The sequence below is a fragment of the Pinus tabuliformis genome, chromosome 3_2 (genome assembly GCF_031772625.1).
Source record: "Pinus tabuliformis cultivar Carrire ecotype Pingquan chromosome 3_2, CPIR1, whole genome shotgun sequence".
Lineage (NCBI taxonomy): Eukaryota > Viridiplantae > Streptophyta > Pinopsida > Pinales > Pinaceae > Pinus > Pinus tabuliformis.
In genome coordinates this window covers 519,110,344-519,182,432 of record NC_142302.1, presented here as the reverse complement: position 1 = coordinate 519,182,432, position 72,089 = coordinate 519,110,344, and positions in this window count along the sequence as shown.

Below are 72,089 nucleotides of genomic sequence, written 5' to 3'. Positions count from 1 at the left end.
CCACAAGGATGGCTTTGTTTGGGTCCTTGGACATCATCTAAGGAGAAAAACCATTATCATCCTAGGGCATACGAGTGGTTTTGGTGGGTTAGTAATAATACAAACTATGCACATGGTACAAAACCACCTCCCAGTGCCTGTAAGGTGAATGGTTGGCCTAGTGGTGCTCATCACCAATATCAAGGTTTATTTTTGGTGGATAGTGTCCTACTTACTAATGTCTACTACTTAATATTGTGACATTTTAATAGGTCGATGTACCAACAACTAATACATTGCATTAGTGTTGGTTGACCTTGAGGTGTCCTTAATACAGTTAGCTCAAAATTTGACCTCTTGATGGGCTATAATCCCCAACCATCAACGGAGATTCCTTGAACCCTCTATCTCCATGAGCTAATGGATAATGTAGGATGATATGCTAATATCAAGGACATGTTTGACATGGCATCTAGGTTAGTCGGGGCTTTTTACACAATTAGGTGATGGGGAGCCCTATTTACCATCATTATAAACCATAGGTATATAGATGTTGTATGGGTGTTAATGTGAGGATAATTTTGCCCCACAAGGATGGCTTTGTTTGGGGCCTTGGACATCATCTAAGGAGAAACACCATTATCATCCTAGGGCCTATGAGTGGTTTTGGTGGCTTAGTAATAATACAGACTAATATGCACATGGTACAAAACCACTTCCCAGTGCCTCTAAGGTGAATGGTTGGCCTAGTGGTGCTCATCGCCAATATCAAGATTTCTTGTTGGTGGCTAGTGTCCTACTTACTAATGTCTACTACCCAATATTATGACATTTTGATAGGTCGATGTACCAACAACTAATACATTGAATTAGTGTTAGTTGACGTTGAGGTGTCCTTAAAAATAAGCACTATTTGCCATCATTATAAACCATAGGTATATAGATGTTGTATGGGTGTTAATGTGATGATAATTTTTCCCCACAAGGATGGCTTTGTTTGGGGCCTTGGACATCATCTAAGGAGAAACACCATTATCATCCTAGTGCCTATGAGTGGTTCTGGTGGGTTAGTAATAATCCCAACACAACTTCCTAAGGATAGTAAATCCTCTTTACTACTGCTACGTGGTGAGCCATGAAACAAGAAACTAGGTTTTTATTTCTTTTTGGAGGGAAAGCATTCCTCCGCTTAAGGATCTTTCCTCCTATCCACTTGTACAAAAAATAGGCTTGAGTAGCATAATAGGATTAGAATAAAATCATAGGAAAGCATGTGAATAATACGAGAGGTTTAGATTCCAAGCATTTTTTGTAACTTTGTAAAGTACAAACAACATGTTTATTAATCGAAGTGATATTTGATTTCAGCTCTTAGCTTAGCTTTCTTCTAAGGTTTTTAAGTTTCCTTGTGTTATGGACCAACCTAGGTGGTTGATATCCCTCTTGTATCATTTATGTTCACACATTTGTTTATGAGCAATTTTTCTTGAAAATTATCTTAGCATTTGTTGATGATAGTTGTAGCACTGTTACATCAGTTATATAGAATTTTTACTTTGAATTTAGTTCATTTCCATTACTATTTTTAATTTTTTGTTCATTATGTATTATTCATTGTTTCTTACACTCTGCTCTATTTTGAAACTACAAGAAACATTACAACCTTTAATTTTGTTAGATTAACCCTACCACAAGTTGTTTTGATGCATTGGATAGGTGCAATTTTCAATTTTCCAACTTCTCCTTAGCATCATTTCCATCCAATATCAAATTTAGCATATTCACCTTCACATTAGACTGTTTCTTGTAGAAAAATGAGGACACTTGTAGCAATTTACAACCCAACTTCTAAGCTTGCCCAAATTAATATTAAAAAAGTGCCGATTAATAGAACTACTGGAAAATGAACATTTAAACAAATATTAGGATGGAGACTTTTCAAACATTTTTGTCGGAAAATTTAAACTTTCAAGTTCTACTCTAAATATTTGGTGTTCAACGATTTGGGAAACTTTTGAGCAGATAATCCATGATCCATGTGCTTTGATAATTGGTGATCTATGTGCTTTGAGGAGCGGGTGCACACATTAACTCCAATATGGCCGGGGGAATATCCTGTAGCATTAACAGGTAAGGTGCTTCTGTCAACAACCCTTTTGGACTGCCAAGACAGGTTTACAAGCTTTGCATTTACTACCAATTTGTTTCTATGAGGCCAATCTTCCATAGTTTTTTCCTAAAATAGGTATGTATTTTGGCTTTCTATTTGTTTTATTAAAAAATATCTTTTTGAATAAATTATTATCATATCCTGTTGTCTGTTCAGATTGTTGGGGCTACCTTTAGTTTCTATCTTTTTGATTGTACAGACTTTAAACACATACCCAACCCATTTCCTTGTAAGCTTTACTAGGCATAGGATGATAATACGAGGAATTTTCTTGGATCGGATTCTAGCTTAGTTATTTCCTCTGCTTTTGGGCATATGTAAAGTTAAGTGCATTTAGTCAATCATCTGCAATGAGAATTATTCCAAAAAATCTCTTCAAACTCGATAGAATATCCAATGTGATTTTTGTTGATCCAGAAGACCAATAATACCCACAAAAAGCCATTTCTCATTTAAAAATTGAACACACGGTGAAGGGAATTAGAAAGATGGAACCTGATTGTTTTATAATATGCATGGCTGGTAAGCCACCTACCTAGCTACCTACAAATGCATGTGCTGCCATGCCTACCCTCTGAGACTTACATGCTTACACACCCATAGGCCCTACTATAAGTAACGTCTTGGAGTATGCTTATGAAATATAATGCCCAGAAATTGATACACAGACACAACACAACACTTCATAACGGTGTTTGTATCACCATCAAACCCTAATGTCATATGGCATACTAGGTGCAAGTGGAAAATAAAGAGTAGGTATTTTATTATTAAGACATGCATATAATGGTCCCGTGAAACCATATTTATTGTCCTTGCTAGCATTAATAGAAATGCCAAAGAAAGAAAGGAAGTGTGAGATCGACTACTTGCTCAAAAGGTCATCCTAGACATTTATAACATATTCAATGTTATTAATGTTAGTGTTCAATAATTTCTCACATATGACATAGTAGGTGCAAGTAGAAAATAAACAATAGACATTTTGTTACTAAGACATGCATATAATGGTCCCATGACACCATACTTATTGTCATTGACTTCCTCGCCACTATTAGAATTAATTTTCTCGTTACCATATAAAGTTTTGCATGCATTAAGATAGTTAAAATTTTGGACCTAGTATCGATTTACGCCACATTGCCAATCTCATCTAAAAAATACATATAAAGCATTTTCATTTCTACTTATAACTAAATTGTGCATGTTTTTTTTTGTTAAAATAACGTGCAGATTATGGATGAAGTAATTTTATTATGTTATCCATAATATGGACACTTTTAGTTTATAGAAGTGCACACATGCTTCTCCACTGTAAAAATTAAAAAAGGTTCATACCCATATCACTTATATCCAAAAACTTGTCAAAAAATGTTAGGAACATTCTATGCCAAGAATTCTATATCATTTAGAGCATGATTGATAGATAATATTTTATAAATGATCAATATGAGTGCTTGGGATAATTGGAAACTTAATTGATGATCAACCTTCACTTTCTATCTTATTTACCCTATCATGTATAAAATTATAATACATATTGTTTCAAGAGTTGTGCCAAGAAAAATATGTCCTTTTTTTGGTGACCAAGGTTGTTTTGACATGTGCTATATATATATATATATATATATATATATATATATATATATATATATGATTTGATTATATTATTTAATACGAATTTGTTTTGATTTTTACTTGAATTGTTTTTTAGTATTGCATGTATTTATATGAAGACTAACATGATTCAAATTTTAGGAGTGTAAAAATCAAGAAACTAAGGTAAAGATAAAATTCTCCCCACTTATGATCCAATATATCCAAGTGCATGATGAACATTTCAAGAGATCTTGCCCCTTTTCCCACTTCAAGGGTTGCCAAAAAAAAAAAATATTGATGAGTTATATGCAATTTGAATTAGCTAACTAGGGAGGCTTTGAATTGAACAATGAGGTTGATATCTTAAAAACTAAAATGCAAAATTTTAGGGACCTCTCTCAATAATGAAGGAAGTGACTAGGAGTTTAGTTGGGTTTTCCCTTTAAACATAAGTAGGAGCATATGGTGATAGATTAGGGACCTCATATTTTTTTCATGATATCATTCGTTTAATACTAGTAGTGATTTGAGTTGTAATAGAAGGCAACCCTCTACCCCAATTTTATCATAGATATTGAATAAGAGAAGAAGATAATTTTGTTACATATTTCCTTTTTTCTTGCTTAAATAAAGGCTATTGGTAGCACCCTTGATTAAGGCCCACTTAAGGAGAGTAATCAGAACCATTGTATGCATATCTTTTCATCTTGCAATTCTATTTTAGTGTTGATTACAAACTTCTATAGTAGGATTATAGGCACATGTAGTAGGCTAGACAATTCATTAGTTCATGTTATTTCTAACATTTATCTACTTTTCTTCATGTCTTTGAATGACACTTCCATTATTTACAATTGATGTATGTCATATATGATTTAGTTTGTAATTTTTGGTACTTAAAACATGCTTAATGAAAAATCCAAGGTTACTAAAATCTATAAGGATCGACTATTTAATAATGTCCCTTAGTATCTTAATTCCATCAATGCATTAACATAGTTCTTTAATTTGTAGAAAATGATATGTGACCCTTTCATGCCCTTGCACATCATTAGGAGATTCGAAGTGAATATCACCAGGTTGATGGTATGAAGCACAAGGGAATGACTTGTCAACTTGGGCATTTCATTTATGCAATTTTTCACAATGTTAATTTCATATTAATACCTTTCTAGTTGCATACAAAAAGCATGAAATTTTAGATGATGTTTAAAGTGAGGTAAGATATTTAGTATTCATATATACAACTCTTTGGCCTGATACTTTCTGGTACTTTTCCCAAGGAGGTTACTAAAACTATGTTAGAATTCATTTGAAAATTTTGAAATAAAATAAAATTTCATAAAAAATCAAATTCATCAACCTAGATATAGAGAAGATATATTTTTACTAAGAATGTGTGTTTTGATGTATGTCAAGTAGGTATAAGTGATAAGGTAAAATAGTAATAGGATTGTGAAGTGTACATACAACATACTTGTTAGTTAGTTTCCTACATAAGGGATAGAAAATAAGTATTTTCCTATGGTGGTTCTAAGTAGGCTAACAAAAAAGTGGGGTTTAAAACCATAAAAGTAGTAATGATGATTATGCTTAAAACAAATTTGTGTAATTAGAAAAAGAAAGGAACATAACATGTGTAGCAAGAAACAAAATCTGAAAACATAACAATACTACTACACTTCCATACCCAATGAACAAGCTTTAGTAAAATATGAAAATATTTCTCCTACGGAGAAAGGTACACAAATGTGGCTCACAATATCCTCATCCTTGGGAGGGTTTTGTCTCCTTTTCGTGGCTATAGTGGCTCCTTTTTGAAATACGAAAAGAGAAAAATGGTATGATGAGACTTTAATAGAGAGTAATCAAATGGAAAAGAAGTAAAAGTTTGATGATGAAATGGCCATGGTAAAATATATTTCTTTGACCAAATGAAGATCTAACCACTTTTGGTATTTTATTATGATTTGTGAGAGGAAAAGGTCAAAGAAATGGTTAATAACCTTTATTTATATAAATAACTCAAAAAATAATCACTGGTTAAGTTAATTAATAAAAATGAGAAAATAAATAAAAAATAATTAATACACAAATGGATTTATTAAATTGCTTCTATGTGAATTGGTAAAATAAGTTAGAAACAAGTATTAAATAATAATTTAATAAATTATTACTTTGGAAATAGAAAATATGAGTGAAAATATTTTTAATTATTTTCCCTTTGGTCGGTAAAAATATGTGAATAACATAAAAGTAATTAATTTATGGGTTATTCTTTTATGTTGATTAATTGAAATAACTTAGGAAAAGTGGTTACTTAGTCTATTTCGTAAGGTGAAAGTAGTTTTTAATTTGTAAAATCCATACTACATTGTGTCTTTTGATCAAGCTAGTGAATTATGACTATGTGTTCACTTTTTAGGTGATAACAATTCTCTTGAAGAATTTATTAATCAACCTTAAATAGGGATTGGAATTTTTATCAATCCTTTCTCTAATATTATGAATTCTATTAATGATGGAGAAATTGAACATAGTGGAGGATCTCCATACAAAATTGAACCTATCGAAAGCATTTATTTGAGGCCTTAAGCCTTTAAAAACTAGAACCACACAACTTAATCGATTTACCTTTATAAATCGGGACCACAACACTTTATCGAAAATACACATGATTACGAGGAAAACCTCGCTGCCGAAAGCATAAGGTTGGATCTCAAATATTATACACCTGCCACTATAACTCCATCGAGTTTGCTCTTTAGTCGCTCCAATCATTTCCTCCGACCTTTCCTATCTTCGATCTTCGATTATCGACTATCGCTATATCGGAGTTTCGGCATATCGCATAATCGCATATCGGTATATCCACTATCCTTCATGCTTTTCCTCTGCGATTAGTGATCAGTGATTAGATCACGATTATCAATCTTGACTCCAATCCGACGGTCCTTGTGCAATCACAAAATCACTATCGAAACTTCTCTTCGGCCTGTTTCAATATCGTTCCAATGGTTTCACTGATGCGATAATAATAGATCTCTACTCCTCTGTAATTCCATCTAAGTCGTTGATCTTACAAATCTAACAGTCCCTATGCATTCTCCATTTTTTTCCTCTATTGGTGGATTTCTGTGTTAAAACACGATCCCTCTGCCATACTCCTTTTTTTTTTTAGTCAAGTAAGAATAGAGCCTTCTATTAACCGAACTAGTACATTACATATGTTACAGAGTAAACCAAAATCCCTTTCGTATACCAAAAAATGGTCCACATAACCTATCGGAAGCCTTATTGGATTTAAGCCTTTAAAACTCAAAACCATTCACTCTATAAAAAAATATGGATTACGCAGGAAATACACAAAAACCCGACCTACAACCCTTAAGGTCAGACTTCAAATATATTACACCCGCGACCATAAAAAATGGCAGGTCCACACTTCAGGTCCAACGCCATCCCACTGCGCTCTCTGAGCACTGATCTCTGATCGGCTTGAACTCTACCGTCCATCTCTTTCAATGATCCAATGGCTAGTGGTAAATCACAATTCCATCTCCTCCTCCTTCCTCTGATCGTCGATCAAACAACTTGCACGACTGAACCTCCACCATTGATCTGCACTTTGTGGATCCAACGGTCCATGCTGATTTTAGGTGGACATGTAGCACAAGGACTAATCACTCAAAAAGTGGTTTCCTCTCTCCTCCTCACTGTTACGTGTCACTTGAAGAGTGGAATCGGAGGCCTTCCTCGAAATGCCAGCTACCACTTAGACCCCGCCTGAAATACTACTTATGGTTCGAGAAACCATTCCCCTCATGAAATAACTTTCGCGCTCTCCTACCAAGCAATGACTGTCGATCTATCCCATCGCATGGTTCTCGTTCCTTCCTCCCTATGTCGTTGATCTTCTACTTATCGATGGATTTACGCTTAAACCCCCGTTTCTCTACCATATTATGTTTAACACATAGACACTCATATATAACAATATTTTGTTATTCAATGTATCACCATCGATCCATACAGTGATTGATGGTCGATCAAACCTGCAACACTTCTAGAATCGGTCCTCACACTAGTGCATCCTTGGTCTTCCTCCGTTGATCTCAACCTTCAACTCAAATCCAATGGAATACTAATGCCAATACAATATTTGGACTGCTGCCAAACAACAGGCAAACAGTTTAGGCTTCCCTATCCTCCCGCCTGTCTCCTGATCCTCTTCGATCCATCCTGTCAATCCATTGATCCCTATCTTTGGCAGCCCGATAGAGACAGTCCTCTAACAGTTTTCCTGGAGGTAACAACTCCCAAACGTGGTGAGTGTCCCTTTCCTTATTAATCACTCCTTCATTCACCAAAAGATTAGTGAACATGTTAGATTTTCTTTTCACATGGAAAAAGCTTACAGTTCTTAAGGTTTGCAGGTGGGTGTAGATATGGTGAAAGACCTGCGATAGCCTCTAGTGTTTTGACACTTTATTCGGTGATGGACCATTGCATATTTTCTTGGCTGCTCTAATAATCAATTATGAATCTGCTTCAATGATGACATTGTGTGAATTTGAATCCACCAATATTTCAAAGCATTTCTCTAGGGCCATGAGTTCTTCCATGTTATTAGTGGCCTTCCCCAAGTGACCATGAAAGATCTCCTTTATTTGACCCTGTTCATCTCTTATAACACCCCCAAACCCAACTAACCCTGGGTTGCCCTTAGATGCTCCATCTATATCAACCTTTAAGAAACCATGTGGAGGAGGATTCCAAATATTCATATCTAAATTTGTTTGGCTCACACCCTTGATTATGCCCTGTCGGCCTATAGACTGGAGACCCAAATGTAGTAGAATACTCACATATTGGGGTAGAGGAGGGTCCTTAGGAAGTGTCCTCAACAAGCTTCTGACTATCTATTTATGCATGATATCACAGTTAACTCACTTATCTTTAGATTGCCATCGATCCTTCAGTGATCGATGGTCAATTAAATCCTACAACATTGAACATTTAGACTATCTATACGATAACACACAAGCACACATAATATCAACACAAAGCACACTTTTATATTAACATGATATATTAGTGCTGAGGTGAAAAATGGCATTTTATGAACAATGTTGCTCAGTGTTCCTTGAACAGAGTTTATATTGTTATAATCCTTGTTGGCATGTGAAGGGTTGTCAGACCTTGTATATTCTCATGATGTATATTTTTTTATTAAGTTAGTGAAACTGGCACCTCCCTAGTGCAAAAAAGTTGAGCAAGGTTGCAGTGAATGAACTCGAGTGTTTTTGCTGAGGCAGAAGCCATGCTTCTTTCAAGTCAAATTTCTAGTGCTACATTTCTCATGGTACTTCAGGACTTGTTCTCTCTTTCATCCTCACTTAACAAGGGAAAGGATGATTAGGTACCAGCTTATAGATATCATGATGAAAGTGTTATTATAATCTCGAGTCTAAATTTAGCTATTGAACTTCTATGGCAACAACTGGGTCTCTGCATCAGTAAGATAGAAAAATTGGTCATCTTCATTGTCTATTGTACCTTGTGTCTTCTAACGCTAATGGATTTTTACTCCCTCTACCACCTGGCACACAGAAGATCTTGCCATATATTGACATATTTTTGTAATATGTGAAAATTTGCAACCTCATTAAATGACACTTACAAAGCTAGAATACACCAGTGGTACCTCTAGAGAGATAAAATCAGCTGCGAGTTCATTTGATTCCTCAGTGCTCAAGATACTAGCCCATTGTAAGAGATACCTCAACGAGTTAAAACTCAATCCGTAGACCATTGAAGAGTTAGATCCAGCATTTAGTATTGTAATGAGAATATATGAAAAACATCAATCTTATCCATGCATTCATAAGCAACATCTGACAAACACATTTGGCAATTAGCCTTTAGTTTTTACTAGAGATGCATGAAAATATATGAAATACACCAATCTTATCTATGCATTCATAAGCAACATCTGACAAACACATTTGGCATCTAGCCCTTAGTTTTTACTAGAGATGCATAAAGCATTATATAAACACAATGTAATCTTCTTGGAAGTCCATTAAAATGTGGAACATTACTATGGAAGTCAAGTTAAGCATTGATTTTAGACCTTGCATGCACATTTCATGCATTTTTCTAGTAGTGACATAAAAATGGACTAGGTAAGTTATATCATATATGTCAAAGATAGTTTAACTCGAAGAATGAAACTACCATTTAAGCTATAAACCTGACTAAATGGTCCAAACCTGAAACTATGATCCTTCCTTCCAAATTGCATGTGCTACCAATTAATCATAGTTAAATAGTTTTAGATTCATTACAAGAGTAATATTATGGAGGAGCTATTGGGTTTGGAAAGTCACCACAGAACAGAGGCCAATGGCTTAATCTCCTAAAACAAGGTGTTAACATAGTCTGTCAAGAGGTACATTTTGAATCAGGATATCCCCTAGACTGATATCTTTTTATGAGGAACCAAAAACATGGAAAATGTTTGGTTAGGTAGGAATACAACTTGTCAATTTGGTCTAGCTTGAGTGATTAAAAGAGAAGGTTGTTAGGTTCTCCACCATTTCATGGATTGATATAGAGATGAGACAAAAGAGGCTCTCTCTTGAGACTTGACTAGGTCATTCATAATAGTTGTGGTGTTGGTGCATTAACTTAGCCAGAAAATGCCAAAACTCTGTTGATCCACAAAATTTATTACTGAATCTAGCTCAGAGTATGCCATAGTCACTGAATATGACATGCATGGTTTTACCAAGGAGGCCCTAAACTTTTGAACAATGAAACTTTACATTGGTATGGTCAACCTACATGGGGAGAAATATTTTTTTTTTAATAAGATGCTAGAAAAACTTAGACATTGCTGTGTGGGATTATTACTTAGTACCTGCAGATTGCACAACGACCTCTGTTGGTTGAGCCAACAGGAATTGATTTCTTTAGGTGGATCTTCCTGGTACAAATGTTCCTTTCCTTGTAAGACCTCGATAGGGGTATATAGATTCTTGTCAGTAGAATGAATATTTTTCTGTATATCTATTTATTACATAATCATCTAAAGGAAAACTCATTACCTGAATATGGGTTAGGCTACCTCATAAATGTATAGTTGCTGAGGTTCAATTGTGATTACGTGATCTTTGAAGATTTTGAGTGTATATAAACTTTTTGTGTAGTTTTCTTCCGAAGTTCTTGCATCCATAATTGTTTGAATCAATGTTTCGAGCCATCCACCATGGCTCATCATCAAGATAGATCATTAATTGTGTAAGACATATCTCATTGGTATGAATAAATAGGGTTAGTAGATGTAAAGGGAATGGAAGTCAACCCTGTCCTAATTGTTTTATAATATTTGGTTTTAATTTAATTATATAATAATAAAAATAGAATGATTTAAATTGAAATATTTAATTATATAATAAGAATTTTAATTATTTTCAATTTAAATTGAAAGCAATTTTTTTTTTTGTAACTAGTTATTTTATATTTGTTTTTATTTTATCTTATAATTAATTTTATTCTGGTTTATAAAAATAAAATTAATTAACCAAAATAAAATTAATTATAAAAATAAAAACAAATATAAAATAACTAGTTACAATATATATATATATATATATATATATATATATATATATATATATATATATATATATATATATAGATATAGATAGATAGATAGATAGATAGATAGATAGATAGATATATTCTCAATTTAAATTGAAAATAATTAAAATTCTTATTATATAATTAAATTAAAACCAAATATTATAAAACAATTATGACAGGGTCATCTTACATTCCCTTTACATCTCCTAACCCTATTTATTCATACCAATGAGATTTGTCTTACATAATTACTGATCTATCCTAATGATGAGCCATAGTGGATGGCTCGAAACTGATTCAAACAATTATTGATGTGAGAACTCCAGAAGAAAACTACACACAAAGCACTAATTGCAGAAACCTCAAAACAATAGTATATAAACTCTTCATGTATTATGATTTCTCTAGCAATGTTCTCAAGGCAACTGTTCCAAAAATAACAAAAAAATATATTTTTTCATTAAACAGAGATTGTTTTCCTTTAGAAACAGAGAGAGATTGTCTTTACAATACCTTCTTTGTTTGTGGCATGTAAGGAGATCTTGAGAGTAATCTAGAATAGGAAAACTAGTTGGTCAGCTTGTGATAAAGGTGAGTAACTGCTTGGACACTAACTTTTAAGCTTGCCAAAATCTTCTAAGAACATTGGATCCATAAATATCAAAGCCTTCAAATACATTGATTATGTCATAGAAGTTGGAAGAACCAACTTGTCATGGATGTGTAATTGTTAACATTATGAAGATGATAGCACGTGTGTCTTTCAAGGTACATTACCAATCATAATGCAAACAACAAATTTTACCACTAATATAGTTCATCGGGCATGGATATCAATCAGGCCTAGTTAGCCTTACTTTCTTGGTAAGGAGATGAGGCTTCATGTTTTCCACCCTGTTTTCCCCAAAGAAATTTATTCTAGTAGGAAAAATTATTCAGTACTTTACCCTTTTACAAGCAAACACTTGGCAAAAAAGGATTTCACACCTGGGAGTTTTTTGTAGGATAAAGGGAAAGGTGAGTGGGTATCCTGGAAGTAGCTGCATTGTTCTTATTAGCAATACGCCACTTTTCATATCGGTCTTCACAACAAAGAATCACCATTACACTTTGCTTTGTTTTAAAAATAAACATAACATGCAATAGATTTCTTTTGGCATGCAATGTTGTTGTTGGTCGTATGATTGTATTTGTGCCACATGTAAAGCTAACATGCATTAAATTTCTATCACTGTGCAATATTTTTATTGGAAATGTGCTTGTTTTTGGGCTAGAAACTATGCTAGATTTCTTTTGCTTCAGAATATTGTTGTTGACAATTTGGTTGTTTATGATAAAAGGAAATCTAGCAAGTGTTAGATTTCCATCACCTTCGCAATGTTATTGAAAATGTTGTGCTTGTGTTTGGGCTTGAAGTTGTGCTAGATTTCTTTTGCTATGCAATATTGTTGTTTTCAATTTGGTTGTTTATTATATAAGGAAATCTAACACGTGTTAGATCTCCTTCACCTTGGTAATGTGCTTTTGTTTGTGTTAGAAGGAAATATAGCATGCACTATATTTCTTCTGGCATGAAATGTTGTTTTTGGTAGTGTGCTTGTATTTATGCTACATGTGAAGCTAGCATGCGTTAAATTTATTTGACCTTGTGACGTTATTATTGGTAATGTGATTGTGTTTGTGATAGAAGTTGTTGGATTTTGTTGGATTATATTTTCCCTACAATGTTATTGTTGGCAATGTGCTTTTGTTTGTGCTACAATAAACTCTAGAATGTGTAAGATTTCTTTTACTTTGAAATGTTTTTTTGAGTAATATGCTTTTATTTATGTTAGAAGGAAATTTAGCATGTGGTGGATTTCCTTCGCCTTAGAATATTGTTATTGGCAATCTGTTTGTGTTTGTGCTAGAAGGAAATCTAGCATGTGCTAGATTTATTTGACCATGTAATGTTGCTTCTAGAAATATGCTTATGTTTGTAGTAGAAGGAATGATATTGATTGTTAGCTTTCATTTGAGGAAACAATGTTTCATTACATACAATATGACTACCATACTATTTTAATTTTTGCATCTATATTACTTTTTCATAAGTTGTGTGTTTTTGGGAAAATATAAAGTAACACTTTACATGGTTCATCCTTTTAATTACAAGTTACAATTTAATTGTTGTTACAGAATTGATACAAGGTACAATGGAAAATATAATTTTGGCAAAAGGGGACTATGTTGATCTCCTTATTAATGATCAAGTCATTAGGCTAGGAAGGGTCGAATCTACAGAGTTTGGAACTTATTATGTTGGAGAAAGGGTTAATGCTGGTTATGTTGCAATTTTGATAATTGATGTCACTCAACCACGTTTGATTGATGACAATGTTAATGAAGGGGACATACATCCATGGAAGATTGTGGATTTGAGACACCACATAGGTAAATCAAAATATTGAAGCATGTGTTATATATTATTTATACTATAATAAATGTTTTTTTTTTGAGTAAATACTAACCTTATTTACATTCGTTTATAGGTACAAATGTTTCTTCTACATATTCTATTGGAGACAAGGTAAATCTTCTGCAACATGGAGTGAAGGTGGGCGAGGGCTCCATATTCAATACATAGCTTGGGCATAAAGTGCATGGAAAGATGGTAAAGAAAGGATGCATAGTGGTTAAAATTGAAAAGGTGTTAAAATGTAATGCTCACCTGCCACATTCAACAGGATTTGAACATACATTTGGGGGTGCATTAGAATCTTATGAAATTTGGTTAGAATCAGATTTGGAGCCTCACTGTCATGATCATGCCATAAATATTCCCCAAGATAGGGTTAAATTCATATGTGAAAAGGTTTCTCTTACACATGAATGCATGGGAACAAGCATGTTCCTTGCCAAAGGAATGCTAGTTAATGTCCGCAAGGATGACATTATTGAGGGCGAAACACTAGGTGAAATGGATTTTGGTGTTTTTCTAGAAGAGATAGATGGAAATTGTGAGATATGTGGAATGGGAATAAGTCTATACAATTTTTGGTTAGATGGCCAATAAATAAGTTGGTGGACAACAAAGGTGTTATATTAAGGGTCAAGGAAAAGTTCAAGGAGCCACCCAAAGAAATGGTGATATGGGATGTTATAGAGGACACAAATCCCTTAAACAAATGGGATGGGTACCTTTGTAATGAAAAATATATAAACTCAATTGATATGCATGTAACAAGGCCATATAAAAGGATTAAATGAGTTATGGCTACAAAAAAATTGCAAAATGTCAAACAAAAATAGATGAAGAGAAAGAAATTTGACTTTTGGCAGCAGATGTATGTTGTAGAAAAGATTGTCTTCAACATGTGGATAGGAAGGCCATTACAGATGCTAGAAGGGGTATGAGACAAATAAATACAAATGGTATTAAAGAATTTGTCTTGAATTCACTCATGTCAAACACAGTCATTTCAAAGGGCCATGGCCATGGCCTACCACCTATTAGTAGAAATGTAAAGGACATGAGATTTAATAGGAATATTATTTCTAAGAAAGCATGATATAAGATACATAAAATTCCTCAAAGCACATTCTATAACTACCAACATTATTTCCAACATAGACAGATCAAAGCTATTCATGGTAACACCAACACATGCAAAGCACGAGCTCACACAGTGGCAGCCATGGAAATATTGCACAAAATTGTAATGGATAATTCAGATTTTTCACCAAAACAAACACGTCAAGTTGAAGAAGATGGAACATCTTCTCCTTTAAGATTGCTTCCTTCGACTTACACACAAAATTATTTGTTAAAAGAGATCAATGAGGCTCTTCAAAAGCTCAATTACCCATCAATATCACAACCAACAATGAGCAAGATCTACAATACTAAGTTTCGAGATGTGGCATTTTCAAAGAACACTAACTTCAGTAAATGCAGTGAATGTATTGTGTTGAAAGCACAAATGAAGTCAAAAACTACAAAAGAGTTGGAAGAAAAGGCATGAGGTAGGTTGAAGAAACATAACAAGATTGTTATGTGTGGAAGATATTGCTACTATTCCCATAGAATTATGTCAGAGTGGTTTCCAAAGGATTATTTGAGTATTATCCATGATAAAATGGACAAAACAAAGACTTCAATCCCAAGGCTATGTGTCAAACCAAAATCTATTGTAGGAACAAATTTAGGTTTGTCATTGACATGTATGCTTACACATGGGCATAATGTGGGAGGTTTTGGTCATTTCTCCCTACCATTTGTCCATATGGGATCACAATTTACTACTACATCCCTTGCAAAGTGCTTAAGGGACCTTGAAGACCCACAAATGGATATGTATGGTGATCTACTTTATGAAAGTGGAATTTCAAGAAACCCACTTACAAATTCTTTACTTGACACCTCTATTTACTCAAAATGTCAAGGGTACAAGGATTATTTTATATCTCGTGGAAGTTCAAAAAGTCAAAATGTTGATTTTAAACCTCTTCCTCCACATTCATTGTTACAGTTGGACAATGCAGCAAGTGATAATAAGAATCACTATCTTTTCATGTTTCTATCACTTTTAACTGCACTTGGTGTGTTCATCACTATTGAGGTTGGGTTCTTGCCTACGGGGCACACCCATGAAGACATAGATGGAACCTATGGAAGAATGTCTTCCAACCTAAAAAGTAAAGATATTTATTCTTTACCTGAAATGATGGATAGATATCACATAATTGAATAAAATCAAGTGTTTCCACCTACACTTGTTGACAAGGTCTATGACTTCAAAAGTTTCCTTAATGGATACATTAAGGAGTGAAAAAATGCACTAGTTGGACATCTTAACATCCAATACTTCCAATTTATTATACTCAATGATGTTCCAGTACTAAGGTACAAATTCTTCAATTAGAGATATTGGGTGGTCAAACCCAGTTAAGTTATGGAATATAGATGATGAAGGTCGACCTATAATTCCCATAGGGAAGCCATCTTTCTTAGCTTCCAAATAGAATGATGTCTATTTAAAAGAACTAAGGAAGGGATAACATCATACATAAAAATGAGGAAAGACACTATTGGGAATGAGGATTCACCAATTGTTACAGAGGAATGGAAAAATAAAGTAGTGTATTGGGAAAAAGTTCTTGATAAATTAGATGGTATCTATAATGATCATAGAATAATAGATGGAAGTGATTCATCTTTTGAGGATTTCTATCCCAAGACAAGGCACATTGTTGATGTTGATCGTAATGCACTCAAAGTAATTTCAATTATTATGGATGGAGATTTTGATAATGCGGTAGATGAACCAATATATGTTGGACCCAAATGCAACAAGCCAAAGCCAACATTCAATCCGATGATTGATGTTGAGAAAGGAAAGATGTTAATAGTTACATCAGGAAATGAGGATGTCGGAGAGATGATTTGGATGGCAAAATCCATCTCAGATATATTTAGGGATAATGAAAGTGAGAATCTTTATGTAAAGGTTGACTGGTGGAAGCCTATGTCAATGAAATATAATGGAAAATTTTTAGAGCAATATTGGGTACCAAATCCTGACGACATAGAACTTGTCTCTATTCCAATTAATACCATAGTGTGGGCATGGATGCCAAAGAAAGAACATTGCAAGAAGACCAAGATAAATAAATATGGTGTAGAAGCCATTCTTGATCTACTTGAGCAAATATCTTAAGAGTAGGTTTATATGATTCATGAATGTAATATTTTTTTGAAGGATCTATTAATATACATTCAGACACACTTTTCCATATTTGTTGTATATCAAATATTCTCTTCATATTCTTTTTGAAGGAGTTTTATATTATTTAATATTTCAACGTAATCATGTGTTATACAAATTACATGACAATGCCATAAAATATTTAAGTTTTCAAAGCTTTATTTGACCAACATGACTTCTCACCATATCAAATATGCATAACCAAATTCAATAATGCACCTAAAAACATCTTCTAAACTTGGTCTATTAAAACAACAATTGAGTACCTAATTAGTATTCTATTTAATATAAACCATTTAAATAGTTAATGAATAAATGCTAGACACTTGATATAATGTTTGAAGTGATTTTTCCTTAACTTTCCTTATTATAATTGATATAAATCAAATTCACTATTTTGTTGCACTCTAATTTATAAAAAAAATATTTTGATCATTGAACAACACAACTAGAATTATAAAATATTTCCTCTTATAGATTTTGAAGTAGTGCCAACATTGTACTAGTATAATTAATTTGTACTCAACTTAGGAAAAGTAGTTAGTGCCAATTTAAAATGGTCAATAATAGTAAGAAAAACAATATTAATATATTGTTAAATAACTTTATAGGTAAGATTTTTTTTACACAATCTAGTATTCACGAGTCAAATTTAATACATAAATATAAATGTTAATGATAATAAAAATAATGTAAAGAATCTAAGTTTTAGATGAATGTTAATATGTTCTTTTCAATATAATATCCTTAAACATTACAGGAATAAAAACTAAACATTTGTAATAAATATCTTAGTCAATTTTCTTTTTTTCTTGTTGTATTTGAAAATAATCAAATTGTACTACTTTGTTACTATTCTAATTCATGATTGATTTTAATAATTAAAATGATTAGTAATTGAGATGAGAGGCTCATTTTACAGCCCAGTATGGGGGGATGTGTAAGTCTGTCTATCTGTCTGTGCCCCTTTAAAATAAAAATTATGTTCTAAATAGAAAAATTTAAAAATGAATATTTTGTAAAGTAATTAGAAGTAAAAAAAATGTGTGAATAAGATGTTTAAATCTTATACTTTTGAAAAATATTCCAGCTAGAGATACAGAGAAACTATTGGAAGATTTATGTTAACTAATTTATGTCAATATCAACTTCATATATATCTATATATAAAAAAAAAAAATTATGGTTAAAAATTTTATTTGGTCGTATTTATACTCTATTTAGCATTCAAAAATATAGTTTCAACAATTAAAAGTAACACATTGTATCTTTCACTCTAAAAATGTTTGCACGTGAAGAAATTTGTTCCCTACTTCTGCACTTAAAATGGATCTATGATGGTATATTTTGGACACATTACTATGATCATTTGTCATTAAATAACTTTATACTTTATAGATAGCTTGCATATTAATCTATTATTCATTAAGTAAGCCTCAAGCAACTTTGTTTTTAACATAAAAGTACAAATAATAAATAAAAATAAATTATGCTAATACTCGCATTCAACATTTAATTTGATCCTAAAAAAATATTTTCTCCTTAACACTAAAATGGTGCAAACTTCCTACAATAGTATGTAATGATGATGGTGATAATGATGATTATCATCCACTAAGACCAAATATGGTATATAAGAAGGTAAAAAAGTATTACTAGAAGTTATTTCGAATTTTATTGTTATGCTAAAAAAGCATTAAAAGAAGTGTTTCAAGATCATCATAATTTTGTTTAGATAAACAATCAAGAAGGTTGGTAGCATCACAAATATTTTGAAATTTAATTCCAATATTTTAAATTGTGCCAACATTGTCTTAGTAATAATCATAACTTGACATATACATGATATTTACTATATCGGATTATAATTAAATGGGTTAATAGTAGTTACATACACATTATTATTTTCATAAAATAACCTTAACAAACTTATATTTTAATATAAACCATAAAAATATTAAAATAGATAATGTAAGGAATCCAAGATTAAGATGTGAAATATTTTATTTTTCAATTTTATACAAATTTGTTTTATAAAGTTCATCATGACAATTTTTACACAAAAAATGGTGAATATCTACATTAAAATTAGTGAACTAAGTGACTTTATAATTCCTCACTTTGAAAAAACTTAATCTAGTTAATGTTCTAAATAATGGTATATACTGGACACATTACTAAGATCATTTGTCATTAAATAACTTTATACTTAATATATATCTTGCATATTAATCTATTATTCATAAAGCGAGCCAAAATCAACTTCTTTATTAACATAAACGTACAAATAATAAATAATAAATAAATTATGCTACTACTCACATTCAACATTTAATTTGATCCTAAATTTACTTTTCTTCTCAACTCTAAAATGGTGAAAACTTCCTAGAATATTATGTAATTACGATGGTGATAATGATGATTATCATCCACTAAGACCAAATATGGTAAATAAGAAGGCTAAGAGATATTACTAAAAGTTATTTCAAATTTTATTATTATGCTCAAAAAGAATTAAAAGAAGTGTTTCAATATCATCATAATTTTGTTTAGTTAAACAATCAAGAAGGTTGGTAGCGTCACAAATATTTTGATATTTAATTCGAATATGAGTATAAACTAGATGATCTATAAGAGTTTTTTAATCTTAAGCCATATTACTAGTTTTGCAAAGGTGATAGACTTTAAAATTGTGTCAACATTGTCTTAGTAATAATCGTAACTTAACACATACATGATATTTACTATATCATATTATAATTAAACCAGTTAATAATAGTAACATACACATCATTATTTTCATAAAATAACATTAACAAACTTATCTTTTACTATAAACCATAAAAAATATTAAAATAGATAATGTAAGGAATCCAAGATTAAAATGTGAAAGATTTGCTTAAGCAAGTTTATATAAATTTGTTTTATAAAGTTTATCATGATAATTTTTACACAAAAAATGGTGAATATCTACATTAAAATTAGTGAACTAAGTGACTTTCTAATTCCTCATTTTGAAAAAAATTAATCTAGTTAAAGTTCTAAATTCTAGATCCATTGAATACTTCCAAATTTAATGAAATATGTGTTAAAGGAGAAAAAATATCACCAAAATCAATTCCCGAGACCTGGGAATAAATTTTTTCTACCAACTGAGCTTTGTATTTCTCCACCTTTCCTTTTCCATTTGTCTTATTCTTAAACGCCCATTTGCTACCAGTGGGTTTGCTTCCAGCCAGTAACTCCACCAGATCCCAAGCCTCATTTTTGTGCAAAGATGCCATTTCATTAACCATGGCCTCTTTCTAGAGTTTTCCATCCTCGGAATCTACTGCCTCCCTGACAATTTTGGGATCATCATCAGTAATAGATAAAGAAAAATTTAAATAGAAAGCAAATGGACTATACCTTTTTGGATGCCTTCTTTCTCGAACTAATCTTCTCACAATTGGAGTTTGTGGCTCTTCATCTTCTGATTCCTCTTCTGTCACGGAGTCTGATTCTTCCTCATTTAGCTCAAACTCTATCTTCTAAGGTTCCTTTTGTAGTACTTCATGTTTAATAACATCTTTCACCTCTCTAAACACCACCACGCGGTTGTACATGACCTTCCTTGTCTCTAGTTTCCAAAGCTTATAACCTTTTAAACCATCCTTATACCCAATAAAGATGCACCTTTCAGATTCACTATCCAACTTGGTTCTTTTCTCCTTTGGAACATGTACATATGCATCCCACTGAAATACCCTTAGATGTGAAAGAGAGGGTTTCTTACCAGTCCACACCTCTTGTGGAGTCCTATACCAAAACGATGATGAAGGTGACCTGTTGACCATGTAACATGCAGTCTCCACCACCTCTACCCAGAATTCCTAACCTAACCCGGCACCACTAAGCATGCTTCTTGCCTTTTCCATCAACATTGTGTTCATTCGTTCTGTAACTCCATTTTTTGAGGTGTGTATGAAGTAGTCTTTGGCCATGCTATACCACACTTCTTACAGAACTCTTCAAATTCCTTCTTGTAAAACTCTCTACCAATATCTGTCCTCGTCACCTTTATCTTCTTCTCTATCTGGTTTTCCACCAGAGCCTTAAATTATTTAAACCTGCCAAAGACTTCAAATTTCTTCCTATGGAAATATAGCCATGTATTCCTTGAGAAGTCATTATTCATATGGGGTCCCCTAGGTTAGTTTAGGGTTAATAAATCCAAATTTTGTATATAATTTTGTAAGAAATGTAAATTCTTTGCGATTTGTGGACACGAAGCACGTAGATGAATAAGAGTCAAAGGGGCTTAGCCCCTTGTTTTAAGTAAAGTTTTGAGTCAATTTTGAGATTTACCCATGGTCTGCGGACGATGGCATTGTATGAAGAAGTCTATAAATAGTTGTGTCTTAGTAAAAGGAAGAAAAAACAAGAAGAACTAAGATAGAGGATTGGGTTGGTTAAAGAGTTTTGGGAAGGAGATAATGTAGGAAGGCTCTACTTCCTATGCTTAGGTAGAGAAAGGAAGGCTCTGTGGCTAAGTGTACGAAGGCTTAGGTAAAGTCTGCAACTGAGTGCGCAGACCCCTGCAACTGTTTGCGCAGGGTAGTTTGAGTCTGTAATCCTTGAGTTGAGATCAATAAAGATAATTTTCTGAAGAATTACTAAGCATTTCTGTTTATATATGTTTATGTTATATGTTTTTGATAGATGAATTATTTTATGAAATATTGATTGAATGCTACACAATTATTTTGAATCAGTCCTAATAATGTACGTAATAAATGTTTAAACACTTCTGTGAAGCTTTTGGTGATTTCTCTTATGTTTTCTAACGAATTAAGTAGGTTTGTGCAAACTCCCAATTAGGATTTCTTTCTGATGTGTGCAAGTAGGTAAATCGATTGTTAAAGGTTTGCAAGGACTGATCGTAGACCTTCGCAAAGGTATGAAGGCCATTTAACAGAGTTACAGTAACAAGTCCTAGAAGTCTGTTGATCTACATGAAGGCAGATCTAAGGCACTGGAAGACATCACACTAATATCTGGATGCATAAATTTGGTTCTTGTATCCCCCCATACTGCTTCGGGTGAGATTATAGCCTGCACTACATGGGTTGTTGCTGAAAGGGCCAGTAGTGCAAGGTTTTGTTGGTTGGTGCAACTAACTCTGAACCTAGTTCAAGACCCTGTAAGGCAAAAAATGTTTCTATTGCCAGGACTAGGATCTTCTTAAAGAAATGTGTGATGTTGCATCATTGAAATCCAACCAAGAAAGAAATCAAAAAGTGGTTGGATCGAAATATTCATGAGTTCGCAGCACAAGAGAACAGGAAGATGCACCTGTCGAAGGGGCATTGGTTGAATAGATATCTGTATGCTGAGATATATGATATCCTCTTCTGTACCTTCCCCATTGAACTATATGAGTGGTTAGCCCAATTGATAGACAATCAAGGAAGGTGGAAGCTCGATAGTCCTATAGTGTGGAATCCACAATTAGTGTGATGACTAAAAGCTTCTGACAACCAGATCATGCGGGTTGTCGATCATTGGCTTGATCGAATTCTCAGAGGATTTGTTACATAATTTGTAGTTGATACCTCTGTCAGCTATAGCGAAGAAGGGCAAAGATTTTTCAAAGGATCGTGAGGTAAGTATTTAAGATCATTGAATACTTGGATTAAAATTCTATTATGTGAAAAATGGGTGATGCCATTACCTTGATGTTCAAAGATACACAAAGTGAAAGATTCTTTATAAATCATGAAGGATCAAGACCAGAGTATAGTCCATTGATTGGACCTCCTTCAAGCAATGACAAAGGGGCGGGGAAGACTAAGTCATGAAGTGTTGTTCAACTAATCACTCAGGGGATTCCTAGAAGAAATCACCCATCCACTCCACCTCCACCTCCACCTCCAACGCACACACCTTTGCCCACACCTCCACCTCCACCACCACCATTCAACATGGCGAACGCAATGAAGATGCCGATCTTCAAGGGCATAGGAAGTGAATATCTAGATCAATTTTGGTTTTTTTGGAATGTTGTATGGACAGTGCAACAAATCACTGATGATAATATAAAGAAGGCAGAGTTGGTTACCGCTTTTCAGGATCACGCGCTAACTTGGTACATTAAGTATTGCACTGGTAATCCTCTTACAACACTAGCAGAGACTAAGACAACTTTGAACAAAGAGTTTAGTAATCCTAAATTTGACTCTCAGCCGGTCCTTGAATTTAAAGAGATCATGATGAAGGTTGAGGAGATGCCTTGGGACTTTGATTAGAGGTTGAAGTGTCAGATCAGACAATATAAGATGTAGATCATGGATAGCTAGGATTGCAACTGGTTTATTGCATTTCTTTTGCCACATTTGAGAATCGCTTTGTCACAACAAAAGATATTAACACAAGCATAAGCCCTGGAAATCGCGATGAGGCTGCATGCATCGCCTATTCAGGATAAGAACCTAGGGGTATAACAGATTCACTCACATTTAGCAAGCCTACACCTAGAATTAAAAAGTTTGAAAAAAGAGAAGGATATTAAACTAGAAATGCACATAGAAGTATGGTGTTTGAACTGTAAGGGCCACAGGCACGATAAAGATTATTGTCCCATGTACATGAATTATATTGAAGGAGGGGGGCCAATTCCCCTAAATCCAGAAGCCCCAGTAGGGCTTAGCATGGGGGCTGCGATGTGGTGTGCCATTTGTCCAGTTATTGGGCAACATTCGACGGATAATTGTCACTTACTTCAAAAGTTTGTTCAGACACCCTAGTAGTTGTTCTATAATTTTTGCAAATCGGTAGGCCACGATGAGTGCCATTGTTGAAGTTTTGTAATAATGATGGAAAGAACCCCTACGTATCGTATGCAAGTAGAGACTCGGCCTCTAGATCAACATGTCTAAGGAGTGTGTGGAGGTTATCAGGGTCGAGGACGAGGCCGAGGAGGAGGAGGAGCTAGTAGGGGTCGTAGTTAGATTATCTGCTACAACTACGGATAGTCAGGGCACTATGCGCATGAATGCCAGAATCTTACGCACCCATCATGTCAATACTATAGACAGTTTGACCATACTATAGAAGAATTCCCGGTGTTAATATCGAAGATGCAAGAAAGGAAAACATAGCCTCAGCAGCCTACGTAGAATTTACAAATGATGAGGGCTGAGCCTCGCGAGGAAGATCAAAGTGTTAATACTGTGTTGTGAAGTGGAATGAAGACTGGCACTCATAAAGGTCAACAGTCTGAAGAAGATGGATGGGTTCGCAAAGCTCTAGAGAAACAAGTTGGCTTTGATCTGGATCACGCTAAGGAGACATTTATGGAAGCCAAGAAGAGCTTCACTCAGGCCTCCACCTCAGGAAGCCAGGACAATATGTAAGAAACCAGTGTGCCTGCAGAGGTTGATCCTTTTGTACTCACTACATTTTTGGAGACTTGCATGAAGCTGATGCATGATAGCAAGGTTGTGGAAGGCCTGCAAGAATTAATAAATAAATGCACCATCAAAGAGAGAGCCCTTGATGGACACCATGTGGTTAGAAAGATTGGAAAGCATAAGGCACGAACAGGGTGAGAGATGTGGCTAATAGTGCAGATAGGTCATTATGAAATGGACCAGGTCATCTTGGATCTGGGGTCCTGTTGGTGTTCGAGTATGAACAAATTATTCAATCCTGTTTCCTACGTTAATTCATCAATCTGAGTGCGTACACTTTTCAAGGTAACGTACAAAGTATATGCAGGGGCAAGGTTACAATCTACATCAATCAAGGGTTTGCGATTAAGAAATCAAGGCATCGATGTAAGAGTAATGGAAATTAAATTACAGAAAGAAAAGCATTCACAACAATCTATGGAAATCTATAACAACAATAAAGAAGATACAACAAGTAAAACAATATACATAAAAAGGACACATGCACAACACCTGATCAGAAGAGTGGGCCCAAATCCCTGTTTAGGGTTGTGCTTAACTCACATATTGAGAAAAATATCAGAAGGCTGGAAATTTCATTAACAAGAGTTCCACTGTTACAAGGCTCAATTCTTACATCAGCTAGCTCCCCTCTCTCTCTGAATTGTGTCTTTTAAATATACAAATATCCAAAGGAAACTTGCAAAAAACTGATCTCAATATTCAAGATGAGATCTGAGAGATCTTGTCCATCATGATTCAATTGGAACAAGTCGAATTGGTTATTACAATTGGGCAATTCTAGATAACCACCGCAACAACAAATCTGCAAATATGTGCTTCGAAGAACCTTGATTTTCCCCCAATACAAACTGAATTTCTGAAAATTGCTCATTGGGAAATTGATCTGGTCCGTTCTGAACAGAACCCATATCTCGAATTTTCTATATTCGCTTTCATTTGGCCAAAACGTTCAACGAAAAACTGTCACTTCTTATGCCAACTAATTCTTGAGTTGGAATATCTAATTATTTGTTGAAGACCAAATCTGCAATCTGGAAGAGATCTTGGAGGCTAAAATCATGAGTGAGGTTATAACGAATGAATAAAAAAAATCATGCATAATAATCATTAATTATTAAAAATAAATGAGATCAGATATTATTTATCCACAAGAGCATAAGCGATTATGAAATGGAATTATATGATAAATTATGGTAAATAATGTGATAAAAGAATAGTGGAAATAGATGAAATGAATGTTAAGAAGTGGTGATAATAATGAAAAATTAAGAGCCCAAACATTCCCCCAAACTGAATATGTTGCATGCGCACATGCAACCCAATGCATTTGTATAAAGTAGGGGAAATAATGGTTTGAAAAATATGAGTGAATAATACTCAGTGGTTTTTTTCATGACATTCTCCTAAAATTTTAATAATCAAACACTCATGTTATTTCACCTCAATTGTTGCTTTCAAAAAAAATAATGTGGAATGACATCTATGGATTAACATTTGTTGAAGCTAATGTAGGTTGAGCTTGTGTAAGTGATGTGAAAGGTGGAAGCCATGCAAGCTCAAAGAAAGTAATCAAAAAGTGTAGCAGGATTTCCTTCCCCAAAACTAATTAGTTTCCCTGTCATCAAGATTTCTATAGCACATCTCATGAGTATCCTCAATCAGTAATTCATCAGGATTCAAAATTAGAATTGGGCCTCTTCATCCTTTCCCAAAATAATAGTAGTGTTGTTAAGCTAGGATTAAATAGAGATTGATTGGGTAAAGCAACTATCTTTGGTTAAAGATATGAAACTTGTAGAATAAAGGAATGATAGGTTAGATGATACATAATGTCAGATATCAAATATCCTAAAAGTTTCATCCCAAACATGTAAAGTAAATATTGATAACTCAATAATAGATATAAATCATAACCACCATTATCTAAGAATTGATTAAATATTACCCCATGAACCATGAGTTCTAGCAAACCGTATATATGCAATAGTGGCATTATCGGCAGTTAGTTTTGCGAAAACAAGGTAACCAAGTAGATCATAGTATTGAATTAACTTCTATACCATAGGCATGGCCACTGCTACCAGCAGGCATCCATATCCTCGACAGGGATGCCTTTTTAACCCATTGAGATGCCAGTGTCCCATCTATTAGAAATAAGTGCATAGTTACAAAAGCATTTCAATTTACTTAGATCTCTACTGAAGATCATTATTGTGGCTTGGTAACTAGTTAATAACAATGCCATTCATGGGAACTAACAAAAGTGAAAAAGTCGGCTCGTGATGAGACCTCTTGTCCTTTAGTTTTATGACCGAAGGCCATTACCCCAGCTTGGTGACCAGTAGTGGTAATGTCACTCTATTAGGACCTATGATCATGGTAGGTCAGCTCGTGATGAGACCTCCTATCCTCCAATTAACCTCCTAACCTAAGTAGCCACTGAATTATATAACAGCGTCACCGTCAATAAAATTTAACTATGGTTATTGTTAATCAACAAAAGATCACTTAATGGATGGGGTGGCAAGCCAGCTCCTTAAGAGCTAGGGATGGCGTAAAACATTTTGTAGTAACTATTTTCAACTCGAGTAATTTTGCTTCTCAAATACTAATAACATTCAAATGATTTTTGATAAACATATTTTGTTTTGTTAAGATTGGGGTTTGAGGAATAATTCATTAGATAGCGATGGAAAGATTTAAGTACAATTTGTGGTCATCATCATAAATTTTACAAAATCATGGACTTGACAAATTAAGAAAGTTGAAAGTTTCCATGATGAAATAATCTTTCATAATTATTCCTTAAAAAATAAAATTATGTTTATAGATAAACAAAGATAAATTGACTACCTAATCATTATGTCAAAGAGGACCTAGACAATTAAATGTATTTCCCCATTCACCAAGTTAATGTCGTCATGCATGATTCAAGTTCCAATGTGTGTGGATAATTGGGGGTTACAAATTGTTATGGATTATGGTGGTAATAATTGTGAGATGTATGAGTTGACGTGAAATTTTAATAACAATGATGACATGACATCATTGATATTAAATATAATACATTTTCTATCAAATGCAACAGTTTCCCCCAACTAAGATATGACCGTCCTCAGTCATAATTGAAACATCAATCAAATACATAGAGTTGATTAGGGACGTACCTGAAGACTTACCTTAACAGAGTATCAACATGTGTAGAATAACAACATTGGGTACTTAGAAAAAATTTCACCATGGAGCAGCAGCACTGGAGGAGTAACATCACTGAAATAGTAACAACACCAAAGAAATAACAACACCAGGTACTTAGAAAATTACGGGAGTAACAGCATCGGTGGAGTAACAAAAGTGGCAGAGTAACAGCACTGGCTGAGTAACAGCACTTGCGAAGTAACAACACCGACAGAGTAACAACAGCGGCGGAGTAACAACATTCCCTGAGTAACAACACCAGTGGAGTAACAGCACTGGCTGAGTAACAGCACCGATAGACTAATAGCACCGGCAGAGTAACAACACCGGTTGAGTAACAACAGTGACAGAGTAACAACACCGACGGAGTAACAGCACTGGCGGAGTAACAGCACTAGCAGAGTAACAACACTGGTAGAGTAACAGCAATGGAATAGTAACAGCACCAATGGAGTAATAGCAGGGATGGAGTAACAACACCGACAGAGTAACAACAGTGATGGAGTAATAATACTGGCAAAGTAACAGCACTAGCGGAGTAACAGCACCAGCGGAGTAACAACACCGACGGAGTAACAATAGTGATGGAGTAACAACTCCGTTAGAGTAACAGCACAAGCAGAGTAACAGCATTGGCGGAGTAACAACACTAGCGAAGTAACAGCACTAGCGGAGTAACAGCACTGGCAGAGTAACAACACTGGCAGAGTAACAGTAGTCATGGAGTAACAACACTGATGGAGTAACAGCATTGGCAGAATAACAACACCAGTGGAGTAACAGCACTGACAGAGCAACAGCACCAGCAGAGTAATAGCATCCAAGGAGTAACAGCATCCGACAACTAGAAAATTTTCGGGAGTCACAACACCTAAGGACTAACAGAATTGGTGGAGTAATACCATCCAAGGAGTAACACCATCCGACACTTAGAAAATTTTCAGGAGTAATAGCAACGACGGAGTAACAACACCCAAATAGTAACAACATCCGACAGTTAGAAAATTTTCGGGAGTAACAACACCAAATGGATCTGAGGAAACCATATACTGATAAGACTCAGGAACAAATGGATCAATATGGAGCAACACCATGAAACTTGAGAACTTCCTTTTATTTTTATGAAGGAACAAAATTTGTGACTTTGAACACATGAAAAAAAAAACATAAGAGGAATCAGAAAAGAAACAACAATTTTATTGAAAAACAATAAATAAATAAATAACTTAAGTTGCAACGGCTATGATTTTGACTGCAACAATATTGTTTCCTACGGGAATATCAATCTATTTCTAGAAACAACAATCTATCAATGGTAAATGAATGGAAAAATGTTTTGGCAGAAATGACTTGGATCTTCAAATGGAAATCAATTCTCCATTTGTCCTACTATGAATCCATTAGGTAATGAAAAAGTCTTCATGTTGTTGGTGAGAAATAACAAGAATAATTTGTAACAAAATCTTATGATCAATTTCCATGCTAGCTCGAAAGAATCAAAATTATATGATATTATATTTCTTAATAGATGTTGGCATAAAATTTTATTATTTCATTATCATTGCCTTCAATAATCACTTGTTCAAAAACAAATTGACCTCCTTTATTCTCCTCGGACTTGCAAAAAAAATGAGCATATACCTGTAATAAAACATGTAATCATGGAAGAAAAGAGGTGATCAGGCTCTCTAAATCCAATAAATATGAAAAAAAATTCACAAGTAGTTACTCTGTAAAACAAATCCATGGAAAACAAATAACAAAGTAGAGTTAATTTATTACCTGCGGGATAGCAGTGGCCAACCATATTAACCAACAGTATTTTAATCATAACTTCTTTGTTTTTCGTCCAATTTGCATGATTCCAAAGCCAAATGAAAGTGAATTTATATGGATATCTCCAATTGAAATAGGTTTAAAAATTCCATGATATGATATGTCAAATTTACTTAGAACAACCTACATAACAGAATCATTTTCGATTTCCAAACTTAGACCAACAGTTGATATTTCAAGCATAACTTTTTCATTTGATGACAGATTGAACCGATTCAAATTGGATATTAAAGTAGATTCATGTAAATATATCCAATAGAAATAGGTTTTGAAATCATGAAGAATTGATGGGTCAAATGTACGAAGGAACAGTCGGAAAAACAAATTTTTAAAGTTGTTGATTTACGATAAACAGTCAGTGTTTTGGTCATAACTTTCTCATACGATATCAAAATCAGGTGATTCAAATTGAATTGTAAACTAGATTAATAGGGTGATATACCATGGAAATAGGTTTTAAAAATCTAGTCATTTAGGCCTCCAAAAACGGACTATGCCAACTTTGTTCCTGAGCCGCCTACTCGACATACTGTCAATGTTTTGGTCATAACTTTTTCATTTCAAATCCAAATTGAGTGATTCAAATTGAATTAGAAATTATAAATAAAGGGATACTTAGGATAGAAACAAGTTTTGAAAATATTCTCATTTTTCTCCTCAAAACATGACTGTACCGACTATGATTTCAGTGGTTTTATCAAGCCCACACGCCCTAAGATATGATATATTTTTTCTTTTCAATATGATGATGATTTTGTAGAAATCTGTTTTTCAATATAATACATCTACATAAACAATTAAATTCAAATACTTACCATTGATATTGATATACTCAGCAAGTTGCAGCAAACACAACTCGTTCTACATATAACAAAAATGATTTATATACTTATTTATTCTATTTTCTACACTAACATATTCTACCTTGAAAAATAAATCATACTTACGTATAAGAGTACTTCCAATGGAGCCATTTTAGAAATAAGGCCTCAAGTGTATACACACTTGAATTTGAGAAATGTCTATCAATAAATACTATGGTATGAGAGACCAACTTCCCTTGAAAATATGGTGTCAAAAATTGCTGAAGTATGGAGTGACGCTACAAACAACTAATGGAGTGAAACCAATCTTCAATATATCCTTTACTTTCTTGATTTCCCATAGTTTTCATATCATGAAGTTCTTAAGTTTCTAAAACAACTTGTTGATGCAAACTAGAAGAAATCTCCTTTTCTTCCATAACTTCTACAATTTTTGGATTTGAAACATTTCCAATCTCGATATAAGTTTTCTGCAATTGTGTATGCGAGATAGATTGGGTGGGAAGGGTAGGTAAATTTTGCAATTCAACACTGTAAGCATGTTGTACTGGTTTATTATGGTGAGGGTGTGGAATGAGTTGAGCAGGATATTGTGTAAGGCATGGAGGATTTTGATGATGTAATTGATTGGGATGTGTGGATGATTTTGATACGCAAGCAAGGTGTTCTTGAAAAGATGGAAAAGAATATGGATGATATTTTTGTGCTACAAGATGAGGGAGAGTAGTCATGTAATCATAGGATGAACCATGCCAAACTTGTGGACAAGATTCATGGGGGTTATATTGATATTGGCCTGGCTTCCCTAACACATGAGTATTCCATAATAGATTATGTAAGTAAGACAATGGAGAGGAAGTGTTTTGAAACATACATGTAGGCCAAGGTTTCAATGGTTGTGAAATTTTTGCAGCTTCTCCATCTCTTGGAAATGTTGTTTTCATCTCAGGTAAGAAAGAGGAACTATCCATAGGATGCTCCTTTTTGCATTGAGGGAAAATCACTTCTTCAAATTCTACTTGATTTTTCTTAACCTGCAAAACATGCAATTGTGAATTTAGAGAGCTAATAAAATCAACTCTAAAATGTTCAAATAAATCACTGATTTCATCTCTTATATCTCATGTTCTTGTAGTAGATTTGGAAAGGAAAGAAGAAAATTCTCTAGAATTCTTACCAGCCTTGGATATTCCTCTTGAATACCTTATGCATAAATCAGAAACATCATCATATGATAGCTGAAAAACATCACATTTTCCTATTAGATTTAAGATTTCTAAAATTTCATCTTTGATTCCTTTAAGAATGAGTGTTTTTAATATCTCTTTTTCCAAATGCTTATGCTTTGATTTTTGAAGGTTGTATTTAAATCGCTCCAAATAGTCCTCCAAGATTTCATCTTCACCTTGTATCATACTAAAAATATCTTCATTTTCCTTGCAATAGTCTTGGTACTTCTCCAAGAATACATTCTTCATGTCCTCCCATGTTTTGATGCAGTTCCCACCAAGGCTCATGAACCATCAAAGAGTTGCTCCTTTTAGAGTAAGTGGAAACACTTTCAACCTTTGATCATTAGTACAATAATCATATCCTCTACAAAGTACTTCAAACTCATATAAGAATGTATCTTGGTCCTCATTATCCAAGCCATGAAAATTTGGTCGAGAATATGGAGGAATTATATGCATTTGTGTCACTCCTCCTAGATCGTTGATAGGGAATTCAAAAGTAACAATGTGATCCATTTCTTACCATAATAGAAGATGTTCTTCATGTGCTGCTTTGAGGTTCCTCCTTTATATATTCTTGTCAATTTGGTAGTGGAATGGGTGGTGCTTACATCACCACTTGAGTGAAATGATAAGATTTCTTCAAATTTCTACCTTTTTCTTCCTAGTTATTCAAAAAAACAATTTGAAAGGAAATCTAAAGCTCAAGACCTGGAGCAGGGTGTCAAAAGACCCTTCCCTCCCCAGGACAAGAAACCAACCAAGAAAAGAATGCATATAAGGAAATCTAAAGCTCGGTACTTGGAGCAGGGCATCAAAGGACCATTCCCTCCCCAGGATGAGAGATTAGTTTTTCCAAAATCAAGACAAACAAAAATGCAAGAAAAAATTAAGCTCAGGACCTGGAGTAGGGTGTCAAAAGACCATTCCCTCCCCAGGATGAGAGATTGAGCCTAAAGATAAAAACATAAAAAAATGAAAGAGAAACAACAAAACAAAGAAATGACTACGCTTGGGACTTGGAGCAGAGTGAAAAAACTCCTTCTCTCCCCAAGGCGAGAGATTGGACCTCTGGTCGATACAGAGCATGTCTTGCACCTTGTTAGCCTTCCCCGGCAATGGCGCCAAAATGTTGGTGTCCGAGTATGAACAAATTATTCAATCTTGTTTCCTACATTAATTCATCAATCTGGGTGCGTACACTTTTCAAGGTAACGTGCAAAGTATATGCAGGGGCAAGGCTACAATCTACATCAATCAAGGGTTCGCGATTACGAAATCAAAGCATCAATGTAAGAGTAATGGAAATTAAATTACAGAAAGAAAAGAATTCACAACAATCTATGGAAATCTGTAATAGCAATAAAGAAGATGCAACAATTAAAACAATATATATATAAAGGACACACGCACAACACCTGATCTGAAGAGTGGGCCCAACTCTCTAGTCAGGGCTATGCTTAACTCACATATTGAGAAAAATATCAGAAGGTTGGAAATATCATTAACAAGAGTTCCACTGTTACAAGGTTCAGTTCTTACATCAGCTAGCTCCCCTCTCTCTTTGAATTGTGTCTTTTAAATATACAAACATCTAAAGGAAACTTGCAACAAAATGGTCTCAATATTCAAGATGAGATCTGGGAGATATTGTCCATCATGATTTAGCTGGAACAAGTTGAATTGTTTATTACAATTGGGCAATTTAGATAACCACCGCAACAACAAACCTGCAAATATGTCCTTCGAAGAACCTTGATTTAAACCGAATTTCTAAAAATGGCTCATTGGGAAGCTAATTTGGTCCGTTCTTAACAGAACCCATGTCTCAAATTTTCCAGATTCACTTTCATTTTCCCAAAACATCCATTGTAAAACTGTCGCTTCTTATGCCAACGAATTCTTGAGTTGGAATATCTAATTATTTGTTGAAGACCAAATCTACAATCTGGAAGAGATATTGGAGGCTAAAATCATGTGGTTATAACAAATGAATAAACCAAAATCATGCATAATAATCATTAATTATTAAAAATAAATGAGATCAGATATTATTTATCCACAAGAGCATAAATGATTATGAAATGGAATTATATAATAAATTATGGTAAATAATGTGATAAAAGAATAGTGGAAATAGATGAAATGAATGTTAAGAAGTGGTAATAAAAATGACAAATTAAGAGCCCAACAGGTCCAATGCAAATGTTTCACTAAAACATACATGGGAAAGGATGGGGAAACCTGCGATGTAGTGGTCTCGATTCAGCTTAGGATGGCGAACCAATAGAAAATCATCCCCATGGGATGGTTATATGGAGTAATAGTTAACATTGAAGGTGCGAGTGTGGTGGTAGACTTTGAAGTTATAGATATTATTGACAACAGTAATCCCTACGCCGCGCTCGTAGGAATTCACTAGGCTATTGATATGAATGGGGTCATCAATTTGAAGAAAAGGACAATGTCATTTAAAAGGAAGTCACTTAGGGTTATAGTGCCACTAGACCCTACAGAAAGGGAACGCTATATTGAACCAGTTTGTGATTACGAAGAAAGTGAAGATGAATTGAATCAAATTGACAAGATAACATCGCGAGATCTGGACTGGATCAATCCAACAACAGATGGACGGATTGCATGGGACCGGGAGAGTTCCTACACCTCTAATTCAGATGAGGAATTAGAGCATTGACATAATTGCTTACATGAAGTCTCTACATTGCGATGTAATATGATGATGAAGGCACTGCACTGTGTTTCTTCGAAGGTAAGAAAATTACCTTATTATGATGGTTTGATTGATGTAGATCTATTTTTTGGATGACTTTGAGTGCAAAGTCCCTAAGGACCACCACTTTCAAGCACTGGAATTGGCACTGCGTGCGACACCTGCATGATGGTGGGGTACACATAAGGATAAATTTGCTAGGTGGCGAGATTACAAAAGAATGATGAAGCTCTAGTTTGGCCATGCTAATACTAGAATGACTGAGAAGTATAATGGGGAGGATGATCCGCGTGATCACCTAGCGAAGTTGACTAAGGCATGGGGGACAGAACCACAGCTAGAATGGGTACACATATTTTTTCATACCTTGGATACAATTCCCATGAACTGGTATCTGGAAACAAAGCTCCGCCATGGCACTGTAGAGTGGGATGTACTGAAGGAAGGGTTCTTATTGACTTTCAGCTTTGAAGATGGCTTTGCAAGCATCGATGAAGCACTGCAAGAGATTAAAGAAGTTATCTTCAGAACACCGAAGGAACCTATGGAATGGACCCAACCGGACTAGAGCACCCTGCTGCACCACACACTAGAGTGCTATAACGTGACCGCTAAAGAAGAGGAACAAGACCCTAGGAACATGAATATTCCCTACGCAGAAGGGAATCGCAAAGTTGAAGGCCCACAAATAGAAAACTCGGACATCTACGCACCTTTGAAGACGAAGAAAGTAAACATTAGCACTAAAGAAGAACCGAAGTTCGCGAAAATTGGAGATTATTGGGAAGAGGCTATAGTAGATAAAGTTGTTGAATTATTTCATGAATACCAAGATCTTTTCCCCACTAATTTTTCATATTTAAAGGGAATAATTAGCGATTTGGGAGTTATGAAGATCACATTGAAGCTGGGTGTGAAGCCTTTTAAATAGAGGCCTTATCGCCTTAATCCTAAGTATAAGGAAAAGGTTTGCCAAGAGCTGGATAAGATGTAGGAGGCAGGCATCATAGAACCTGTTGAAGAATCCAATTGGGTGAGCCCCATGGTGGTCCAAGAGAAGAAACAAAAGGGCGAAATACAGATTTACGTAGATCTGTGGAAGCTTAATGATGCATGTGTTCACGATCGTTTTCCAATGCCATTTACAAATGGAGTGTTAGACAATGTGGGAGGGTGGGAGGCTTATTCCTTTACTGACGAGTTTTTGAGGTATCATCAAATCAAGATCACGCCAAAGGATAGGAGAAAAATGACCTTTGCGATGGAGTGGGGTTATTTTCACTACATTGTTATGCCTTTTGGGTTAAATAATGTGCCTATGATATTTTCCCATGTAGTCATAGCGGCATTCAAGGAATTCATTTATAAGTTTCTAGAAGTATACTTTGATGATTGGGAATGTTTGGATTAGTAAAGCGTCATGTAGTGAGCATGCACCTGATGTTGGATACATGTCACAGATACCAGATAGTGCTCAATTTGAAGAAATTCATATTTTGTGTTCCTTTTAGTATCTTGCTAGGTCATGTTATGTACAAGAAAGGATTGATGGTGGATTGTGAAAATATTGCGGTAATTGTGAATTTGGAGGCCCCTAGGAATGTCAAGCAGTTGCGCATGACATTGGGACATATGGATTACTATAGAAAATTTACCAGAGATTATGTTCAAATTGCCGCACCCATGGAGAAACTACTAAAGAAGGATGTGCCATTCTATTAAGATGAAGAATGTCAGTGCAGCTTAGATGTGTTGAAGGAAAATATGGTAACCGCGCCAATCTTGGTATTCCCTGATTGGACAAAGGAGTTTCATGTACACATGGATGCTTCTTGCATTGCACTAGGTGCAGTGCTAACTCAAGTCAATGAAGGCAAAATGGACCTTCTCAAGTAGGAAGTTATTGAAGGCTGAGAAAAATTTGGAGGGCATTTCAAGATGTATACAGATCATTCTACCTTAAAATACTTGGTCAACAAGCCTGTGTTGAGGTAGAAATTCACATATGGCTATTACTATTTTAGGAGTATGACTATGAAGTCATTGTGAAGCCAGGGAGGTTGAATGTGGGACCTGACCATCTGTCACAAATTCAAACAGGCGAAGAACCCAGTAGTTTGGTGGAAGGGTTACCAGATGCATAGCTCTTTGCGGTGCGCATAGCGGATGACCATTTTGCAGAAATTATTCACTTCTTAACTATAGGGATGGCACCGAAAGGATATACAAGTCAACAGAAGAAGGAATTAGTAGTGCATGCATCCAACTTTTCAGTCATTGTGGGACATTTGTATAAAATAAGTGCAGACGAAATATTGCAAAGATATGTGCTAGACTTTGAGCATGATAGCATTCTCTCTTAAGCTCATGCGGGAAATGCGGGAGGCCATTATGCAGGCAAAGCAACTGCACAGAATATTTTTCATGCAAGACTATGGTGGCCAACTTTGTACAAGGATTCTAATGCATACTTTAAGGTGTGCGATGCGTGTCAATGAACTGGTAGACCATCGTGAAGGGATGAGTTACCACTGCATCCTCAAGTGTCTTTGCAGGCATTTGAGAAGTGGGTGATTGAGTTTGTTGGGCCAATTCAACCCCTTGGAAAGAAAACTGGCACATGCTATATTATCAATGTGACGAAATATCTAACTAGATGGGTGGAAGCACAACCTGTCAAGGATTGTACAAGGGCTACGGCTGGAAAATTCGTGTTTGACTATGTCTTAACAAGATTTAGATGCCCGAAAGTGTTGATGAGTGACTGGGGTACACAATTTTTGAATGAAACGATCAGCGTTTTGACTGAGGAATTCCAAGTCTACCATCAGAAGTGTATGCCATATCACCAGGCAAATGGAACTATTGAAGCCTTTAATAAGATTTTGAACAATGTGCTGAAAAATATTTGTAACGTGCGGCGGAATGACTGGGATGTGCGCATACCTCCAGTACTATGGGCTTATAGGACTACTTGTAAGAAGTTGACATGGGAAATGTCGTGCAAATTAGTATATGGGGTCGAAGCCATGATACTGATCGAATATATTGTGCCTAGTCTATGCATAGCAGCCCTAATGGATATGGCGTATCGTGAGGCCTTGGAATAATGACTCGCGCAGCTGATCGAGCTTGAAGAAGATTGACTTTTGGTAGGATTCCACCAACAAGTGCAGAAGGAACTTGAAAAGGCATGGCATGATTGCCATATCAAGCTTAGCACATTCAAGGTAAATGATCATTTCCTATTATATGATAGTAAGTTCACTAAATTTCCTGGTAAATTCCAAATGCATTGGTTAGGGCCATATATTGTCAAGGAAATTATAGATGGTGGTGTAGTTCAGCTTGCGAAGCTGAATGGGGAGAGCTTCCAGGAAAGAGTGAATGGGAGCAGGTTGAAATTGTAGACAAGGGATCCTACATAATGAATATATGGCAACAAGATAGTCTTAGTGCTCCAGGAAGTTGCAAGGGAGTGCAAGACTATAAAATACATTGCCCACATTGGAGGACAAGGAAATGACCAGGCTTCGCGAAGAGAGACGAAGATGCAACAAATGAAGTTGCGCTCAGGAAGTTGCTGCATGTGTGAAGGTACTATACAACCTAGCAGGAAAATGACCGTTAGAGTTACTATTCATGACTTGACCTCCAGAAAACGATTAAGTGGAGTGGGGTGGTAGAAATTAAGGAAAAAATATTTCAAGATCTCCCACCAAAACAACATTTATTATCAGAATTTTGGGGGAATGGTTGGATTTGAATTCAAAAACCCCTATAAATTACGCGTGTTGGTCCAACAGAGAACACTTTTCCCTCTAAGACTTGTTGTTGAATTTTTTTGTTTATTACGCATGAGTCGAGCATCATGGGAGGAATTTTTGTCACACCCCCTGTTTTTGAATTATTTCCAGAAGATCGGCAGTTATTCATTGAAAAATTTACTTCCACTAACCTTACCAAAGCCATGAGTTCAGAAGCAGCTGTGTCTGATGCGTTGGGACTAGAACTGTCTAGTATGGAGGCTAACCCTGTTGTGTCCACAGTGCCTAGGTCACCCATGACGAAACAGACAATGATGAAAGAAAAACAACCTGCTACATAGAAAATACATAGGCCTTGAAGGAGGAGGAGTAGTTGCACACACAACGTTAGAACTTGATTACAACAATCGAGCAGGCCTGCAAATTTGTACCTGAGTTAGGTATACTTGATGATGCAGAGGCCTTAGCCAAGGTAAGGAAGTTTGGTGCTGCATTGCGTGCTTCGAAGTAGAAGTTTGGCAAGGTGACTTTTGACTTCAGGATGGAGATAGTTGAGCTTTAGCCGACCACACCACTAGAGGTGTAGGAACAAAGGAAGGTGTCAAATAAAGAATCCATGGCTCAGCTAGATGTCATCATTCAAGGGTGTGACAGTCTCTTCACTCAGGCATTGGGCCTCTGGGATACTTTGCAGGAAGATCCTATGCTACAAAAGTTGAGTACAGAAAATCACAACAATAGTACGATGAGCTCAGCAATAGCACAGGCATTAGCACCATTTCAATGTTTCGCAGACATATAGGAAGGTAAAGAAAAATTGTTGCAGATACAGGAATTGCAGAAGAAGAAGTATGTGCTCAATGCATGACTTGAACCTTGGACATAGGAATCTAGCCAATTCTCATAGACCATTCTTGAGAAGTTGAAGGCTATGCAGTAGATGTAAAGGACTACACAATTGGTAGTAGAGGGCCAACCATAGAGAAACTGGTCTAGGAGGTGCAGCAAGCAACAGAACAAAGTACAACAGAGCTACAAGCATTGACTAAAGAATTTAGCGAACTCCACCAGAAAGTGGAACAACCAGCTGAGTGGCTCGAGGGTGAGTCACGATCTTTGTGTTGGGGCCCTGTTCGGATGGGGACCCTTAGGTCAATTTGTGGACACAGAGTGTGTAGATGAATAAGAGTCAAAGTGGCTTAGCCCCTTGTTTTAAGTAAAGTTTTGATTTAGTTTTGAGATTCACCCATTGTCCGCAAACCACGGCATTGTATGGAGAATTCTATAAATAGTTGAGTCTTAGCGAAAGGAAGAAAAAAGAAATAAGGACTAGGATAGAGGATTGGTTTGGTTAAAGAGTTTTGGGCAGGATCTAACACAGGAAGGATCTGCTTCATGCACTTAGGTAGAGAAAGGAAGGCTACACAGATGAGTGCATGGAGGCTTAGGTAGAGTTTGCAGTTGAGTGTGCGGACCCCTGCAACTATGTGCGCAGGGTAGTTTGAGTCTATAATCTGTGAATTGAGATCAATAAAGATAGTTTTCTGAAGAACTAATAACTATTTCTGTTTATGTTATATGATGTTGATATATGACTTGTTTTATGAAATACTGATTGAATGCTAGGTGATTATCTTGAATCAGACCTAATAATGTACATAATGAAAGTGAAACACTTCCACGAAGCTTTTAGTGATTTCTCTTATGTTTTCTGATGAATTAAGTAGATCTGCACAAATGCCAATTTAGGAATTCTTTCTGATGCACGTAAGTAGGTAAATTAATTGTTAAAGGTCCGCAAGGACCGATCATAGAACTTTGCGAAGATCTAAAGGCCTTTTTAACAGAGTTACAGTAACAAGCCCTAGAAGTCTATCGACCTACAAGGAAGCAGATCTAGGGAGCTGGAAGACATCACTCTAGTCTCCGGATGCAGAAAATTGGTTCTTGCACCCCCCCATACTGCTTCGGGTGAGACTGCAGCCTGCACTATGCGGGTTGTTGTCGAGAGGGCCAGTAGTGTAGGGTTTTGTTAGTTGGCACAACTAACTGTGAACTTGGGTCAACACCCCCTAAGCCAACAGTCATCTATAAATGATACATAGTACATATATTTACCCAGTGATGGAACTGACACAGGTCCAAACGCATCACTTTGCATAAGATCTAATATCTATTTCACCCTCTTAGCACATGTTGGGCGTGGAATCCCCCCAAGGCATATTTTGGGGCTTAAAGCCCAAGTTTTGACCAAGTACTTTGTAAAGGCTCCACGATTTGTGGGCACTGAGTGCGAAGTCATAATAAAGTCACATGGTTGTCCGCCCTTGTTTTTGTAATGTAATGTCGGCTTGATAGACCTACCCATGGTTCGCGGACCATGGGATGTATAAATAGAGCGAGGCTCTAAGTGTATAAGAAAAGGGAAATCAATCAATAAAATAGAGGCATGATGAGTTTAAGAGCTTGAGTCGAAGTGTAAAGTGTGTTTTTGGGTTGTAGAGTAGGAGAAGGCTCTGCAGCTGAGTGCGCAGAGGCCTAGTAGTCCGTAGATGAGTGCGCAGACCCCTATAGCTGAGTGCAGGGCAGGTCGAGGTTTTAACCGTGGGAAGAATTAATAAAGAGAAGTTTTATCATATTTTTGTGTATCTTTTCTTGTTTTATGTACTATTTGGTATAATTTACAAGTGTACTGTTTATTTACTGAGTGAACTTATATGTATGTGCTGTATAAATAAATATAACATAAGGCATCCATTTATGCAAAGATAACTAACTGGGGTAAGAAGATAAGTAAGGTCGTCGGTGTGATTTAGGGAAATAGTGCAGAACACTGCTCCAATAATGCAGGAGCCCCAAAACCCTTATTAGGGCTACGCAAAGGCGAATATATCAAAGCGCGAAGGCCAAGCAAGTGTGCGAAGCACCCTACACACAGGGACTAGAAGTTGGACCAAATCAACCCCTCAGACATCTCAAGGGTGTGGAAACCTGGTTCTAGCACCCCCCCTTACTACTTTGGGTGAGACCTCAGTCTGCACTCCTCGAATTGTTGCCAAAAGGGCTAGTAGTACTTCAATTTGTTTGGCTAATTAACTCCAAACCAGGGTCAGGCCCCAACAAGCCAACAAATGGTTCTATTGCCGGGAGTGGGATCTGCATAGAGATGTCTGATGTCGTATCACTGGAATCCAATAAAGAAAGGAATTGAAGATTGGTTAGATAGGAAGATTCACGAGTTTGTGGCAAAGGAGAACAAAAATCTGTGACTATCAAAATAAGAGTGGTTAAACTTCTGCTTATACATAGAGATCCACAAAATTTTCTTAGCATCTTTACCTACCGAGCTATACAAGTGGATTGCGAAGCTAGAATATAGCCAAGGAAGCTACAAGCTTAATAGACCTAGTGTGTGGACTCCATAATTGGTGCCCAAATTGGAAGCATTAGACGATAAGAACGCACACATTGTTTATCATTGGCTCGATCGAATTATAGGAGGATTCATCGTTGAGTTCATGGTAGATACTTCAGTCAGCTATAGCGAGGCAGAGCGATGCTTCCTCAAAGGACTGTAAGGTAAGTACGTTAAGTCTTTGAACACTTGGATTAAAATGCTACTATGTGAAAAGCGGGTTGTGCGAATAAATTGATGTTTTGGGCTACAAGTGGGAGAATCTAGAAAAATGAAGGTAGTGCAGAACTAGAAACTAGCCCCTTGATTTCACCTCCGCGAGGGGATGAGGAAGAGCTCACGAGGGTCTCACTAAGAAGTGTGATCAATTTGATAAGGAAGAGGATTCAGTGCATACCACCCCCACCCACACCACCGCTAGTTTCACCATCTTCACCCCCATCTTCGCCCATACCACCTCCACCACCATCGCGAGTCAGTATGGCAAGCGCGGTAAAGTTGCCAGTGTCCAAGGGAGTAGGCAATGAATATCCAGACCAGTTTTGGTTCATGATAAAGGTTGTATGGGAAGTGCAGGAATTCATAGATGACAATATAAAGAAGGTAACATTGTTCAGCACTCTGCAGGATCGTGCGCTGACCTGGTACATTAAGCATTCCAATGACAATCCAAACGCAGGGATCGCAGATATCCAAACGATGCTAAATAAAGAATAGAGTTCAGACTTCTGTGATCCATATCAAGTTAGAGAAAAATTCTTCGGCGAAAATCACATGGAATACCATTTGTCAGAAGCGCAGTCGATCATTGGGTTCAAGGAAATCACAATGCTACCAGGCGAGACCCCTTGGGAGTTGGATCAGAGATTGAAGTGCATAATTCGCGAAGCTAACATGACATTGACGGATGGACAACACCACGAATGTTTTGTAGCATTGTTAATGCCACATTTAAAGAATGCACTATCACAACAAAGGCTAACAACTTAGGCCGAGGCCTTAGAGATCGTGATGAGACTGCACAAGACCCCGATACAAGTTCCCAACCTAGGAATTCAGCAGATTCACGCGCAGTTGAAAAAAATTGTGCCTTGAGATGTAGAGTCTGAAATAAGACAGGATAGCTCGCCTAGAAGTGCGTGACGAGGTATGGTGCATAAAGTGAAAGGGTTAGGGACATGAAAAGGACCACTGCCCGATGTTCATGAATTACCTCGTGGGAGGAGGACTAATGCCAATGAGACCAGAGGCACAAGCAGGACCTAGTGCAACACCTTTGTTGTGGCGCGCAATTTCTCAAATAGGAGGAAAGCATGCTACAGATAACTGCCATTTATTGCAAAAGTACAAGCAGAATTCACAGCAATTGTTATGTAATTTTTGTAGATCAGTGGGACATGATGAGCACACCTATAGAAGTTATGAGCTGATGATGGATTAGACTCCTACTTACAGAGTTCAGGCCAAAACGCAGACCCTTGACTAGAATGTAGGGATGGCATGAGCTGTATTTTAGGGGCACAGACGAGGCCTAGGTGGAGGAGGACCTGGAAGAGGTCGCAGACAATTGATATGTTACAATTGCAGAGGGCCAGGACATTATGCTTGTGATTGTATGAATCCAATATGGCCATCATGCTTGTATTGTACATTGTTTGATCATGAGACAAAGGGTTGTCCCACACTGATAGTGAGGTTACACGATAAAGGAGCACTCCAACCTCCCCCGACTCAGAACTTGCAAGTGGAATTACAACATGGGATGACAAAGGCAAGCAGCCTGAAGAGACTACTTGGGTTTACAAGGCTCTGACGAAAGAACCAGAGTTTGATTTGGATCGTGCTTAGGAAACCTTCATGGAAGCCAGGAAGAGCTTCGCTGATGCCTCCACTTAAGGAAGCAAAGACATACCAAAGCTAGAAATGGACCCGTCGATACTCACGACGTTCTTGGAAACATGCATGAATCTGTTGCACGACAACAAGGTTGTAAAGGGGCTGCAAGAACTTATAAATAGATGCACTGGGACCATGCTAGGAGAACCGCGCATAGTCTAGAAGCTCGAAAAGCACACGATGAGTATGGGAAGGGAGTGTAGGTTTTAACCTCATACAAAAATTACCTGTATACGAATTCTAAAACACAGAAAATAAACAATGCGAGAGCAAAACACATAAAACACATATACGCAGAGATTTTCCCTTGGATCCCAAACTGGGACTACCAGCTTGATTTTTCATTATGTTCCTTTCAATGTCATAATACATATTTATACATGTTGAAGCATCCAATACCATGGACCAAAAACCACCGCGTCCGATACCATGGATTGAAAACCATCACGTCCAAAAAACATGTGTGAAAATCATGCACAAAACCATAGGTGGGCCCGCCCAACCTAAGATAGGGTCCAAAACCAAAATTTTCCAGGGCGCTGCCCCAGACCCCATAAAGTGGGGTTACGGGTGCCCCTCAAACCCCCTGTTAACTATGTGAAAAAAATATAACACAACCCAACAGGGAGATGAGATTGACCATGCAGATTGGAGAATATGAGATGGACCAAGTGATTCTGGACCTGGGATCAGACGCGAACGTTCTACCAAAGCAAACATGGGAGCACATGGGAAGGCCTATGCTGCAATGGTCTCTTATCCAACTGTGAATGGTGAACCAATAAAAGATCCTACCTATGGGACAATTGCAAGGAATCATAGTGGATATCGAAGGAGCAAGAATGCTAGTAGACTTCGAAGTGATAGAGATTGTTGATGACAGTAATCCCTAACCCGCACTATTAGGAATAGACTGGGCCATTGACATGAATGCGGTGATAAATTTGAAGAAGCACAAGATGATCTTTGAGAAAAAATTTCTGCACGTAGTTTTACCTTTGGACCCTGCAGAAGGATCACGGTACATGGAGCCAGTGCATGACTACGATAGCGATAATGATTTGGACTGCATCTACAAGATAACCGCGCAAGAAAATGATTGGGTGAATCCAACCACAGATGGAAAAATCTCATGGGAGCGCAAAAGCTCTTGCACATTAGATTCAAATGAGGAAATAGAACGATGGCAGATCCGGTTACACGAGGTAACCACGCTAAACTGTAACATGATGACAAGATCATTATGCTGCGTATCAATGGAGGCAAGGGATTTGCCTACGTACGATGGGTTAAGTGAGGTAGATGACTTCCTAAACAAATTTGAAAGAGAGGTGTCGAAATAGCAATGTTTCGAAGCTTTGAAATTGGTACTGTGCACTACGCCTGCAAGGTGGTAGGGTACGCACCATGAAAGCTTCAGAGACAGGCGCGAATGCAGGAGGATGATGTGGATATGATTTGGGAAGCCTCAAATGTGATTAACAAACAATATTGCTAGACGAGAGGGTGCGTGTGCCCACCTGTCTAGATGGATATAGGCATATGGTACGAAACCTGCATGGATGCACACAACTTTCATGTTAGGAACACGGTCAGTAAGCAGGTGTGGGCAAGGCAAGGGTGCAAATGACACCTCCGATTGGAACCATGGAGTGTGGAGAGACCAAGTGAATAGACGGTTATCCATGCAGCAGCCTTTAACGAAGTATGCGAAGCCCTGAACAAGGTCCACAATGCACAGTGGATTGACTGGGACCTGCGCGTACCAGTGGTTTTGTGGGCTTATAGGAGCACATGTAATAAATTTTCGGCGCAGGCGCCTCTGAGGCTAGAGTATGGCACGAACGCTATAATCCCCATAGAGCATAAAATGCCTAGTCTGCGAATGGCAGCACTGGCAGATATGATGGTTCGTGGAACCTCGGAAGAAGGGATAGCATAGTTGAACGAAGTAGAATACTTGGGACCTAGCAAGGAAATCTGACAGGGTGACCTTAGGCTCCAAGAACTTAGGAAAGAAACGGTGTGATTAAGGGTGAAAACCGCTCTAGTGGAAGCGGAAGTCAAGAAGCTTTAGGATGAGATAAAGGGATATTTTCACGATAAGAATACCAGGGTGATAAAATAGGGTGTGCATGATCACATTGACAAATTTAGGGACTATCGCCATGAATTGATCAGTCTGATGCCTTGGCTTGGACCCCATATTACTACACGAATCAACCATGTGGTGCGTTGCAGATGAAAAAGTGCACGACACCGCCAATAACAATACAAGGTGGGTATTTTCCAAGAAAAGTGATGGATGACCGGATGAAACCCTATATAGGTGGCACGACGACCTGACTAGCTGTGGGAAGTACAGTCTTAGCACTCTAGGTAGTTGAAATGAGGTGCAAGACTATAAACTATGGTACTCGAGAGCTGCGTAATGTTGGAGCTTCATGCAGGGGTAAGGTGTCACAGGGTCTGCTATCACACAAGAGGGGTTGCACTGCCACGTGGGTTGGCCAGAAAGTGACCGTTGGAGTCACTATTCACGATGTGATGCTCGACTTCAGACGAAATGGAGTAGGTGGCAAGCATTTAAGATGTGATTTATGGGCAAGATTTGGGAAAATCTGCCACCAAGGGAGCATTCACAAACCGTATTTGGGGGCAACGGTCGAATGCAAATTCAAAAGGCGTTATAAATTACAAAGGGCTTCCCAACAAACAACACTTGGTTAGTTATGAATTGAGCTATTATATACCTTGCGTATTCTGAGAAGAGCCCTATTTGACCTATGCAGAGCATTGGTTAATCCCCCGATTACACGATTGATAGATTTTTGGACGGACACGATGGAAACATCTGAGGAAGTTATCAAAATTTTAGAGATGATAGTCGAAGAGGCCGTGCAGGCCCTGATTGTGTGGGATGCTCCTCAAGGCGTCGTGATTGTGAAACAAATCCTTAAATCATAGCACACGCAGAGGCTGAATAAATAAAAATAGTCGATGGTTCCCGTATGTGTGTCCCCACAAGACCTACTTTGCACCAGGTTAACGATGGAGGAGAAAGGGAAAGATGTTAACTTGGAAACTGACAAGGAGGAGGAAGACCTGGAGGAACTTATCATTGAAGAAGATGAGGATGAAGGCATGGAGGAAGAAACTGAGCCTGTGCACCCTCCAACAAAGTTTCCTACCTATATCCCCCCATGGAAGGGGAAGGAAAATGTGCCCAAGGGTCTTGACGAGAGCAAGAGCTCTCTCTAGACCCCGCTCCTCTCAGAGGACATCATTTTTGAGGGCATGCACCTGGGACGGGTGCCTAGCTTGAAATTTGAAGATTTGGATCTCGTTGACCACGAGAAGTTCCCTCACCTATAGATCACGCAACTCATGAAGCCCAAGTAGAACATTGTCGTAGGGGCTACCAAATTAGAGTCACAAAAGTGGTTACATGGAGTGGAAAAGGTATGGTTACTAAACCTGCTCTAGGTGACGCATTTCCTCTGCGCCCCAATAACAACATTCATCATCAGGCAGCTGCTCTGCCTAGTGCATGGTGGGTGTTTTTGGCTGGAGCAGCCCATCCCCATCACAGACCACTTAATTCATCTCATTACCTAGCTTCCATGCAAAGGATAGGACCCCACAGACATCTCGGAGGGGAAGACTAGTGACTTGGCCATTGCGGAGGCCATCAAGAAGTAATATAAACTGGTGAAGAAGAAAGGGGCTACGCCATATCCATCATCAACAACAAAGCAGTTAAAGTGGTGACCCAAATACTGGCAAGTAAAGTTATGCGCAAGTTCTGCGTGGACGAGATACCCACGTTGTTGGTGGCACTTGCTGAGCAGTATGCAAAGGGGGTCCAAATTAACTGGTCTGTGTTCCTATGCAAGGAGTTCTTGGAAAATTGTCGCGAGGCCTAAGAACAAGGAAAAATGTTCCACTATGCATGGCTTTTGTTGTCCATAGTTCTTGTGGTAGGGAAACTGCTGGAGGACAGTCAGTTCCCCACAATTGACAGGGATCTGTCGAAGGCCATGAAGTAAACTTCGCTTTGGGCCATAAAGGACATGAACTAGATCCGTGACAGTAATATATTCTGGGTGTTCATGGAAATGAACATTAGAATGGGGATTGACCACAAGCCGCACCTGCAGAGTTTTGCAGAATTTAAAGCAGACCTCCAGAACATATATATCAGAGTGTGCAAGGATCCGGCCAAGCAATGGAGAGAGCTACCCTTTGTAACCACGAATGGCATAATTTTTGACATATTAGAGACATGGCAAGTGGCGCACACCAGACATTGTTGCAATGAATAAGTCTACGGCATAGAAGAAGAAAGAGGAGGTCAAACTACGCATGGCCCAGTTGGAAGAGAAGAGAAGGAAAGAAGCAGCGACATTCAAATCATAGGAGGTGCGGGATGCCGCACAGATAGTAGCATAATAGAAAAAGGCTACAGCAGCAGAAGTATCATAGGAGGCAACTGAGAAGGCGCCTGAGGGCCAAAAGTCACCTTCGCATGGATAGAAAGCAGAGGAAGAGGAGGGTGGCGAGGACCCACAAACCGCGTCAACACAACTGAAGTGCTAGTGCCCAAGCGAGTAGATGGGGCTGCACAAGGGAGTCAAGGAATCAAAGTTGTCTATCGACCTGATCAACCTTACCGAGGGTGATCTGCACAACATTAGCGAGACAGTGCACAATGTCACCTCCAATGCCCTCCAGAACTTCGTGCAAGAAATTTAGATTGTGTTGGGGGCCCTCAGTGCATAGCTGCAGGAGTTGTAGGTGCACACTCCTCAGGCTGGTACCCTTTCGACCAACCTCGTAGTAGGGACAACTGTAGCAGAGCAGATGTTGCGCGCTCAGACAACAAATACAATAGTGTTGTCACAAGGGGCACTGGTGAAAATAAATGAGGCCGACAGGCCTACGATTAGTGCACAGAAAGGTATCATGATCAACATGGTTGTGCTCCCATGGGAGATGTTATACGTTCTGCAGGATGGGATTACTGCAGAACTACGGGCTAGGGAGAGTCGCACACTGCAAGTGCTGAGCAATCAAAATATCAACATGGAGAAGTTAAGCTTGCAGTGTGACGAACTGTTGTCATAGAATAGGTAGACCATTCAAGTGTTGGAAGAAGCCTGTCAGATGGTCCCTGAGCTGACCATCCCAACAGACACACTAGCAGAGGTGTGCATCCATAGACTAACAGTAGGGGTACGTGAGGCACAGGAAGAAATGACTAAGGTTCAGCCAGAGCTGAACCTTCAAATCATAAAGCTGCGGTTGAAGGCACATCTGTCCACTCCTTCAAAAGTAAGAGAACAATGTGCCAGCACTATTACATTAGGGCTGGAAGAGATCAGCAGTGTAGTAAGCGACTGCACCAGAATGTTGGAGGAGTCATTTGAGGTCCTCACGAATCTGCAGGAGGACACCAACATCCAGCACTTAGAAACAAAGTCGTGTGAACTCCACAGTAGTATGATAGCGTCAAAGGGACTGCACAGATGGTGGCCCTCACTCAGAGGCTCGCATGAATGCAACAGGCCAAAGCACTGAAAGAGAAAGTGGACACCGCATGACACCGAGAAGCAGTTCTGAAGGCATGTGTTCAACCTTGGATTGAAGAGGCCTTCACCATTACCGCAACAATTGAAGGCAAGCTCACACAAATGCAAGGGATGCAGGAACAGGTCCAAGGAAGAAGTTCCAACACTACAGTCTTGTAACAATAGGTATAGGAGATCCAGCAGGTAGCGGTTAGTGCATTGCCGATCTTGCAGCTGTTCGAGTAGAGTTGGAGGAACCCCGCGTGAAGATCTCCACTTTGATAGAGTGACTCAAGGGCAAGTCATGATGTTTGTGTTGGGGGCTTGTTGGGCATGGAATCCCCCCAAGGCATGCTTTGGGGCTTGAAGCCAAAGTTTTGACCAAGTCCTTTGTAAAGGCTCCGCAATTTGTGGGCATAGAGCATGAAGTCATAATAGAGTCATAGGGTTGTTCACTCTTGTTTTTGTAATGTTATTTAAGCTTGATAGACCTACCCATGGTCCGCGGACCATGGGATTGTATAAATAGAGCGAGGCTCCAAGTGTAGAGGAAAAGGGAATCAATGAATAGAATAGAGACATGATAAGTTTAAGAGCTTGGGTTGAAGTGTAAAGTGTGTCTTTGGGTCATAGAGTAAGAGAAGTCTCTGTAGTTGAGTGCGCAGAGGCCTAGTAGTCCACACCTGAGTGCACGGACCCCTGCAGCTGAGTGCGCACGACAGGTCAAGGTTGTAATCGTGGGAAGAATTAATAAAGATAAGTTTGATCATATTTTTGTGTATCTTTTCCTGTTTTATGTACTATTGGGTATAGTTTGCAAGTGTATTGTTTATTTGCTATGCGAACTTATATGTATGTGTTGTATAAATAAATATAACATAAGGCATCCATTTACGCGAATATAACTAATAAGGGTAAGAATATAAGTAAGGTCGTAGGTGTGATTTATGGAAATAGTGCAGAAGGCCGCTCCAGCAGTGCGACAGCCCCACAGCCCCTACTAAAGGCTGCGCGAAGGTGAATCTATTAGGGCACGAAGGCCAAGGAAGTGCGTGAAGCAACCTATGCACAGGGACTAGCAGTTTGATGAAATCAACCCCTCAGACATCTCAAGGGTGTAGAAACCTAGTTCCAGCACCCCCCCCCCCCATACTACTTCGGATGAGACCTCAGTCTGTGCTCTGTGGACTATTGCCAAAAGGGCTAGTAGTACTTGGATTTGTTTGGCTAATTAACTCTGAACTTGGGTCAGGCCCCAACAAGCCAACAAATTATTTCGTTGCTGGGACTAGGATCTGCATAGAGATGTCTGATGTCGTATCACTGGAATTCGACAAAGAAAGGAATTGAAGATTGGATGGATAGGAAGATTCATGAGTTTGCAGTGCAAGAAAACAGGAATTCGCAACTATCAAAAGAAGAGTGGTTAGACTGCTACTTATACATAGAGATCCACAAAATTTCTTCACATCTTTCCCTACCGAGCTATACAAGTGCATCATGAAGCTAGCAGATAGCCAAGGAAGGTGCAAGCTCGACAGACCTATTGTGTGGACTCTAGAACTGGTGCGCAGATTGGAAGCATCAGAGGATAAGATCGCGCGTGTTGTTGATCACTGGCTCCATCGAATTATAGGAGGATTCATCACTGAGTTCGGGGTGACCTTAGGCTCCAAGAACTTAGGAAATAAAGGGTGCGATTAAGGGCGAAAAGTGCTCTGATGGAAGTGGATGTCAAGAAGCTTGAGGACGAGACAAAGGAATATTTTCTCGATAAGAAAACCAGGATGATAAAATAGGGTGCGCACGATCACACTGACAAATTTGGGGACTATCACCGCAAATTGATCAGTTTGATGCCTTGGGTTGGACCGCATATTACTACACGAATCAACCATGGTGGCACGTTGTAGATGATAAAGTGCGTGATGCCGCCTATAAAAATAAAAGGTGGGTATTTTCCAGCAAAAGTGATGGATGACAGGATGAAACCATATACAAGTGGCGTGGCCACCTGAGTAGCCGTGGGAAGTACAGTCTTAGCACTCCAGGCAGTTGAAAGGAGGCGTGAGACTATAAACTACTATGCTCGGGAGCTATGCAATGTTGGAGTTGCACGCAGGAGTAAGGTGTCACAGGGTCCACGAATGCACAAGGGGGGCTATGCTGCTGTGCGGGTTGGAAGGAAAGTGACCGTTGGAGTCACTATTCACGATGTGATGCACGACTTGAGACCAAATGGAGTGGTCGACATGCATTTAAGACACGATTTATGGGAAATATTTGGCAAAATCTACTGCCAAGGGAGCATTAACGAACTAGATTTGGGGGGAACGGTCGAATTCAAATTCAAAAAGTGCTATAAATTATGAAGGGCTACCTAGCAAACAACATTTGGTCAGTCGTGAATTGAGTTGTTGTATACCCCGTGTATTCTGAGAAGAGCCCTATTTGACCTGCGCAGAGTGTTGATTGAGCCCCCAATTACGAGAGTGATAGATTTCTAGATAGACACGATGGCAACATCTGAGGAAGTTATGGAAATTGTAGAGATGACTGTCAAAGAGGCTGCACAGGCCCTGACTATGGGGGATTCCCCTGAAGACATCGAGATTGTGGTAGAAATACCTAAATCAATGCGCACACTGAGGCCAAAGCAAGACAAATAGCCGATGGTTCCCATACGTGTGTCCCCGTGAAACCCGCTACGCACCAGGTTAACGACGGAGGAGAAAGGTTAAGATGTTAACTTGGAAACTGATGAGGAGGAGGAAGACATGGAGGAACTTATCATTGAAGAAGGCGAGGACAAAGGCATGGAGGAAGAAATTAAGCCCATGCACCCTCCAACAAAGTTTCCCACCTATATCCACCCATGGAAGGGGAAGACAAAAGAGTGCAAGGATCTCAACGATAGCAAGAACTCTCTCCAGACCTTGCTCCTCCTGGACGATATCATTTTTGAGGGCACGCACTTGGGAAGGGTGCCTAGCTTGAAATTTGAAGATTGGGATCTCGCTGACGACAAGAAGTTCCCTCACCTAGAGACCGCGCAGCTCATAAAACCCAAGTAGAACACTGCAGCAGGGGTTACCGAATTGGATCTGTGAAATTGGTTACGCAGAGTGGAAAAGGTAGGGTTACTAAACCTGCTCTAGGTGCCGCATTTCCATCATGCCCCAATAACAATATTCGTCATCAGGAAACTGCTTTTCCTGGTGCATGGTGGGTGTTTGTGGCTGGAGAAGCCCATCTCCATCACGGACCACTTAATTCAACGCATTACCTGGCTTCCATGCAAAGGAGAGGACCCGACAAACATCTCAGAGGGGAAGAGCAGTGAGTTGGCCATCACGGAGTCCATGAAAAAGAAATATAAAATGGAGAAGAAGAAAAGGGGCTACGTCATACAAAGTAGTTAAAGTGGCGACCCAAATATTGGCAAGTAAATTTATGTCCAAGTGTCGCACGGATGAGGTACCCGGGATGGTGGTGGCACTTGCTAAGAAGTGCGCAGAGGGGTCTAGTTTAACTGGTCCGAGTTCCTATGCAAGGTGTTATTCAAAAATTGCTATGAGGCCTAGGAACAAGGAAAAACGTTCCACTATGCATGGCTTCTACTGTCCATAGTGCTCATGGAAAGGGAACTGACGAAGGGTAGCCAGTTCCCCACAATTAACAGGGATCTATTGGAGGCCACGAATTACACTTCGCTTTGGGCCACAAAGGACATGAACCTGATAAGGAACAATACAATATTATGGGTGTTGATGGAAATGAACATCAGAATGGGGATTAATCGCAAGCCATGCCTGTAGAGTTTTGTAGAATTTAAAGTGGGCCTTTATAGCATATATCATAGAGCGCGCAAGGACCCAACCAAGAAATGGAGAGAGCTACCCTTTATAGCCATGGATGACGTAATTTTTGATGTACTGGAGACATGGCCATCGGATTGGCACGCATTAGACATCGCGGCAATGGAGAAGTCTGCGGTGCAGAAGAAGAAACAGTAGGCCAAACTACGCATGGTACAGTTGGCAGAGAAGAGAAGGCAAGAAGCAGCGGTAGTCAAAGTGCAGGAGGCACAGGACACTGCAAAAACAGCAGCAGAACGGAAAAGGGCCGCAGTAGCAGCAACAACACAAGAGGTAGCCGAGAAGGCGCGTGAGGGCCAAAATTTTCCTTCGCATGGAAAGGAAGCATAGGAAGAGGAGGGTGGCGCAGACCCATAAACCACGTAAACACAACTGAAGTGCTAGCACCCAAGCGAGCAGACAGAGCTGCACAAGAAGGTCAAGGCATCAAAGTTGTCTATCAACCCGAACACCCTTGCTGAGGGTGATCTTGTTGGATTGTGTTATATTCTTTCCACATAGTTAACAGGGGGTTTGAGGGGCACCTGTAACCCCACTTTATGGGGTCCGGGGCAGCGCCCCAGAAAATTTTGGTTTTGGACCCTTTGTTAGGTTGGGTGGACCCACCTATGGTTTTGTGCATGATTTTCACACATTTTGTTTGGATGCGATGGTTTTCGATCCATGGTATTGGATGTGATGGTTTTTGGTCCATGGTATTGGATGCTTCAACATGTATAAATATGTATTATAACATTGAAAGGAACATAATGAAAAATCAAGGTGGTAGTCCCGGTTTTGGGATCCAGGGGAAAATATCTGTGCATATGTGTTTTATGTGTTCTGCTCTTGCATTATTTATTTTCTATGTTTTAGAATTCGTATGCAAGTAATTTCTGTACGTGGTTAAAAGCTACATTTGGTATCAGAGAAAATTTGGCTTCAAGGGGATGCCTTTGTTGCTAAGGGGTTTCGCTCGGGCCTGTGGTAGACCCTATTCAGTGGGAGATTTGCGAGATCGATTCTGGTGGTGAAAGAAGATGGTGAGCAGTGGAAAGATAGAGATTGAGAAATTTAATGGTCAGAGTTTTGAGTTGTGGAAACTTAAGATGGAGGATCTGTTGGTGAATAAAGATTAGTGGATCGTGGTAGATCCAGGTACTAAACCAACAAGAGTGTCCGATGAAGAATGGAAGAAGTTGGATCGAAAGGCAAAGAGAACAATATGATTGTGTGTCTTAGATTCAGTATTGTTGAATGCATCAGGGGAAGCTACATCAAAGGCTTTGTGGGAAAAGTTAGGGACTTTGTACCAATCTAAGTCTCTGGTGAATAAACTGTTCTTGTGAAAAAAGCTGTATAGCCTGAGGATGAAAGATGGAGACTCAATGACAGAGCATCTAAACACATTTAATATTGTGGTAAGTCAGCTAGCATCTATTGATATTAAAATTTTAGATGAAGATAAGTGCATCAGTTTGTTGTGTTCTCTACCAGATTCGTGGGATAGTCTGGTTATTGCAATAGCTAGCAATGGAACTGCCTTGCAGTTTGATGAAATAGTCTCAGCCTCGCTGACAGAGGAGATGAGATAGAAAAATATGGAGAGCCGAAATGGTAATTCCTTGTCTATACGAGGACAGTCCCAGAATAGAAACAAAAATAAGTCATCGAGTGGGAGATCTAAATCTAGAAGCAAATCTAAATCTCCAGGAAAACCTGTAAAGGTGGTGTGCTGGAAATGCGGAAAGGAAGGCCACTTCAAAAGGGATTGTAAATCTAAAGCTCCTGACAAAGGAAAGGGATCTGATGAGGCTCCTTCTGCAGAGGCAAAAATCACCTCAAATGAAGGTGGGGATGTGTACTTGGCTTCTTCAAGTACACATGTAGATCATGAGGCATGGTTGATTGACTTAGGTGCATCCTTTCACTTCACTCCCCATAGAGAGTGGTTCTGTGAGTATGAGAAATATGATGGTGGTGATGTCTTCTTGGGGGACGACAGGAAGGCTAGAATCATTGGTCGTGGAAAAGTAAAGTTGAAGCTGCAAGGTGGAAGGGTTAGAACACTTCTGGGTGTTCTACATATTCCTTCATTAGCCAAAAATCTGATTCCTGTTAGTAAGCTGGATGATGCAGGTGTAAAAATAGTGTTCGAGAAGGATACCTGCAAGATGGTTCGGGGAGCACTGGTATTGATGCGGGGAGTTCGGATTGGAACTCTATACAAGCTGTAAGGTAGAACTGTTGTTGATGGGTGCAACAGTTCCGTGGTTCCTGAAAGTGGAACAGAAAATCTAGTGGTCTCTAGAGAAAAGACCATGCTATGGCATCAAAGGCTTGGACATATTGGAGATAAAGGCCTTTGAATACTTCATGGTAAAGGTATGGTAGAAGGTATGACTAATAGCTCTCTGGATTTTGATTTCTATGAAAATTGTGTATATGAGAAGCAGAATCGGGTGAGTTTCCCCTGTGGTGGTAAGAGGGTGAAACATATATTAGAGCTTGTGCACAGTGATGTGTTTGGACCTGTGAAGGTTCCATCACTGGGTAAGTCTATGTACTATGTATCATTTATAGATGACTTCTCAAGGAATACATGGATATATTTCCTTAAGAAGAAATTTGAAGTCTTTGATAGGTTTAAAGAATTTAAGGCTCTAGTGGAAAGCCAGACAGAGAAGAAGATAAAGGTGTTGAGGAAAGATAATGGTGGAGAGTTTTGTAGTAACGAATTTGAAGAATTCTGCAAGAAGTGTGGTATAGCATGGCAGAAGAGTACTCCATATACACCTACGCAAAATGGAGTTATAGAAAGAATGAATAAGATGTTGATGGAAAGGGCAAGAAGCATGCTTAGTGGTGCCAGGTTAGGATAGGAATTCTGGGCAAAGGTGGTGGATACTGCATGTTACTTGGTCAATAGGTCACCTTCATCGGCGTTGGAGCATAAGACTCCACAAGAGGTATGGACTGGTAAGAAACCCTCTCTTTCACATTTGAGGATATTTGGATGTGATGCATATGTACATGTTCCAAAGGAGGAAAGAACAAAGTTGGATAGTAAATCTAAAAAGTGCATCTTTATTGGGTATAAGGAACCCAGTTACAAGGAAGGTTATGTACAACCGAGATGTGGTGTTTAGAGAGGTGAGAGATGTTATTAAACATAAATTCCAACTAAAGGAACCTGAGAAGATAGAGTTTGAGCTAAAGGAGGAAGAACCAGATAAACACGTAAACACAACTGAAGTGCCAGCGCCCAAGCAAGAAGACGGGGCTGCGGAAGAAGGTCAAGGCATCAAAGTTGTCTATCTACCCGAACGCCCTTGTTGAGGGTGATCTGCACGACATCGGCGAGACAGTGTGCGATGTCACCTCCGAGACCCTCAAGAACTTCGCGCAAGAGAATTTGATTGTGTTAGGGGCCCTCATAGTGCAGCTGCAGGATTTGCAGGTGCATACTGTTTGGCATGGAATTCCCCAAAGGCATGTTTTAGGGCTTAAAGCCCAAGTTTTGACCAAGCCCTTTGTAAAGGCTTCGTGATTTGTGGCGCGGAGTGTGATGTCGTAATAGAGACACAGGGTTTTCCACCATTTTTTTTGTAATGTAATGTCAGCTTGATAGATCTACCCATGATCCAAGGACCATGGGATTATATAAATAGAGTGAGGCTCTATGTGTAGAAGAAAAGGGAATCAATGAATAGAATAGAAGCATGATGAGTCTAAAAGCTTGAGTCAAAGTGTAAAGTGTGTCTTTGGGTCGTAGAGTAGGAGTAGCCTCTGCAGCTGAGTGCGCAGAGGCTTAGTAGTCTACTGCTGAGTGTGTGGACCCCTGCAGCTGAGTGCATAGGGTAGGTCGATGTTGTAACCGTGGGAAGAATTAATAAAGAGAATTTTTATCAACTTTCTGTGTATCTTTTCCTGTTTTATGTACTATTGGGTATAATTTACAAGTGTACTATTTATTTGCTACGCGAACTTATATGTATGTGCTATATAAATAAATATAACATAAGGCATCCATTTACATGAAGATAACTAACTGGGGTAAGAAGATAAGTAAGGTCGTGGGTGTGATTTAGGGAAATAGTGTAGAGCGCTACTCCAACAACGTAGGAGACCCACAACCCATGGTTAGGGCTGCGCGAAGGTGAATCTATCAGGGCGTGAAGGCCAAGGAAGTGTGCGTAGAAACCTGCACACAGGACTAGCAGTTAGACCAAATCAACCCCTCATACATCTCAAGGGTGTGGAAACCTGGTTCCAACACCCCCCCATACTACTTCGTGTGAGATCTCAATCTGCACTCCGAAGAATATTTCCGAAAGGGCTAGTAGTACAGGGATTTGTTTGGCTAATTAACTTTGAACCTGGCTTAGGCCCCAACAAGCCAACAAATGGTTTCATTTCCAAGACTGGGATCTACATAGAGATGTCTGATGTCATATGACTGGAATCCAACAAAGAAAGGAATTGAAGATTGGTTGGATAGGATAATTCACGAGTTCACGACGTAGGAGAACAGGAATTTGTGACTATCAAAAGAAGAGTGGTTAGACTACTACTTTACACAGATATCCACGAAATTTTCTTTGCATCTTTCCCAACCGAGCTATACAAGTGGATCAAGAAGCTAGCAAATAGCCAAGGAAGGTGCAAGCTTGATAGACCTGTTGTGTGGACTCCAAAATTGGTCTGCAGATTGGAAGCGTCGGAGGATAAGATCATGTGTGTTGTTGATCACTGGCTCAATCGAATTATAGGAGGATTCATCATTGAGTTCGGGGTGACCTTAGGCTCCAAGAACTTAGGAAATAAAGGTTGTGCTTAAGGGTGAAAAGCGCTCTGGTGGAAGTGGAAGTCAAGAAGCTTGAGGACGAGATAAAGTGCATCTTTATTGGGTATAAGGAACCCAGTAACAAGGAAGGTTATGTACAACTGAGATGTGGTGTTTAGAGAGGTGAGAGATGTTATTAAACATGAAGGCCAACCAAAGGAACCTGAGAAGATAGAGTTTGATCTAAAGGAGGAAGAATCAGAAAAACCGCGTAAACACAACTCAAGTGCCAGCGCCCAAGTGAGCAGACAGGGCTGCGCAAGAAGGTCAAGGCATCAAAGTTGTCTATCGACCCAAACACCCTTGCTGAGGGTGATCTGCACAACATCGGCAAGATGGTGCATGATGTCACCTCTGAGACCCTCCAGAACTTCACGCAAGAGAATCAGATTGTGTTGGGGGCCCTCATAGCACAGTTGCAGGATTTGCAGGTGTGTACTCCTCTGGCTGGTACCCTTTAGACCAAACTTGCAGTAGGGATACCTGCAGTGAAGCAGATTCTGCTTGCTCGGACAACAAATACAATAGTGCTATCGGAAGGGGCACTGGTGACAACAAATGAGGCCGATAGGCCTATGATTAGAACACTGAAAGGTATCAGGATCAACATGGTTACGCTCCCATAGGAGACATTATACATTATGCAGGATGTGATTAATGTAGAATTGTAGGCTAGGGAGAGCATCGCGCTACAAGTTCTGAGTGAGCAAAAGATAAACATGGAGCAGTTGAGCTTGCAATGTGATGAAGTGCTATCACAGAATAGGCAGATGGTTCAGGAGTTGGAAGAAGCTTGTTAGATGGTCCCTAAGCTGGATATCCTAGAAGACACACGAGCATAGGCCCACATCCATAGACGAGCAGCAGGGGTGCATGAGGCGTAGGAGGAAATGGCTAAGGTTTAGCTGGAGTTAAACCTTCATATTGCAGAGTAGATGGTGGCCCTCACTCAGAGGCTCATACGAATGCAACAGGACAAAGCGTTGAAAGAGAAAGTGGATGCCGCATGACATCGAGAAGTAGTTTTAAAGGCATGCGTTCAACCTTGGATTGAAGAGGCCTTCACCATTACTGCAACAATTGAAGGCAAGCTCACACAAATGAAGGGGACGCAAGAACAGGTCCAATGAAGCAATTCCAACACTGTGGTCTTGGAACAACGGGTACAGCAGATCAAGCAGAGTTGGAGGGACTCTAAATGAAGATCTCCGTGCTGATAGAGTGACTCGAGCATGAGTCACGATGTTTGTGTTGGGGGCTTTTTGGGCATGGAATCCCCCAAAGGCATGTTTTGGGGCTTAAAGCCCAAGTTTTGACCAAGTCCTTTGTAAAGGCTCCGTGATTTGTGGACGCGGAGCGCGATGTCGTAATAGAGTCACACGGTTGTCCGCCCTTGTTTTTGTAATGTAATGTCGGCTTGGTAGATCTACCCATGATACAAGGACCATGGGATTATATAAATAGAGCGAGGCTCTATGTGTATAAGAAAAGGGAATCAATGAATAGAATAGAAGCATGATTAGTTTAAGAGCTTGAGTCAAAGTGTAAAGTGTGTTTTTGGGTCGTAGAGTAGGAGAAGCCTCTGCACCTTAGTGTGCAAAGGCCTAGTAATCTGCTGCTAAGTGCGCGGACCCCTGCAGCTGAGTGCATAAGGTAGGTCGATGTTGTAACCGTGGGAATAATTAATAAGGAGAAGTTTTATCAACTTTCTGTGTATCTTTTCCTGTTTTATGTACTATTGGGTATAATTTACAAGTGTACTATTTATTTGTTGCGCGAACTTAAATGTATGTGTTGTATAAATAAATATAACATAAGGCATCCATTTACGGGAAGATAACTAACTGGGGTAGGAAGAGAAGTAAGGTCGTGGGTGTGATTTAGGGAAATAGTGTAGAGTGCTGCTCCAGTAGCGTAGGAGACCCACAACCCATGGTTAGGGTTGCGCGAAGGTGAATCTATTAGGGCATGAAGGCGAAGGAATTGTGCAGAGCAACTTGCATGCAGGGACTAGCAGTTAGACCAAATCAACCCCTCATACATCTCAAGGGTGCGGAAACCTGGTTCCAACAGCCCCCATACTACTTCGGGCGAGACCTCAGTCTGCACTCTGCAAAATATTTCCGAAAGGGCTAGTAGTATAGGGATTTGTTTGGTTAATTAACTCTGAACCTGGCTCAGGCCCCAACAAGCCAATAAATGGTTTCATTTCCAGGACCGAGATCTGCATAGAGATGTCTGATGTCGTATGACTCAAATCAACAAAGAAAGGAATTGAAGATTGGTTGGATAGGAAGATTCACGAGTTCACGACATAGATGAACAGGAATCTGCAACTATCAAAAGAAGAGTGATTAGACTGCTACTTATACATAGATATCCATGAAACTTTCTTCACATCTTTCCTAATCGAGCTATACGAGTGGATCAAGAAGCTAGCAGATAGCCAAGGAAGGTGCAAGCTTGACAGACCTGTTGTGTGGACTCCAGAATTGGTCCATAGATTGGAAGCGTCAGACGATAAGATTGCATGTGCTGTTGATCCTTGGCTCAATCGAATTATAGGAGGATTCATCATTGAGTTCAGGGTGACCTTAGGCTCCAAGAACTTAGGAAATAAAGGGTGCGATTAAGGGCGAGAAGTGCCCTAGTGGAAGTGGAAGTCATGACGCTTGAGGACGAGATAAAGGAAGATTTTCTCGATAAGAAGACCAGGGTGATAAAATATGGTGTGCAAGATCACGCTGACAAATTTGGGGACTATCGCCATGAATTGATCAGTCTGATGCCCTGGCTTGGACCACATGTTACTATACGAATCAACTATGGTGGCGTGTTGCAGATGATAAAGTGCGGGACGCTGCCAGTAACAATAGAAGGTCGGTATTTCTAGGAAAAATGATGGATGACCGAATGAAACCCTATACAGGTGGTGTAGCCATGTGACTAGCCATGGGAAGGTACAGTCTTAGCTCTCCAGGCAGTTGAAAGGAGGCACAGGACTATAAACTACTCTACCCAGGAGTTGCGCAATGTTGGAGCTATGCATAGGAGTAAGGTGTCACAGGGTCCGCGACCACGCAAGGGGGGATGCGTTGCCTCACAGGTTGGCCAGAAAATGACCATTGGAGTCACTATTTATGATGTGATGCTTGACTTGAGACTAAATGGAGTGGGCGGCAAGCATTTAAGACGCGATTTATGGGCAAGATTTGGGAAAATCTGCCACCAAGGGAGCATTAATGAACAGGATTTGGGAGGAATGGTCGAATTCAAATTCAAAATGCAATATAAATTACAAAGGGTTGCCCAACGAACAATACTTGGTTATTTTCGAATTGAGTTGTTGTATACCCCACGTATTTTGAGCAAAGCCCTGTTTGACCTATGCAGAGCATTGATTGAGCCCCTGATTATGTGAGTGATAGATTTCTGGGTGGAAACGATGGAAACATCTGAGGGAGTTATGGAAATTGCAGAGATGACCACCGCAGAGGCCACGCAGGCCCTGACTATGGGGGATTCCCCTAAAAGCACTGGGATTGTGGTAGAAATACCTAAATCATTACGCATGTGGAGGCTGAAGAAAGACAAATAGCCAATGGTTCCAGTACGTGTGTCTTTGCGAAACCCACTGCGCACCCACTTAACGATGGAGGAGAAAGGGAAAGATTTTAACTTGGAAACCAATGAGGAGGAGGAAGACCTAGAGGAACTTAACATCGAAGAAGGAGAGGACAAAGGCATAGAGGAAGAAACTGAGCCTGTGCATCATCCAACAAAGTTGCCACCTATATCCCCCCGTGCAAGGGGAAGACAAAAGAGCCCAAGGATCTCGATGATAGCAAGAGCTCTCTCCAGACCCCACTCCTCCCAAACGACATCATTTTTTTAGGGCACACACCTGGGATGGGTGCCTAGCTTGAAATTTGAAGATTGGGATCTCGTTGACCATGAGAAGTTCCCTCACCTAGATACCGCGTAGCTCATGAAGCCCAAGCAAAACACCATGGTGGGGGTTACCATATGGGAGCTGCGAAAGTGGTTACGCTGAGTGGAAAAGGCAGGGTTACTAAACCTACTCTGGGTTTTGCATTTCCACCACACCCCAATAACAATATTCGTCATTAGGCATTTGCTTTTCTTGGTGCATGGTGGATGTTTGTGGCTGGAGAAGCCCATCCCTGTCATCGACCACTTAATTTAGCACATTACCTGGCTTCCATGCAAAGGAGAGGACCCGATAGACATCTCGGAGGGGAAGAGCAGTGATTTGGCCATCACAGAGGCCATGAAGAAGAATATAAATTGGAAAAGAAGAAAAGGGGCTATGCCATATCCAGCATCAACAACAAAGCAGTTAAAGTGGCTACCCAAATACTGGCAAGTAAAGTTATGTGCAAGTGTCGCGCGAACAAGGTACCTAAGCTGGTGGTGGCACTTACTAAGCAATGCATGGAGGGGGTCTAGTTTAACTGGTTCGAGTTCATATGCAAGGAGTTCCTGGAAAATTACCACGAGGCCTAGGAACAAGGAAAAACATTCCACTATGCATGGCTTCTACTTTCCATAGTGCTCGTGGCAGGGAAACTGCCGGAGGGCAGTTAGTTCTCCACAATTGACAGGGATTTGTCGGAGGCCGCGAAGTACGTTTCGCTCTGGGCCACAAAAGACATTAACCGGATCAGCAACAGTAAGATATTATGGGTACTCAAGGAAATGAATATTAGAATGGGGATTAATTGCAAGCCGCACCTGCAGAGTTTTGCACAATTTAAAGCGGGCCTCCACAGCATATATCACAGAGCGCACAAGGACCCAATGAAGCAATGGAGAGAGCTACCCTTTGTAGCCATGGATGACGTAATTTTTGATGTACTGGAGACACGGCTGCCAGATAGGCACACCACAGACATCGCGATAATGGAGGAGTCTGCGACGCAGAAGAAGAAATAGGAGGCCGAATTGTGCATGGCGTAGTTGGCAGAGAAGAGAAGGTAAGAAGCAGTGATAGCCAAAGTGTAGGAGGCGTGGGACGCTGCACAGACAATAGTAGAACAAAAAAAGGCCGCAGCAACAGCAGCAGCATAGGAGATAGCCAAGAAGGCACGCGAGGACCAAAAGTCACCTTCGCATGGATAGGAAGTAGAGGAAGAGGATGGTAGTATGGACCCACAAACCGCATCAACACAACTGAAGTGCCAGCGCCCAAGTGAGCGGACGGGGCTATGCAAGAAGTTCAAGGCATCAAAGTTGTCTTTTGACTTGATCACCCTTACTGAGGGTGATTTGCACAACATCGATGAGACGGTGTGTGATGTCACCTCCAAGGCCCTCTTGAACTTCACGCAAGAGAATCAGATTGTGTTGGGGGACCTTAGAGTGCAGCTGCAGGAGTTGCAGGTGTGCACTCCTTAGGCTAGTACCCTTTTGACCAGCCTCACAGTAGGGACAACTGCAGCGAAGCAGTTGCTGCGTGCTTGGACAACAAATACAATAGTGCTGTCAGAAGGGGCACTAGTGAAAACAAATGATGCCGACAAGCCTATGATTAGCACACTGAAAGGTATCAAGATCAACATGGTTGCACTCCCATGCAAGACGCTATACATTATGTAGGATGTGATTACTGCAGAATTGTGGGCTAGGGAGAACCACGCACTGCAAGTTCTAAGCGAGAAAAAGATCAACATGGAGCAATTGAGCTTGCAGCGTGACGAAGTGCTGTCACAGAATAGACAGATGGTTCAAGTGCTGGAAGAAGCCTGTCAGATGGTCCTTGAGTTGGCGATGCCAGCAGACACATGAGCAAAGGTGCACATCCACAGGCTACTAGCAGGGGTGCACAAGGCATGGGAAGAAATGACTAAGGTTCAGATGGAGCTGAACCTTTAGATTGTAGAGCTGTGGTTGAAGGCGCAGTCATGCACCCCTCTGGAAGTAATACAACAGTGCGCCAACATTATTAAACTAGGGCTGGAAGAGATCGACAATGTAGTAAGGGACTACACTAGAATGTTGGAGGAGTCATTTGATGTCCTCATGAATTTGCAAGAGGACCCCAACATCCAGCACGTAGAAATAGAGGCGCGTGAACACCAGCAACAATATGATAGCGTCAAAGGGACTGTGCAGATGGTGGCCCTCACTAAGAGGCTCAAGTGAATGCAATAGGCTAAAGCGCTGAAAGAGAAAGTGGACATCGCATGACACCAAGAAGCAGTTCTGAAGGCGCGCGTTCATCCTTGGATTGAAGAGGCCTTCACCATTACTGCAACAATTGAAGGCAAGCTCACACAAATGCAGGGGATGCAGGAATAGTTCTAGTGAAGTAGTTCTGACATTGCTATCTCAGGACAACGGGTGCAGGAGATCCAGCAGGTAGCCACTCAGTGCATTTCCAACCTTGCAGCTGTTCAAGTAGAGTTGGAGGGACTCTGCGTGAAGATCTCTATGCCTACAGAGTCACTTGTTGGTGAGTCACAATGTTTGTGTTGGGGGCCTATTGGGTGTGGAATCCCCCCAACGCATGTTTTCGGGCTTAAAGCCCAAGTTTTGACCAAGTCTTTTGTAAAGGCTCTGCGATTTGTGGGCATGGAGCGTGAAGTCATAATAGAGTCACAAGGTTGTCTGCCCTTGTTTTTGTAATGTAATGTCGACTTGATAAATCTACCCATGGTCTACGGACCATGGGATTATATAAATAGAGCGAGGCTCTAAGTGTACAGGAAAAGGGAATCAATGAATAGAATAGAGGCATGATGAGTTTAAGAGCTTGAGTCGAAGTGTAAAGTGTGTCCTTGGGTCGTAGAGTAGGAGAAGCCTCTGTAGCTGAGTGTGAAGAGTCCTAGTAGGTCGCAGCTGAGTGCGCGGACCCCTGCAGCTGAGTGCACAGGGAAAGTCGATGTTGTAACCATCGAAAGAATTAATAAAGAGAAGTTTTATCAACTTTCTGTGTAAGTTTTCCTATTTTATGCACTATTGGGTATAATTTACAAGTGTATAGTTTATTTGCTGCGCAGACTTATATGTATGTACTGTATAAATAAATATACCATAAGGCATCCATTTATATGAAGATAACTAACTGTCTAGTCAATTTAATGTCTTAAATTGCTCTACATAAATTATCAATCCGGGTATCGTAAACTGATGAAGTGTGGTGCACCATATGTGCTTAGTTAACCTTTCTCTTACTTCGTTGTTTTATAGTTTATGTTGTTTTTGGGGTTTTGTTCTTGTTGGTTTTCTAAAGTGTTTAATGCAAATGGAATCCTATTCTAAGGTCTTAAGAATACTTTTAAAGGACAAGTATGGATAAAGATTTCAAGACAAGGCCTATGTCCCTAATGGTAATTTCCAAAACTTAGCACTTCAAAAGAACTTAAAACATGTTATTGATGGAGTTAGTATTTAAACAAAAGTGTGAATACACAACTAGTTCAATCGAAATAAAATGCAATAATCAAATAATGAGAGAATGACTATGAGACCCAGTATCCTTGCTGCTTCAGCAAAAGGACAAGATGATTCTATCACGTCATTAGTTCATTAAAAGGCTATGTGCATCACTAATCTACAATCAACTTGAAAGCAATTTATGTACAGCTAATATACATGGTGAAATAAAATGCAAAAATAAAATGACAACTATACAAGGCAGGGGCCCCCTACTACCTATGAAATCAAATGCTTAAAGGAAAATAAAGACATCAAATAAAGGACTAATGACATCGGCCCAGTATCTCTGCTGCTGATTAAAATGAAAATGAAAACTTAATCTAAGCAATATGAAATCTAAGTGACACTACATAAAGGAGACAAATCACACTACTTTAACCTTTTCTTAACCTTTTTGCCTTTCAGCTAGATTTATCATGTGAGAACAGTTATGAACAAGTCAGCAATGTGAGTCTTAAAGCAAACTAAACCAAGCTGTACTAAGTGATATTTTGGCTCCAATAAAGTTATTTGATTATGGAAAAAGAACCATCAATAGATGAACAACTTGATATCTAAGAGCAGAAAGTAAAGTGCAGGTTAAAGAAATGATACTAATGAAAATCAAACTGCAGAAAAATAAAGATCAGCAACATAGACAAGATGATCACACATGCCACTAGTCATGAAATCAAAGCAAAATTGAACACACTTGCATGAATTAAAATTGCATGAATGAAAAATCTAATCTACCTTACATTCTACAAAGCAATATTTACAAAATGAAATCTACTCTACCTTACATCCTAATATGCTCCATGACATCTACTTCACATCTCCTTCCATGTTGAGAACATCAAAGCTTTATTCAATTTCTTCAAAAGTACAAAGTACAACAAAGTTCTCCAAAGCTTTCAAAAGCCATCAAGGAAGAACTTCAAACTTAAGAACTAGGAACTAAAGACTAAAAAAAGGACTAAAAAGGACTAACAAATGAAGGAGAGAGATCTCCTATTTATACAAAAAGATGAGAGCCATCTCATTAATGATAGTCCATGAATATCTCCCTCTATCTCTAGAGTCCTAATCAAAATAGGAACTGATAAGACACATGTCTTTTTAGAGTTACAATACAATTAGGAGATGTGACACATATCCTCATGATCCCATGATTCTTTCTACTCAAATTCGAATTTGGCCTTGGGGTGACACATAAGGGACTTCTAGAAGCCTCCTTTCAACCTACACATGTCAACAATCTCAACCCATTTGTTAGGTATAAGCATATGCACATTATTTTCTAATGTTTAACCACAAATTCACTTAAAAAGGCTTAGAAATAATAAAGATTGGAAAAACATAAAGGTGGCCCAATGATAATGAAAGTGGGATGAATGTGGTGACATAGTAGTGAAATGGAGGTGAAATGGAGGTGATATAATGGACATAATAGTGAAAGTGTAATGGAAATGAATGACATTTTCAAGACTCAACACTAACTGGGGTAAGAAGATAAGTAAGGTCACGGGTGTGATTTAGGGAAATAGTGTAGAACGTTGCTCTAGAAGCGCAGGAGACACACAGCCCATGGTTAGGGTTGTTCGAAGGTGAATTTATCAGGGTACGAAGGCCAAGGAAGTGCTTGAAGCAACTTGCACATAGGGACTAGCAATTGGACCAAATCAACCCCTCATACATCTCAAGTGTGCAGAAACCTGGTTCCATCAACCCCCCATACTACTTTGGGTGAGACCTCAGTTTGCACTCCGCAGACTATTGCTGAAAGGGCCAGTAGTACAGGAATTTGTTTGGCTAATTAACTCTAAACCTGGATCAGGCCCCAACAAGCCAATAAATGGTTCCGTTTCTAGGACCGAGATCTGCATAGAGATGTCTGATGTCATATCACTAGAATCCAACAAGGAAAGGAATTGAAGATTGGTTGGATAGGAAGATTCACGAGTTCGTGACGTAGGAGAATAGGAATCTGAGACTATCAAAAGAAGAGTGGTTAGACTACTACTTATACACAGAGATCCACGAAATTTTCTTCGCATCTCTCCCTACCAAGCTATACAAGTGGATCACGAAGCTAGTAGATAGCCAATGAAGGTGCAAGCTCAACGGACCTGTTGTGTGGACTCCAGAATTGGTGTGCAGATTGGAAGCATTGGAGGATAAGATCGCGTGCGTTGTTGATCACTCACTCAATCAAATTATAGGAGGATTCATCACTAAGTTAGGGGTGACCTTAGGCTCCAAGAACTTAGGAAATAAAGGGTGCGATTAAGGGCAAAAGGCGCTCTGGTGGAAGCGGAAGTCAAGAAGCTTGAGGACGAGATAAAGGAAGATTTTCTCGCTAAGAAGACCAGGGTGATAAAACAGGGTGTGCATGGTCAAGCTGAAAAATTTGGGGACTATCGCCATGAATTGATTAGTTTGATACCTTGGTTTGGACCACATGTTACTACATGAATCAACCATGGTGGTGTGTTGCAGATGATAAACTGCGCAACGTCATCAGTAACAATAGAAGGTGGGTATTTTCCAGGAAAAGTGATGGATGACCAGATGAAACCCTATACAGGTGTCACGACCACCTAAATATCTGTGGGAATTACAGTCTTAGCACTCCAGGTAGTTGAAAGGAGGTGCGGGACTATAAAATACTATGCTCGGGAGCTGCGCAATGTTGGAGCTATGCATAGGAGTAAGGTGTCACAGGGTCCGTGACCGCGCAAGGGGGGATGTGCTGCCGCGTAGGTTGGCTGGAATCTGACCATTGGAGTCACTATTCATAATGTGGTGCTCGACTTGAGACCAAATGGAACGGGTAGTAGGCATTTAAGACGCGATTTATGGATAAGATTTGGGAAAATATACTACCAAGGGGGCATTAATGAATTGGATTTTGGGGGAACAGTCGAATTCAAATTCAAAAGGCACTATAAATTACAAAGGGATTCCCAACAAACATCACTTGGTCATTTGTGAATTGAGCTATTGTATACCCTGCGGATTGTGAGCAGAGTCCTGTTTGACCTATGCAGAGCATTGATTGTGTCCTTGATTACGCGATTGATAGATTTTTGGATGGACATGATGGCAGAATCTGAGGAAGTTATGGAAAGTCCAGAGATGACTGCCGAAGATGTTGCATAGGCCTTGACTATTAGGGATTCCCTTGAAGGCACCGGGATTGTGAAAAAAATACCTAAATCACCGCACATGCCGAGGCCGAAGAAATACAAATAGCCAATGGTTCCCGTATGTGTGTCCCAGTGAAACTCGCTGCACACAAGATTAACAATGGAAGTGAAAGGGAGAGATGTTAACTTGGAAACCGAAAAGGAGGAGGAAGACCTAGAGGAACTTATCATCGAAGAAGACGAGGATGAAGGCATGGAGGAAGAACCTAAGCCTGTGCATCCTCCAACAAAGTTTCCCTTCTATATCCCCCGCAGAAGGGGAAGGAAAAAGTTCCCAAGGATCTCGATGAGAGCAAAAGCTCTCTCCAGACCTCGCTCCTCCCGGACGACATCATTTATGAGGGCACACAACTGGGACGGGTCCCTAGCTTGAAATTTCAAGATTGGGATCTCGCTGACCACGAGAAGTTCCCTCACCTAGAGACCGTATATCTCATGAAGGCTAAGCAGAACACTGCGGCGGGCGTTGAAAGAGCAAGTGGTCATCACATGACACCGAGAAGAAGTTTTGAAGGTGTGTGCTCAACCTTGGATTGAAGAGGCCTTCATCATTACCGCAACAATTGAAGGCAAGCTCACACAAATGCAGGCGACACAAGAACAGGTCTAGGGAAGCAGTTCTGACACCGTGGTCTCATAACAACAGGTACAGGAGATCTAGCAAGCAGTCGCTCAGTGCCTTGCTGACCTCGCAGCTGTTCGAGTAGAGTTGGAGGGTCTCCGCACTGACAGAGTGACTCGAGGGTGAGTCACGATGTTTGTGTTAGGGGCTTGTTGGGCATGGAATCCCCCTAAGGCATGTTATGGGGCTTAAAGCCCAAGTTTTGACCAAGTCCTTTGTAAAGGCTCCACGATTTGTGGGTGCGGAGTGCGAAGTCATAATAGAGTGATAGAGTTGTCCGCCGTTGTTTTTGTAATTTAATGCCAGCTTTATAGAACTACCCATGGTCTGCGGACCGTGGGATTGTATAAATAGAGCGAGGCTCTAAGTGTATAAGAAAAGGGAATCAATGAATAGATTAGAGGCATGATGAGTTTAAGAGCTTGAATCAAATTGTAAATTGTGTCTTTGGATCATAGAGTAGTAGAAGGCTCTGCAGCTGAGTGCGTGGACCCTTGCTGCTGAGTACGTAGGGCAGGTCGAGGTTGTAACCTTGGGAAGAATTATAAAGAGAAATTTTATCATATTTCTGTGTATCTTTTCCTATTTTATGTACTATTGGGTATAATTTACAAGTGTATTGTTTATTTACTACGTGATCTTATATGTATGTGTTGTATAAATAAATATAACATAAGGCATCCATCTCCACAAAGATAACTAACTGGGGTAAGAAGATAAATAGGGTCATGGGTATGATTTAGGGAAATAGTGTAGAAGGCTACTCCAGCAGCACGGGAGCCCCACAACCCTGGTTAGGTCTACGCGAAGGTGAATCTATCATGGCGTGAAGGCCAAGGAAGTGTGTGAAGAAACCTGTATGCAGGGACTAGCAGTTGGACCAAATCAACCCCTCATACATCTCAAGGGTGTGAAAACCTGGTTCCAACACCCCCCATACTACTTCGGGGGAGACCTTAGTCCACGCTCCACGAACTGTTGCCAAAAGGGCCAGTAGTATAGGGATTTGTTTGGATAATTAACTTCGAACATGGTTCAGGCACCAACAAGCCAACAAATGGTTCCGTTGTCAGGATCAGGATCTGCATAGAGATGTCTGATGTCGTATCACTAGAATCCAACAAAGAAAGGAATTGAAGATTGGTTGGATAGGAAGATTCACGAGTTCGTAGCGCAGGAGAACAGGAATCTGTGACTATCAAAAGAAGAGTGGTTAGACTGCTACTTATACATAGAGATCCATGAAATTTTCTTCACATCTTTCCCCACCAAGCTATGCGAGTGGATCATAGAGCTAGCAAGTAGCCAAGGAAGTTTCAAGCTCGACAGACCTATTGTGTGGACTCCAGAATTGATGCATAGATTGGAAGCGTCGGAGAATAAGATCGCATGCGGTGTTGATCATTGGCTCGATCGAATTATAGGAGGATTCATCATTGAGTTCATGGTAGATACTTCATTCAGCTATAGCAAGGCAGAGCGACCCTTCCACAAAGGACCATGAGGTAAGTACATTAAGTCTTTGAACACTTGGATTAAAATGCTACTATGTGAAAATTGGGTTATGTGAATAAATTGATGTTTGGGGCTATGCAAAGTGGGAGAATCTACAGAAACGAAGGTAATGCAGAACTAGAAACTAGCCCCTCGTTTTCACCTCTGCGAGGGGATGGGGAAGAGCTCGTGAAGGTCTCGCCAATAAGTGTGATCAATTTGATAAGGCAGAGTATTCTGCGCATAACACCCTGTTACACAGTATTTTGTCACTGACCCCGCATCCCCTAATCCTAGATAGAGTCCATCCCTAAATGACATCTGCTCTTTGTCATATACCAAAATATGTGTCCAAATCTTCCATATTACTCAAGATGATTGCCTAAGCTCATTAATCCTGAAGTTGACCCCTTTTTACCCATGTTTCAAAATCATCGCAGGTCATCAGTATCCTATCTGTGACGATAACCCAGAATGAACTAACGCCTTGTGATGTTGTCTCTGAGTCTTAGTGTTTGACCCACGACGACCCAAATATGGCGAATTAGTTCAAACATAATACTTCTAGGTGGTTTTGGAGCTAGTTGTTGGGTCAAAGAAGTTCGCCTCTCCTCATTTGAGATGGTGGTTCCACCTTTTGAGTAACCTCCCATGAAGATAAGCTTCCTCTCCCCTCATTTATGGAGGCTCCTCTTATAAAAGCATTTTCCTTAGCTATGATCAGCTAGTTCTTAGTTAGCTATTTCTTGGTTTGTTGGATTGATAACTTACAGTTTGGATTGCTAATAGTCTAGTAATAGCTTGTGAAGTATGGGAATTGCCTTCCATGTTATGCATTGATAGTGTGAAATGGTTTTGTAAGAAGGAAGCCTTGTCGCGATTGCCTTAGTTTCATACTTGTGCTTTTGGGTGAGACAGTCATCAACCTTTCTGGGAGACCTTTGAGAGTGAATGCTTATGGATACATACTGATCGGACCCTTCAAGGAAGCTTGCGACGTTAAGGCGTGGTTGTAAGCTTTACAATTGTTTATATTAATACAATCAATAGTTATTTCCTATATCATGTATGTAATGTATGTTGATAGCTTATGGTTCCTTGACTCTATAAGTAGATAGTTCGTTATTGTGCTATATTATGTGTTTTGTCATTTTCATATGTTGTTTTAGGTGAACCATTCATTAAGGAGAAGAAAGCGATAGCTGAAGCGACGTGACAAAGACTTCATCAAAAAATGGTATAAGGTAGGCCTCTTTAACGATAACTATTTAAGGACTTAGCTATTGTATTTGTCTTGATGTGACTAGACCCACTCTAGGGCTAGAGGGGTTGTCTCTGTCCGTAGAGTGAAGATACTTGCATCACAAGTTGGCGACTCCGCTGGGGAGTGATTTGTGTGTTGTCTCTTGATTTTGCTCTTGTTGTTTTCCATTGAATTACATAATTTCTTTGTTTTGGGACTGAACCATCAGTGATTTGGATCACTTGAGTAGACCTGGTAGTCCACCTCACTGTCTGAGTGATAAGTTTGGTGTCTTTCCGCTGTTTTTGCC